The sequence below is a fragment of the Nicotiana tabacum genome, chromosome 5 (assembly GCF_000715075.1).
Source record: "Nicotiana tabacum cultivar K326 chromosome 5, ASM71507v2, whole genome shotgun sequence".
NCBI lineage: Eukaryota > Viridiplantae > Streptophyta > Magnoliopsida > Solanales > Solanaceae > Nicotiana > Nicotiana tabacum.
This window is the reverse complement of record NC_134084.1, coordinates 10663140-10735228: the sequence shown is the minus strand read 5'-3', so window position 1 is coordinate 10735228 and position 72089 is coordinate 10663140. Positions and strand designations below refer to the sequence as shown.

The 72089-nt window shown below is 37.2% G+C and overlaps 2 protein-coding genes and 1 long non-coding RNA gene across 4 annotated transcripts; 1 reads left to right on the top strand and 2 right to left on the bottom strand.

Moving 5' to 3' along the window:
• Positions 1–38594: 38594 nt before the first annotated feature.
• On the top strand, positions 38595–39839 carry LOC107830373 (uncharacterized). Of its 2 annotated transcripts, none has more exons than XR_012709377.1 (3): positions 38595–38745; positions 39147–39287; positions 39546–39839. It is a non-coding gene; the product is annotated as an uncharacterized LOC107830373 (long non-coding RNA). The 2 variants fall into 2 exon arrangements; XR_012709378.1 differs by having other exon boundaries at positions 38872–39287.
• Positions 39840–40597: 758 nt separating this feature from the next.
• Positions 40598–46932, bottom strand: LOC107830375 (phosphoribulokinase, chloroplastic). The gene is made up of 5 exons (XM_016657908.2): positions 46199–46932; positions 44447–44531; positions 43417–43501; positions 42618–42862; positions 40598–41121 (listed from the first exon to the last, which is right to left on the bottom strand). Exons 1-5 carry the CDS (start codon positions 46756–46758, stop codon positions 40873–40875), a joined length of 1224 nt encoding a protein of 407 aa, XP_016513394.1. The 5' UTR covers positions 46759–46932; the 3' UTR covers positions 40598–40872.
• A 9600-nt stretch (positions 46933–56532) lies between these two features.
• On the bottom strand, positions 56533–64547 carry LOC107830374 (secretory carrier-associated membrane protein 4). The gene is made up of 12 exons (XM_016657906.2): positions 64263–64547; positions 62477–62590; positions 62332–62394; positions 62035–62068; positions 61818–61940; positions 60573–60635; positions 60391–60484; positions 60216–60261; positions 60065–60132; positions 59385–59433; positions 57908–57973; positions 56533–56880 (listed from the first exon to the last, which is right to left on the bottom strand). The coding sequence occupies exons 1-12, from the start codon at positions 64323–64325 to the stop codon at positions 56848–56850; spliced, it is 816 nt and encodes a 271-aa protein (XP_016513392.1). The 5' UTR covers positions 64326–64547; the 3' UTR covers positions 56533–56847.
• Positions 64548–72089: the final 7542 nt, after the last annotated feature.

Sequence of the window (72089 nt, the reverse complement as noted above, 5' to 3'; positions counted from 1 at the left end):
TCGGGTGACGCTGTTTTATGAAGACATAGCCGAATGTTCCCGAAGGGGATGCCGGAAGGATGACTTTGCATAAACAGCCACTTTTGGGTCATATTTAAGATTTGGTCCAGTTGACCCACACAGCCTTAAAAATCTTCGTCCCCGAGACGTTGAAAGGCCGTGTTTGCAATATTGAGTTTCCTAATTTGAAAAACGAAAAAAAAAGTCATAAATAAGTCAGGTGATGTTGTTATGTCATAAATAGCCAAATATTCCCAAACGGGGCACCGGAGGGCTGACTTTGCATAAACAACCACCTTTGGTCGTATTTTGATTTTTGACCCTTACAGCCTTAAAATTTTCGCCCCTGAGGCGCAGGAAGGCCGTGTTGCAATATCGGGTCTTTTATCTAAAAATATTAGAATTAAGAATTGAGTTCTTCATTTAAAATATAGGGTTACTTTTGAGTCGATAATATAGATAGTAGTTTTTGGAGTTAAATAAAAGTTTTCTTTTGCTTAAACGCTTTAATAAATGTGCAGGATGAGCACAACAATAAATGAGACTTTTTCAATAATGACCAAAATCCCTTTTGAGCTGCAATTGTGGTGGAATGATTTGGGCAAAGAAGGGCAAGACGAAGTGAGAAAATATTTGAAAAACCTTCCGGATTTGTTAGACATTCAGCCTCGGGGGGATATCATCAGGGCATTGGTCGCCCATTGGGATTCGGCACATAATGCGTTTCATTTTTCAGACTTTGAACTCACCCCAACAATAGAAGAAATAGCGGGGTACATTGGAAGTGACCAAGCTCCATTGAGATTCAAATACTTGATTGCTCCTAGAGCCATTACCATACATCGATTCCTGGATTCCTTGAAAGTACCCCGGACAGTTCATCACTCAGATTTTGCAAAGGGTTTCTGTAGTTTCCGCTTCGTGTATGATAGATATGGCCATGTGGGCGGGTTCAATAATCCAGACTTTAAGCTTTGCAGCAGAAATAGCCGACAAAAATGGGAGGAACACAGGCGAGTGGCATTTATGGTAGCTTTTTTGGGTCTCGTAATATTCCCAAGGAAAGATGGTAATATGATTTGAAAGTAGCAGGCGTCGTCAGTACTTTGCAAACCATGGGGAAAAGCACTTTAGCACCTATGATTGTGGCTGATATCTTCAGAGCTCTCACTGCGTGCAAAGCTGGGGGCAAATTTTTTGAGGGATGTAACTTATTGTTACAAATGTGGATGATTGAGCATTTGTGCCCGCGCTCTCAGTTATTGAGTTATGGCTCGGCTGAGAAAACTTGTATAGGGGAATTTTGTACGAGAATCAAAGGGGTTGGTCTACCTGAAGGAGTCACATCTTGGGCATTATTATTTCGGAACCTCGAGGCTAGCCAAATACAGTGGGTGCTTGGATGGTTGTCTGTCAAGGAAGTCATATATATGCCAGCAGCCCGACCGCATTTTTTGTTAATGGGACTCAAAAGCATACAACCTTATGCACCATATCGGGTTCTGAGGCAACTCGGTAGATATCAAGTAATACCGAGAGATGAAGATTTAAGTACCCAAGTGGTCGAAATTAGTCCTGACGGTCGATTCCCCGAGGAAGAGGTTCGTCAAATTTGGAGTGAGTGCCAATATCTGATGGTAAACACTTGTGTGTCTGATAGGGTTGTCGCACCTCCTTTTTCCGTCCCCGCGTGGGGAGGAGGGGAGTTTTTCTAATTAAAGGACAATCGAAACGGGATTTGTTTATTTATTTCAGAGTCCCCACTTGAGAGATTTAGGGTGTCTCAAGTCACCAATTTTAATCCCGAATCGAGGAAAAGAATGACTCCATATTACAGTCTGCGCACCAGAAATCCGGATAAGGAATTCTGTTAACCCGGGAGAAGGTGTTAGGCATTCCCGAGTTCCGTGGTTCTAGCACGGTCGCTCAACTGTTATATTCGGCTTGATTATCTGATTTTATACAAATATGAACTTATGTGCAAAATTTTATCTTTTTACCGATTTCTTACTTATTGTTATTATTTTACGAGAATTGCAACGTCGTGGAAACATATCTCGAACCACGTTACATCAATGCACCCGTAGTTGTTTGGCATATCTCGACTCGGTTGAGATTTGGATTTGGGTCACATAAATGTGCACCCGAGTTTAAGGAGATAACATTATTAAATATGCGCCTAAAGCGACTAGCGCAGGGTTATTTTGAGAAAAGGCCGTGAAGTTCGCTAAGCGGCCGATCCCGAGTTCTAAGTAATTAACACATACATTTGTGAGGGCCCCGCAATCTATACATTTTACTAGGCGAGGCTCATCTCATTTATTTTAAATGGACAAATCCTAAAGCGACTACATCTTTTCTATTAAAATTAGTCTCTAAAATAAATAAAGAAAATCCTAATTAATTACGAGCTTTTTTTTTAAGAAAGCATGGCATACTAATTGCTATATTAATACAAATATTGATGAACAAGAATTTTACTAAAAAAAATTCGAAATTATAAATAAAATAAAAATTCGACAACTAATATTCAAAAGAATCAAATATAGTTAGATTGAAGCTCGCATTGTTATATATAAAAAAACTATTGGAATTAATTATTCACAACCATTTGAAACTGGATTTAACCATAATTACTAAAGCTTAATAGAAAGTTTATTAGACTTAAACGTTCTTCTAATTTTGTTTGAACTCAAATCATGCCTTAATACCTAATTCACGAAATTTAGTTCAAATTCATGTCTTAGCTAAGTTTAAGTACTTGTTCACGATTAACCTACTGTTGATAATCTTAGAACCTTCGTAGCTAGTGAATTAACCCGTTTTGCCAAGCCGATTCATTAAAGACTAATTTATGTTATTTTCTCTTATTCCAATTATTATTCAATAATACATAAAATAGCCTAAATACAATCAATAAAAGGAACAGAGAAAAAGCGAAATTAAAACTTCAAAATTCGATTCTTCATATGTATTCATGCTTCCACATTTTTAGCTTGCAATAACTAGTATTACATTCGTGTACCTGGTATTGGAAAACAAGAGAAGATGAAGATGAGAAGCAGCAACAGTAGTAACAATGCAGCACAGCAACGACAGTCCAGCAACACAGGAATAGACCAGTAACAGTAGGAATAGCAGAAAACCCAGGAGACTATAAACGACTCCAAGTATAGAGAAGAAGTAAAAGGCAGGAAGGTTCTGACTATTTCAGATACTAAGCGAGGCAATGAAACAGTAACTATTCTTTTTCAACTTCAAAACTCTCCAAAATGAATTCTGCCCCTGTATATTCAGTGTATCCAGAATGTATATCGGGAAAGTTGGACAATTATTTGGGCCTGTGGTTTGAAATTGAAGAAGTGGCCCAATCCGATTTTTCTTTGTATTTTTGTTCTCTTTTCTTCTTTTACTTTTCTAAAACTAAATTATAAAAGTACTTACATTATTATTAAGAACTAAATTAAGTTATAAAAGCGCAAATTAACTTCCAATAACAATTAACGCACAATTAAGTAATAATTAAGCATAAAATTGTTCATTTGGACATTAAATGCTAAAAATGCAAAAGATGCCTATTTTTGTATTTTTTTATTAATTTAACAAATAAACATGCATAGACAAACATACAAATAGTTACACAAAATATCACAAAAATTGCACACCAAGAAAAATTATTTTATTTTTGAATTTTTTTGGGAGTAATTCTCATATAGGGCAAAAATCACGTGCTTACAGCTGCCCCTCTTTGCCCGAAGACACGAAGGGTTTTCGTGCAAAGATAAAGCGAGCGATTTTTGCCCATCCGAGTACTCCGTGTGAAGCATTTTTTTTTTGAAAAAGATTTGACCGAACCTTTGCTTCAAAGGTTTCCTACATATCCTGGGCTAAACAGGAATCAGGTCAATGTAGTTCGGGAAGTTTTGGTAGCTGGGACTACCGTGAGACTGCAATGTTACTGCTGTTGCATGCTGTTATCACTGCTTACCGATCTCCTTGTTACACCGTGTTTAAAAGAAAACAAGAAGCTAGGCTAGACTAAAATTTGTTCTTGTTGCCTTGCTTTCTTGTCAGCTTGTGTTTCCTCCGGTGCTTTTCTTCAGATGTTTTTCTTCCTTTTGACATTAGCACTTGAGTTTGTGCTGGGACCTCTTGTTGCATCCTTTTGCTTCCCGGTGCTGGGGATTTTTATTGTTTCCTGCTGGGGATTCCTGTTGTAACCCTCTGTTTTATTGTCCTCTGACTTGATCTTGAAATGTGTGTCTTTGTTGTATGGGCGGGCTCCCAACTTCAATACTTGAAAATTAATGCTGAAATGTATGCCTCTGTTATCTGGGCGGGCTCCCAACTTCAACGCTTGAAATGTAAAGACTGAATGTATTCCTCTCGTTATACAGGTGGGCGCCTGGCATGAAATGTGAAAACTGAAAAGTATTCCTCTCATTATACAGGTGGGCGCCTGGCATCAACAACAACTTTGAAAATAAAATCCTATTCGAGGGCGGATGACCCAAAAATATCCTATTCGAGGGCGGATGACCCCAAAATATCCTATTCGAGGGCGGATGAACCCAAAATATCCTATTCGAGGGCGGATGAACCCAAAAATATCCTATTCGAGGGCGGATGAACCCAAAAATATCCTATTCGAGGGCGGATGAACCCAAAATATCCTATTCGAGGGCGGATGAACCCAAAATATCATATTCGAGGGCGGATGAACCCAAAATATCCTATTCGAGGGCGGATGAACCCAAAATATCCTATTCGAGGGCGGATGAACCCAAAATATCCTATTCGAGGGCGGATGAACCCAAAATATCCTATTCGAGGGCGGATGAACCCAAAATATCCTATTCGAGGGCGGATGAACCCAAAAATATCCTATTCGAGGGCGGATGAACCCAGAATATCCTATTCGAGGGCGGATGAACCCAGAATATCCTATTCGAGGGCGGATGAACCCAGAATATCCTATTCGAGGGCGGATGAACCCAGAATATCCTATTCGAGGGCGGATGAACCCAGAATATCCTATTCGAGGGCGGATGAACCCAGAATATCCTATTCGAGGGCGGATGAACCCAGAATATCCTATTCGAGGGCGGATGAACCCAGAATATCCTATTCGAGGGCGGATGAACCCAGAATATCCTATTCGAGGGCGGATGAACCCATCTTCAAAAATTTGGAATTGTCTTACCTCCGACTGTCTTTCTTAGAATCGTGTTGTCTTGCTATCTCTTAAAACTTGAATTGATTTCCTCGTTCCTTCGAGAAAATTTTCGACAAATGGCAGAAAATTTTCTGCCCCAGTGTTGGTGCTTTTCCTTGTGGCATGTTTTTTCGCCATTAACAAGATTTCCTTTTCCTGCTTCAAATCAAAGAAAATTTGTTAGTTTTAACACATGGTGAGTGGTCGTGCCACTCCTGCTGGGGATGGTTTTTCCCTTTCCCTCTTCCCCGCTCTGTGCTTCATTACGCTATCAAAACTTGCTGGGGATGAATTTTCCTTTTCTTCCTTCCCCACTCTGTGTTTGCGACCAACTTCTTTTCACTTTATCGCCTTATCTTTGGCCTATTGTATTCGCCTTTTTCTTTGCATCATTTTGGCAACTGGTAGTAAATTCTGAAAATCCTTTTCAAAAACAAACTGTTGGGGAGGTAAAATCTTTAAACCAAGAAATGAAAAAGTGAAGAATTTCAAAAAATAGAAAAAGAAGAAGTCTCTTTAGAACAAATGCTAGGGAAAAGGAAAGAAAAGAACTTATCTGAATGATATAACCGATTCCAACGATCATGTCGCGCATTCCGGATTAATCAACCCAGTCTATTTGTATCAATCAACCTTCCAGACGGCCTCATGTTGCTGGGGATAAACAGGCACTCAACTCTTTGCCAAATGCGGATCCTTCCCGCCAATCTTGTCTTGTCGCCTCATAGTGCCCTTCGAGGGGTTTTCACTAATAAGACTCTCTCATTTCTCTCAACTCCCGTCGCCTTATGGTGCCTCTGAAGGTTTTCACCGATAAGACTTTCTCATTTTATTTTATTTTTCAGCTGGGGATTGAAGTGCTGCCGATATGACTGTCTCTGTTGGGGATTCTTTCGGCTATCAATTCATTTTCAACTTATGATCTTCTTCTTTGCTGGGGATCAGAGTGTTATTCCCGACTTCCATTTGAATTGACTTGGCACTTCTCAGATACTGATCGGGAGGTCTTTTTTGGACATCAATAGGGGTTTTTGTGTATGGCTGAAAGTAGAAGGGGGTATCCAAAGTTCAAAAATAATTTTTAGGGGTAAAATAGTACAACTCTTGGAATCAAACTTTCTTGACAAAATTACAAGCGCCAACTTCTGCCCCAGTTTTTCTTGCTCGGGGATTTTTATTTTGTCACACTATGTTACCTTATGCACACTATGTTACACTATGACCGAGCCGTGAGGCGCCTACGTATCCTTCTTTGAGGAATCAGGTCAAACGTAGTTCCCATTCCTTTGTTTTTGTTTTTTTTTTACTTTTCTTTGTTCTTATTATCATTACTTTTTTTTCGTTTTCATTACTGATTCCAAAAGAGGGGTATGAAAGAGTAAATAAGGCTCAAAAGGGGAAGCAAAGGTCAAAGTGTTTGGATAGAAGAAAGAATTGCCTCCGTCATTTCATTCTCTGATAAATGCTAAGTACAAACAAACAACAATTATAATTATAAGAAATCATAATATTTCTTAACTGCGTCAGAATTGATAGCCATGTCGACGCATTTCCCTTCGATATTTTTTGATCATAAAGCGTCATCGGGCTTGCTCTGTTTAGATTGCGATAATCAACACACACCTCGGATTTTCCGTCTTCTTCTTCTTCTTTTTTTTTCATTGGCACCACATTAGCCCACCAATCAGGATATCGAGCGGCCCGAATAACCTTAGTATTCAGCTGTTTGGTCACTTCTTCCTTAATCTTCCCAGTCACGTTGGTTTTGAACTTCCTCAATTTTGCTGGACGGGGGGTAATGCCAGGTCAGTGGGCAATTTTTGAACCACTAGATTGGTGCTTAAGCCCGGTATGTCGTTGTATGACCATGCAAAATGTTTTGAATTCAGTAAGTGCTTTGATTAGTTCTTCCCTGATGTTTGGTTCCATGTGGATGCTTATCTTAGCTTCCCTGATGTCATCCGCATCCCCTAGACTGACGGCTTCCGTGTCATTTGAGTTGGGCTCTTTTTTTCAAATTGTCTCAACTCTCTGTTAATTTCTTCGAAGGCTTCATCCTTACCGTATTCTGACTTATCATCACAATCTTGTACTATAAGTTCGAAATCAGATTGATTTTTTTTTAGACTAGGTTGAAGATCCGTCGTGCATGCCATGTCATTAGAACCAGTAGAAAGAGAACTGTTCAGAAGAGAAAAATAAGAAGAAAAATTAAAACAAAATAAGGAATGAGGAAAAAAAACTTTCACTTTATTAAAATACGGGATAGCAAGGTTTCACATTTTGACGAGCACAAGAAAGATATGGATTACAACCCTGGAATAATCCAGACAACAAAAAAAGAAAATCAGAGCCCACTACCAAGACTCCCTTCGTATAGGAAGAGGAGTAGCCATTCAATTGTTGATTTTTGCTTTCAACCCCACAAACTGTACATCTGCCTCATTGGACCCTTTTCCCAACACCATAACTGGCTTGTCATCCACCTTTTCCAACTATACCACCGCTTTCCCACTGGTCAACATTTCTTTTGAACCGACACGGATAATCATCACTGTTTGTGAGGGTTTCTTTAGCTTGCCTCCTTCGTGCATTAGCTCAATCATGTGGGTTTCAAGGTGTGCCGGCAACGGGTTCTGATTGATGTTGGGTGCCTCTGGTGTCTGAACCTCAATCTTGTTGGTGTCAATAAGATTCTGTACTACATGTTTCAACTTCCAACATTTCTCGGTATCATGTCCGGGAGCCCCCAAACAATACTCACAGCTTATCGAGTGGTCCATATTTTTGGGAAGGGGATTTGGCAATCTGGGCTCAACAGGACTCAACAAGCCTAACTGCCTTAATTTGTGGAACACGGCAGTATAGGTTTCCCCCAACTCAGTGAATGTTCTTTGTATTCTTTCATTTCTGAAAGCCTGATTTCCCCAGAAACCTGCCCCTGGAGGGTTCTTGTAGGCTCTTGGTGGTGAATAGGTGTTTTGCAGTGGTGTATGTGTGTTCTGGGGAGCCGGCAGGCGCCATTGTGAGCGAACCGGAGGCTGAGTGTATGTTTGGGCTTGGTTAATGGAAGAATGAGGCTCCGAAGGGTGATAGTAGTGTTGGGATGAATTGTGGTGGTAAGTTGATTGGCGAGGTCGTTGTTGATTATAGTAAGGCGGTGAACCTCTGGGTCCCGACCAAATTCCTGAATCAACTACCGTTGCTTCCTCTCTCTTCTTTCTTCCGATTTCTCCTACCCCGCCTTGAATAGCTTGAGTAGCTGCCTTAATTGCTGAATAGCTCATAATTTTATTTGTCTTGAGGCCTTCTTCCACCATACCTCCCATCTTCACTACCTCGTTGAATGATTTCCCTACCGCTGAAACCAAATGGGCATAGTAAGTTGGTTCCAAGGCTTGGAGGAAGTAGTCTACCATTTCACTCTCCTTCATAGGAGGATCCACTCTTGCTGCCTGTTCTCTCCACTGGAAGCCATACTCTCTGAAACTTTCATTGTGTTTCTTCTCAAATTTTGTCAAAGATAGTCGATCTGGGATGATTTCCAGATTGTATTGGAAATGGTATGCGAATGCCTGTGCCAGGTCATCCCAGGTGTACCATCTCCCATGGTCCTGACGTGTATACCACTCCAAAGCTGATCCGCTTAAACTTTGACTGAAGTAAGCCATCAATAATTTGTCTTTTCCCCCAGCTCCTCGCATCTTGCTGCAGAAACCCCTTAAGTGGGCTACTGGGTCGCCGTGCCCATTGTATAGGTCAAATTTAGGCATCTTGAAGCCAACTGGTAATTGTACATTTGGGAACAAGCACAAATCCTTGTATGCTACACTGACTTGCCCACCTAACCCTCGCATGTCTCAGAAAGATTGTTCTAGACCTTTGACCTTCCTGAACATCTCTTCTTGTTCAGCATTTTTGGTTGGCTTGTCACTTTCGGTTGGGAGGTCAAAACGAGGAGTAGTTGAATGTATTTCGGAGGCTTTGAGGGTGGGCTCCGGGGGGTAATATTGGGTGTCCTGGGCCTGGAATGTAGGCTCACTAGGAGATTTGTGGAATGTAGCCGGGGGAGGTGCTACGAAAATAGGAGTCACAGGTGGAGGAAAGTATGAAACTGGTTTCGGAGGTGGAGACTGCGGTGTCTGAGAGGTGGTTCCTCGGTAGTGTTGGTAAATGGGGAAATTTGGGGATAATTCAGTGGTAATATTATCCTGAGTTTGGGTCATTGATGGAGCAGGGTTAGTTGGGTAAGATGGGGGTAACTGTCCTGTAGACCAGGCTTGGTACATCTCAGCCATTTGCTGCTTGAGTTTAAACATCTCTTCTTTCATTTTCCCGACATCCATCTCCTCTAGCTCAATACCTGTGTCAACATCTGGGATAGACATACTTTCGGGTATTGGTCCTTTTGATCTCGTGTGATAATGATAATATGCCAGTATACTCTTTAGAGAAACTAACTGCTTGAATTCTGAAAATGAACAAACTTGTTAGTTTTGAGAATTTAACACATATATAATTACACGTTGAGATGCAATGCTCCTAGACAAATATCCCCTTTCTATTATGCATTTGCTCGACTGCTTGTGTCGTCCCAGCTTTCTTGAAAATTTTATTCACTTTTATTTTATTCTATTTTCTTATATATATTTTATTGTGGTGGTCGAATCTTATAGAGATTGCCTACGTATCATGCCCCCGCATGAATCAGACCTTGCGTAGTTCGGACCAGTAAAAGATAAGCAATACTAATCATTTTTTTTTCAATTTTCATATTGGGTTTCAAAGGTTTAAAAATGACCTGCAAACTTGAAAATCAAACGACCCACATATTATAATCAAAAGTTTTACAAACTCCAAAACAAACGGCCAGCTTCCTTTCTCCATTTGACAAATGCAACCAAACGGTTATTTTTGCAAATGTGGCCCCTTCCAAATTTTGAGGCCGGAGAGGATTATTTTATGACACTTTACACACTTGTCCATTCTTTTACGAAAATAGCCTTTCGACAACTGAAAGATACTCTGAGGCTATTTCGGCAAGAACGGTTTAAGAGGCGGCCGAAGCTGGCTCGGCTTATTATGACAAAATTCAAACGGTATTCACCTGACCGCTGACTCTTTGTGTTTTTTTCAAATTACAATAAAAACCAGGTGTTGCAACACGGCCCTTCAGCACCTTGGGGACGAAGATTTTTTACGGCTGTGTGGGTCAACTGGACCAAATTTTTTAAAAATGACCCAAAGGTGGCTGTTTATGCAAAGTCAGCCTTCCGGCGTCCCTTTCGGGAACATTCGGCTATGCCTTGATAAAACAGTGTCACCCGACTTCTTTATGACAAAATTAAAATTTGACATATTTTTTTTTGGCTATTTTTTAGCAAAAGGGGAGGATGGACACTACCCGACTTATTTATGACAAAATTAAAATTTTGACACGTTTTTATTTATTTATTGGTTTTTGGCTTATTTTAGCAAAAAGGGGGTTGGACCCAATGAGGGTTGCCTACGTATCTCACATCCGGTGAGAATCAAACCCGCGTAGTTCCGACAAATTAACCGAACTATTTTAAAATAGGATTTTTTTTTTTCTTTTCCAGCAGCAAATAACAAAACCACTTTCCAAGCACGACTCTTTCATTTTCATTTTGGCATTTTCAGAAACAAATAAAAAAAACTATTTTAAAAATAAGACTCTTTTCATTGTCATTTTCAGGGGAAGACAAACTATTTTCCTTTTTATATTTTTTTATATATATTTTTTTTAAAAAAAAAAATAAGATAGAAACTTTTTTTTTCTATTTTTCCTTTGCTTAAAACAAACTAATAAAACATTTTATTTTTTTTCATTTTCTCAAAATTTCGGCAGAGTTTTGACAGTATTTGGGCATTGGGTTTTTTTTTCAAAAATAAACAATCAATTCCCTAACCGCTATTTTTTTTTCAATTTCAAAATATTATTCATGATATTCAAAAGTCAGTCAACACATAAGTCCGAATCAAATAAATACGCAAGTAGCAGCAAGTAAGATGCATCAGGATGGTCATTTTCATTTTTTGGTACACCTGTCCTAGACAGACTCAACCCCTGTGTTGAGCCTCCAAAGTCAAATGCACGTGATGCAAACAAACGTTCCTACTAGGGATCTGGCATGAAACTGAGTTATTCTAAGTGAAAAAAACCTGAGGCATATTGTTCTAGCCCTGGCTTACCCAAGTGGACAGCTTGAGCCGAAATGGGGGCAACGTACCGGGAGCACGAAAGTCTGCCCGGCCTAGTTACTTGTCCCAACTTCGTCTTATTTGGTATGACTTTTAACAGAAAGGTGGGCCACGCGCACGTGTACAACATAAATTCAGAAGACTCAGAAAGAGAAGGGTTTCGTAGCAGTTTTATATACACAATTCAGATAATATTAAAGCGGTAAGAGCATCATTTAGCACATTAGGCATATATCATGTAAAAATCAGATAATAAATAAAGCCAACTATAACAGTTATTTTAAGCTCGAATTCTTGAACCCTGAACCAGTGGTTCTGGGTTCGATCCCCAGCAGAGTCGCCAGAGCTGTCGCACCTCCTTTTGACCGCGCCCGCGGGGCGCGTGGGGAGTTTTTCCAATTAAAGGACAATCGAAACGGGATTTGTTTATTTATTTCAGAGTCGCCACTTGAGAGATTTAGGGTGTCCCAAGTCACCAATTTTAATCCCGAATCGAGGAAAAGAATGACTCCATATTACAGTCTGCGCACCAGAAATCCGGATAAGGAATTCTGTTAACCCGGGAGAAGGTGTTAGGCATTCTCGAGTTCCGTGGTTCTAGCACGGTCGCTCAACTGTAATATTCGGCTTGATTATCTGATTTTATACAAATATGAAATTATGTGCAAAATTTTATCTTTTTACCGATTTCTTACTTATTGTTATTATTTTACGAGAATTGCAACGTCGTGGAAACATATCTCGAACCACGTTACATCAATGCACCCGTAGTTGTTTGGCATATCTCGACTCGGTTGAGATTTGGATTTGGGTCACATAAATGTGCACCCGAGTTTAAGGAGATAACATTATTAAATACGCGCCTAAAGCGACTAGCGCAGGGTTATTTTGAGAAAAGGCCGTGAAGTTCGCTAAGCGGCCGATCCCGAGTTCTAAGTAATTAACACATACATTTGTGAGGGCCCCGCAATCTATACATTTTACTAGGCGAGGCTCATCTCATTTATTTTAAATGGACAAATCCTAAAGCGACTACATCTTTTCTATTAAAATTAGTCTCTAAAATAAATAAAGAAAATCCTAATTAATTACGAGTTTTTTTTTTTTAAGAAAGCATGGCATACTAATTGCTATATTAATACAAATATTGATGAACAAGAATTTTACTAAAAAAAATTCGAAATTATAAATAAAATAAAAATTCGACAACTAATATTCAAAAGAATCAAATATAGTTAGATTGAAGCTCGCATTGTTATATATAAAAAAAACTATTGGAATTAATTATTCACAACCATTTGAAACTGGATTTAACCATAATTACTAAAGCTTAATAGAAAGTTTATTAGACTTAAACGTTCTTCTAATTTTGTTTGAACTCAAATCATGCCTTAATACCTAATTCACGAAATTTAGTTCAAATTCATGTCTTAGCTAAGTTTAAGTACTTGTTCACGATTAACCTACTGTTGATAATCTTAGAACCTTCGTAGCTAGTGAATTAACCCGTTTTGCCAAGCCGATTCATTAAAGACTAACTTATGTTATTTTCTCTTATTCCAATTATTATTCAATAATACATAAAATAGCCTAAATACAATCAATAAAAGGAACAGAGAAAAAGCGAAATTAAAACTTCAAAATTCGATTCTTCATATGTATTCATGCTTCCACATTTTTAGCTTGCAATAACTAGTATTACATTCGTGTACCTGGTATTGGAAAACAAGAGAAGATGAAGATGAGAAGCAGCAACAGTAGTAACAATGCAGCACAGCAACGACAGTCCAGCAACACAGGAATAGACCAGTAACAGTAGGAATAGCAGAAAACCCAGGAGACTATAAACGACTCCAAGTATAGAGAAGAAGTAAAAGGCAGGAAGGTTCTGACTATTTCAGATACTAAGCGAGGCAATGAAACAGTAACTATTCTTTTTCAACTTCAAAACTCTCCAAAATGAATTCTGCCCCTGTATATTCAGTGTATCCAGAATGTATATCGGGTGTATACTTCTCACTCCGCCCCCTCTTTTTTTTCTTTTCTCTATCTAAGTTTTCCTCTTTTTTTTCCACCCCTTCTTCCTAAATTTTCTCTTCTATTTATAGCAAAATTTTCGAAATTTTCAGATTTTTTTTTTATTATTTTATTATTTTTTTAATTAAAAGAAATCCCACTTACAAATTGCTTTTATTTTTTTAGAAAAACAAATCCCACCTTTATTTACTTTTATTTTTAAAATTCCAAATTTAATTACTTTATCTTATTTAAAATCCCACTTTTTATTTTTTTAAAAGAGAATCTTACTTTATTTAACTTTTCTTTAAAAAACAAACCACTATCTTTTCTTTTTCTTTTAAAAATGCTACTTTCAATTACTTTAAATTTTTTTAAATTTTCAGATACCTTTATATTTATTTTTTAATTCCAACCTTCTTTTACTTTTAAATTTTTTTAAAACTTTTTTTTTTTTTTAAATTTTCTACATTCTTTTACTTTTTTTAAAAAAAAAATCATTCCCGAAATTATTATATATGTTTTTTTTAAAAAAATAAAAATAAAATAAAATAAAATATTTTCGGAATTTTTTTTTATATATAAAAAAAAAAAAAAAAACTATTAATAGTGATAATTCACCTTTTATTTTTTATTTTTTTGGTTTTGTTTTGTGTTGGACAAAAATGAAGAAGGGGTGTTGGGTTAATGGAGCGGACCGGGTCGACCCGGTTTGAAACGGACCGGGTCATGGGGAAAGTTGGACAATTATTTGGTCCTGTGGTTTGAAATTAAAGAAGTGGCCCAATCCGATTTTTCTTTGTATTTTTGTTCTCTTTTCTTCTTTTACTTTTCTAAAACTAAATTATAAAAGTACTTAAATTATTATTAAGAACTAAATTAAGTTATAAAAGCGCAAATTAACTTCCAATAACAATTAACGCACAATTAAGTAATAATTAAGTATAAATTGTTCATTTGGACATTAAATGCTAAAAATGCAAAAGATGCCTATTTTTGTATTTTTTTATTAATTTAACAAATAAACATGCATAGACAAACATACAAATAGTTACACAAAATATCACAAAAATTGCACACCAAGAAAAATTATTTTATTTTTTGAATTTTTTTTTTGGAGTAATTCTCATATACGGCAAAAATCACGTGCTTACAAGGGTTAGAGGGGAAATTGCTCCAGGGTATCACGAATGGTTCAGAGGTGACGTGGCATATGGAAGACCGGCTAAAAGACCTCATCTCGAAGATTTCGCCAAGTCGTCCCAAGAGCAGTGGGATTGGTTAGCAAAGGAAGAAAGCTATCGAGTTGAGATTGGTAAATTAAAGCAACAAGTCGAGAGTCTGAAATTCGAGAGCAGTGTACAGGTTGCCGAGGATCAAGGTGAAAAGAATAGACTAGCCAGAGAAAATGACGCTCTTAAAGCCCAAGTCCGACAGTTGAAGATAACCATCGATAAGCAACCGAGGAGCCGATCCGATGAACAATTGGTAAAAAGATTGGAAAGCGAAGTCAGAGAATGGCGGGATGAGCTAGGAAAAGCTGAAAATGTCATGGCAGAACTTAAAGCACAATGGGCGACAAGAACCGAAGAGCGTCGCCAATACTTGAATCAGTGGAAAAGGGACCATGAGAAAATTGTTGCCAATTTAAAGAGAAAAGTAGTTGCCTTTGAAGGTAGAGCGGTTAGGCAGGCTAGAGACTTCGAAACTGAAAGCGGACATTGTTACAACTTGTTAGCCCAAATGGAGGCAGAAGTGCAACAGCTGCAAGACCAGCACTTGCAAGACTCCCGAGCTTTAAATACGTGCAGCGATCAGATAAGACGCTTGCTCATAGAAAAGAAGCAAACAAAAGACAGGATTAGAGTCATTGCTCATGCTATTGTCAGGAGATGCCGGGTTTGTGAAGACATGACCCGTACTACTTTTATCTCAGCAGTGATGATCTATGTGAAGCGAACCATGAATGAGTTAGAGCAGCTTGAAAGGGATTTGGATCCTAGACCCGCGGCGAGGCCGAACGACGCCCCGCGGATACCTAAGTTTGAAGCACTAGAATATGCATAGTCTGTGTCTGTGAGTGTCTACCATTTCGAGTCAGTCTTTTGTACGTCCGTTATCTTTCTGGATTGAGTATGTTTGCAGCTTAGAGTTTTTGTTTGCTTTCAGATTGCGTTTGTTAGTTTCTTTCCAAAACAAAAGATGTCGAGTTTGTAAGAGTCTGTTTATTAATGAAAGTTGAGCATTTTATTTCCACCCTTATTTTTACATTTATCTTCATGAACTACGCTTGGTTTGATTCGTGCGGGGTCACGATACGTAGGCAATCTCCATAAGATTCGACCATAACCGAAAAGGAAACAAAAAGAATGAAAAGGAAAATATAAGGAAAACCAAGAAAAATAGAAAGAAAGAAAAGAGCGGAAAAACAAGAGAGAGAAAAGAAAACGCACAAGAGAGGGATAAGGCGAGGAGAAGAAAAATGAAACAAGGAATGAAATGTCGGGATGACGCATGCAATCGGGCAAACGCATAATAGAAAGGAATAACTGTATAAGTGCATTCATGCCAACGTGTGGTTGTTAAATCTGTTAAGACCTAATCGCTAACAAAGTGGTTGTCTAAATGTGTGATATCAGGCAGGTGGTTAATTGATTGGCAATTCTGGCAACTCATCCATACAACACCCGGTCGAAAGATCAAGTAAAAATGACAGGGCAGGATTCGGAAATCAGCATCGTAGACCCTTCGAATGAGGTTGAGGTAACAGATGTGGGTGCTATGAAAGAAGAGATGAGGAAATTAAAAGCACAAATGGCTGAAATGCATCAGGCATGGTCGTAGGGACACCCAGCACCACTATATCCTGCCAACCCATCTTACATCCCACCCTTGGCTCAAGCTCAGGAGCCTATCACTCCCCACGCATCTTCAGCTTTCCCTTATCAGGCCCAGGGTTATGGTACCACGTCATACGCTCCCCCAGCTCCACCCTCCAAACAAAACCCTCCACCACCCATGGTTTCCGTCTTTGGGGCACCTCCCCCAGCTCCACTACATAGATCATCCAGTGAGCCGCTATTCCAAGCTCACGACACCCAATATTACCCTCCCGAACCTACTTTCAAAGCGTCTGAGCCAGTCTACTCTCCCCATTTTGAAATCCCGGGAGAAGTTGAGAAACCGGTTAAGAATGCAGAACAAGAGGAGGTGATTCGTAAAGTCAAAAGCCTGGAGCAATCCTTCAGGAACATGCATGGTTTAGGAAACCAAGTTAGTGTCGCATACAAAGATTTGTGCCCTTTTCCTGATGTACAGTTGCCTGCGGGGTTTAAAATGCCGAAGTTTGACTTATATGAGGGGCACGGTGACCCAGTAGCCCATCTGCGTGGTTTCTGTAGCAAAATGAGAGGGGCCGGGGGAAAAGATGAGTTGTTGATAGCATATTTCGGGCAAAGCCTGAGCGGGTCAGCACTAGAATGGTACACGAGGCAAGACCCCGGCCGATGGTATACATGGGATGATTTGGCCCAGGCATTCATTGGCCATTTCCAATATAACCTCGAGATAGTCCCTGATCGTCTGTCATTGTTGAAACTAGAAAAGAAGCCTGGGGAAAGTTTTAGAGAGTTTGGTTTCCGCTGGAGGGAACAAGCTGCAAGGGTTGATCCTCCCATGCGGGAGAGTGAGATGGTAGATTACTTCTTGCAAACATTGGAACCTACCTATTTTGGTCATCTAGTGACATCTGTCGGGAAGTCGTTTAATGAAGTGGTAAAGATGGGAGCCATGATTGAAGAAGGATTGAAATCTAACAAGATCTTGAGCTACTCGGCGTTGAAAGCAACTACCCAGGCCATCCAAAGCGGTACTGGTGGTGTGCTAGGGAAGAAGAAGAAAGAAGAAGTTGCTACAGTTGAAGCTAATATTTGGTCCAGGCACAATAATCGTCCACTCTACTACAACCAACCCAGACCCCACCACCCAAACTATCAATATGCCCCATATGGTCCACCACAACAGTATTATCCACCACCAGAACCACACTTTTCTATTCACCACGCCCAGATCTACACTCAACCCCCAGTGCACTCGCAATGGCGTACACTAAGTCCCCAAAATACACAGCCACGCCCACAAAACACCTATCCACCTCCTACAACTAACAGACCAGGAACCAGCTTCCGCCCAAACCAAGCTTTTAGAAATGAGAAGGCCCCAAACAAAAAAACATTTACTCCGCTGGGAGAATCTTACACTTCTCTCTTCCACAGATTGAAACAGTTGGGGATGCTGACCCCAGTTGAATCCAAAGCACCAAATCCTCTTCCCAGAAACCTGGACCACTCTGTTAGCTGCGAGTATTGCTCAGGGATGCCGGGGCACGATACTGAAAAATGTTGGAAGTTGAAAAACGCAATCCAAGAGCTCATTGATAATCGTCGTATTGAGGTACAGGCTCCAGAGGCCCCGAACATCAATCAAAATCCGTTACCAGCGCATTATGAGGCCAACATGATCGAACTGATACATAAGGGGGCAGAGCCTAAGAAACCTTCGCAGGTGGTTATAGTGATTCGTTCTACGGAAACCAAAGAAAAGACAGTGAGTGCAAGGCCAGTGGTTCAGTTAAAAGCAATAGAAGACAAGCCAGTGCTAGTAATGGGAAAGGGACCGTTTGGGCCGAGAAAAAGCAGGAGCCAGTCAAGATAGTGGTACCAAGGTCAGTATCCACGTCTGTGGTGGTTGTGAAGGGAGCCTATGTAGAACCGGTTGTCATAAAACCGGTAGTCCAGTTACCCATGGTTGATAGCAAAGCCGTACCCTAGAAATATGACAAAGTAGTGGTGACATACAAAGGAAAGGAAATTGAGGAAGAAAGTTGTGAAGCACAGGGACTGACCCGGTTGGGACGTTGTTTCGCCCCCGAAGAGTTGAGAAAAGCTAAGGGCGCAAAAGACAATCCAGTGCCAGTTAAAAAAGCTGTAACGGAAGAAGAGGCAGAAGAGTTTCTGAAAAATATGAAAGGACAAGATTATTCCATTGTTGAGCAACTGAGAAAAACACCGGCCCAAATCTCGTTGTTGTCATTATTAATTCACTCTGATGAGCATTGCCGAGCTTTAATGAAGATATTGAATGAGGCTCATGTGCCTGACAAAATTTCAGTAAACCATTTAGAGACAATTGCCAACAAGATCTTTGAAGTGAACAGGATAGCATTTTCTGATGATGAATTGCCTATGGAAGGCACAGAACACAACAAGTCTCTCTATTTGACGATCAAATGTGAAGGTTCAATGGTTACTCGGGCACTAATCGATAACGGGTCGAGCGCTAATATTTGCACGTTATCCACATTGAACAAGTTAAAGATTGATGAGGATAGAATCCGCAAAAATAGCATTTGTGTTCGAGGGTTCGATGGAGAGGGAACAAACACGGTAGGGGATATTGTACTCGAATTGACTATTGGCCCAGTCGAGTTCACGATGGAATTTCAGGTGTTGGATGCTGCAGTATCCTATAATCTTTTGTTGGGTCAACCGTGGATTCATGCGGCAAAAGTTGTGCCCTCCACACTGCACCAAATGATCAAATTCGAGTGGGACAGACAAGAAATTGTGTTACATGGGGAAGATCCCACATGCGCCATGAATAATGCCATTGTACCCTTTATAGAGACCGAAGATGATAAGGGGCCATGGGTGTATCAGATCCTCGACACGGTTCCGGTGAGCAGGGTGCCTGAGGGTAAAAGCATGCCATGTCCTAGGGTGTCAGCTGCGACCGTCATGGTAGTGTCAGAAATGTTGAATAACGGGTTCGTGCCCGGGAAGGGTTTGGGGGTTGAACTGCAGGGCATTACTCGACCTGTGTCTTTGCCCAACAATCTGGACACCTTCGGGTTAGGGTTCAAACCAACAGCGGCAGATGTCAGAAAGGCCCGTAAATTGAAGAAGAAAGCTTGGGTGCTCCCTAAACCAATTCCTCGATTGTCCAGGTCCTTCGTCAGACCAAGTATTAAGAAACAGTCATTGGCAAAGATGCCAGGTTCGTTAATTGAGGCGGATGGGAATTTGGATAAGGTGTTTGAGAAAATATTTGCTGAAGTAAACATGGTTGAGGCCGGGGAAGGGTCAAGCAGAGCAGACATACAGTACATCGGACCACGTGCTAACATCAACAATTGGGAAGCTACTCCTCTTCCAGTTCGGAGGGAGTCGTGGTAGTGGGTTTTGTTTTCTTTTTTGTCACCTGGATTATTCCAGGGTTTGTAATCCAGTTGTTATGTTCTGTCCGTTTGGATGAGTTAAAACCTTGTTGTCTTTACGTTTAATGAAATGCAATTTTCTTCGTCTCTAATTCTCTTTCCATTTTATTTTCTTTTCTTTGTATAGTTCTTTTTATGCTGATATCAATGACATGACATGCATGAGGAATCTTCGGCCCACTTTTAAAAGCCAATCTAGTTCAGAAGTAATACTACAAGAGATCGAGTGTGATGATGGGGTGGATTGTAATAATGATGAAGCTTATGAGGAAATTAGTAAAGAATTAAGTCACTTTGAAGAAAAACCCAAACCTAACCTAAATGACACAGAAGCAGTTAATCTAGGGGACCAAGACAATGTACGGGAAACTAAAATAAGTGTTCATTTGGAGCCACAACTCAAGGAGGAGATAATTAAAGTATTGCATGAGTACAAAGACATTTTTGCATGGTCATATGATGATATGCCGGGTCTAAGCACCGATTTGGTGGTTCATAAATTGCCCACTGATCCAGCACTCCTCCCTGTCAAGCAAAAGTTGAGAAAGTTCAAAACAGACATAAGTGTGAAAATCAAAGAAGAGATCACCAAGCAGTTTAAGGCAAGGGTCATTCAGGTTACACGGTACCCCACTTGGTTAGCCAATGTCGTGCCTGTGCCAAAGAAAGATGGCAAGACCAGGGTGTGCGTCGATTATCGAGACCTTAACAAGGCAAGCCCAAAAGATAATTTCCCACTGCCCAACATCCATATACTGATCGACAATTGTGCCAAACATGATATTGGCTCTTTTGTGGATTGTTATGCGGGTTATCATCAGATTCTAATGGACAAGGAAGATGCAGAAAAGACAACATTCATCACGCCGTGGGGAACGTATTGTTATCGGGTCATGCCGTTTGGTTTGAAAAATGCTGGGGCAACTTATATGAGGGCCATGACAACTATCTTCCATGATATGATACATAAAGAAATCGAGGTATACGTGGATGATGTGATCGTAAAGTCTAGACAGCAATCCGACCATGTCAGAGATTTGCGAAAATTCTTTCAAAGGCTTCGCAGGTACAATCTTAAGCTCAATCCTGCGAAATGTGCTTTCGGGGTGCCATCTGGGAAGTTGTTGGGATTTATAGTTAGCCGGAGGGGTATTGAATTAGACCCGTCAAAAATCAAAGCTATTCAGGAGTTGCCACCTCCAAGAAACAAAATCGAGGTGATGAGTTTGTTGGGAAGACTGAACTATATCAGCAGGTTCATTGCTCAGCTCACGGCAACGTGTGAACCAATTTTCAAATTGTTAAAGAAAGATGCCACGGTCAAATGGACTGATGAATTCCAGGAGGCTTTTGATAAGATAAAGGGGTATTTGTCAAACCCACCCGTGTTGGTCCCACCAGAACCAGAGAGGCCTTTGATTCTGTATCTGACAGTTATGGACGGTTCATTCGGCTGTGTACTGGGGCAGCATGATGTTACGGGCAGAAAGGAGCAGGCTATCTACTATCTCAGTAAGAAGTTCACATCTTACGAGGTCAAGTATACTCATCTGGAAAGGACATGTTGTGCCCTAACTTGGGTGGCACAGAAATTGAAACATTACTTGTCATCTTACACCACTTACCTTATATCTCGCTTGGACCCATTGAAGTATATTTTCCAGAAACCCATGCCCACAGGAAGGCTTGCAAAGTGGCATATCTTACTTACAGAGTTCGACATTGTCTATGTGACACGGACTGCCATGAAAGCACAGGCATTAGCCGATCACTTGGCTGAAAACCCCGTTGATGAAGATTATGAGCCTTTGAAAACTTATTTCCCTGATGGAGAGGTAATGCACATTGATGAATTAGAACAAGCTGAGAAGTCAGGATGGAAACTTTTCTTTGATGGGGCTGCAAATATGAAGGGTGTGGGAATAAGAGCAGTACTTATTTCGGAAACAGGTCAGCATTACCCCATTACAGCTCGGCTTCATTTCTACTGTACAAACAACATGGCAGAATATGAGGCGTGTATATTGGGATTGAGATTAGCTGTGGATATGGGTGTACAGGAAGTCTTGGTCATGGGTGACTCGGACTTACTGGTACACCAGATTCAAGGGGAATGGGAAACACGGGACTTGAAGCTTATACCGTATCGACAGTGTCTGCATGAGCTTTGCCAGCGTTTTCAGGCCATAGAATTCAGACACATTCCAAGGATTCATAATGAGGTTGCTGACGCTTTGGCTACTTTGGCGTCAATGTTGCACCATCCAGATAAGGCCTATGTTGATCCATTGCAGATTCAAGTCTGTGATCAGCATGCTTACTGCAATGTGATAGAAGAGGAAATCGATGGAGAGTCGTGGTTCCATGATATCAAAGAGTACATCAAAGCGGGAGTGTATCCAACGCAGGCCACCGGTGATCAGAAAAGAACAATTCGACGGTTGGCAAGTGGGTTTTCCTTAGTGGAGGAGTACTGTACAAAAGAACGCCAGAGCTCGGTTTGTTGAGATGTATAGATGCACGGCAGGCCACAACTATCATGACTGAGGTGCATTCCAGAGTTTGCGGACCGCATATGAGTGGGTATGTTCTAGCAAAGAAGATTCTCCGAGCAGGTTATTATTGGCTCACGATGGAGCGAGATTGTATCAGTTTTGTGCGTAAGTGTCATCAATGCCAAATACATGGAGATTTGATTCATGCTCCACCATCAGAATTACATACGATGTCCGCGCCATGGCCTTTTGTTGCATGGGGCATGGATGTTATTGGGCCAATTGATCCAGCAGCATCAAATGGGCACAGGTTTATCTTGGTAGCTATAGATTATTTTACCAAATGGGTGGAAGCAAAGACATTCAAGTCTGTGACCAAGAAGGCTGTAGTTGACTTCGTGCATGCAAATATCATCTGTCGGTTTGGGATCCCAAAGGTAATCATCACAGATAATGGGGCTAATCTTAATAGTCATTTGATGAAGGAGACATGTGAGCAGTTTAAGATTGCTCACAGGCACTCTACTCCGTACCGTCCCAAGGCAAATGGTGCGGTTGAAGCGGCCAATAAGAACATAAAGAAAATACTCCGAAAGATGGTTGAAGGATCTAGACAATGGCACGAGAAATTGCCTTTTGCATTGTTAGGATATCGCACCACCGTGCGTACCTCGGTAGGGGCGACTCCTTACTCATTGGTATACGGTACCGAGGCAGTAATACCCGCAGAAGTGGAAATCCCATCTCTGCGAATCATTGCAGAGGCTGAGATCGATGATGATGAATGGGTGAAAAGCCGTCTTGAGCAGTTGAGTTTGATCGATGAGAAAAGATTGGCATCAGTGTGTCATGGCCAACTGTACCAACGAAGAATGGCAAGAGCATACAACAAAAAAGTACGTCCAAGGAAATTTGAAGTCGGGCAATTAGTACTGAGGCGGATCTTGCCTCATTGGGCTGAGGCAAAAGGAAAATTTGCCCCAAACTGGCAGGGACCATTTGTGGTAACCAGAGTGTTGTCTAATGGAGCATTATATTTGACAGATGTGGAAGGAAAATGTGTAGAAATGACCATCAATTTCGATGCGGTCAAGAGATATTATGTATGATTTCTTTATTTTCTGAATGTATCTGTTCGTATTTGGCATATCTTAAAGATTGAAATGATGAAGGCATTTTGTTCTGCTATCCAAACACTCTTATCCCTTGTTATCCCCTTCGAGCCTTACTTATTTTTCATACACCTCTTTCGGAATCAGCGGCACCATAAGAGAACACATGTGACGAACATAAAGAAAAGAAGGAAAGAAAAGAAAAAAAAAAAGAATAAAAGAAAAAGAAAAAGAAAAGAAGAAAAGGAAAAGAAAGAAAAGTGAAAAAAAAGGGAAAGAAGAGAAACATAACAACGTGGTCTCTATAAAGTGAACTACGTTTGACTTGATCCCGAAAGGGTACGTAGGCAGCCTTACTCCGAGGTTCAGTCATACCAAATAGAAATCCAAAAATCCCCAAGCAAGAAACTGGGGCAGGAGTGGTGATTGTTATGAAAGTTGGATTCCGAAAGTTGTAATTTGAACCCATTGGAATTGTTTTGAGCCTTTTATACCTTTCTTTCTAACTCAATCCAAAAGCCTACATTACGGTCCAAACAAAGACCTTATGATCAGTTTTGAGAAATGCCAAGATGAACATGTAGGAATAACCCACGATAGGGGCAACACTCTGGTTCGAGCAAGAAGAACAAAAATAAATGAGAGAGTCTTATAGGTGAAAACCCTCACGGGCACCGTAAGGCGACGGGAGCTGAGAGAAAAATAAATGAGAGAGTCTTGTTGGTGAAAACCTTTACGGGCACCTCAAGGCGAAGGTGAGATAAGAAATGGAAAACTGAGAAAGGTCTGTTTGATAGAAACCGTTTCGCGGTACCGCAGGGAAACAAGGTTAAGGTCTGGATAAATCAAACAAGTAATGGAAGTTCTGGGCAATGAGGTACGGCAATTGAGAGTTGTTTGTTTGGACAGATTGGGCTGATTAATCCAAAATGCATGTCTTGACCATTGGTACTAGTTGTCTCGTTCAGATAAGTTTCTTTTCCTTCTCTTTTCAAACAGTCATCTGGTTTTGGATTCTTCTTATCTTTAACTCAAAAATCATGGCATTTCATTTTCTTTTGAGGGTTTTATCTAGCTGAGATGTTTCAGTGCCAGTTTTGTTCAATGCAAGCAGAAAGGACTTCAAAGTTCACTACCAGCTTCTAGAATTGTAAAGCACAACGTGGTCAGAGCATGTCAAAAACAACTTGATGTCAAGTGGAATACAGGGAATTAACGAAAGTTTCATCGGTGAAATGATTGGGAAATGTCGTGTGAAAGGCGAAAGCTCAAACAAAAAGGTCAGAAAAGTGAAATAACAGCAGAGGTGTAAAACATTTAGGTTGCCAGAGGTTGGGAAATTTAAAAGTTGGTTAGAAAGTCAAGCGGTTTAGGGTCAGTGCGTGGAAATTAGTCAACACAAAGCAAGGCAGTGGAAGGATTTTTCAGCAAGAATGCCATCAACTAACCACCGTTTTAAACTGACAAAATTTTCTTTGATTGAGCAGGAGGAGAAAAGTTAGTTGTTGAAGAGGAATTCTCCAGGAGGGAAAAACAAGCACTAATCAGGATAAATGCAAGTTGTCAGGAGTCCGCCTGGAGAACAGAGACGTATTTTTCAAGTTTGACGTCAGGAGTCCGCCTGAAGAACGGAGACATATAGTTTAAATTTCAAAGATCAGGAGTCCACCTGGAGAATAGAGACATTCATTTCAAATTTAGCAATCAGGAGTCCGCCTGGAGAACAGAGACATACTTTTCAAGTTTGACATCAGGAGTCCGCCTGAAGAACGGAGACATACAGCTTAAATTTTAAAAGTCAGGAGTCCGCCTGGAGAACAGAGACATACTTTTCAAGATTGATGTCAGGAGTCCGCCTGAAGAACAGAGACACATAGTTTAAATTTTAAAAGTCAGGAGTCCGCCTGGAGAACAGAGACATACTTTTCAAGATTGATGTCAGGAGTCCGCCTGAAGAACAGAGACACATAGTTTAAATTTTAAAAGTCAGGAGTCCGCCTGGAGAACAGAGACATACTTTTCAAGATTGATGTCAGGAGTCCGCCTGAAGAACAGAGACACATAGTTTAAATTTTAAAAGTCAGGAGTCCGCCTGGAGAACAGAGACATACTTTTCAAGATTGATGTCAGGAGTCCGCCTGAAGAACAGAGACACATAGTTTAAATTTTAAAAGTTAGAAGTCTGCCTGGAGAATAGAGATATTCCATTTCAAAATTAGCAATTGGGAGCCCGCCCAGATAACAGAGGCATACATTCAGTCTTTACATTTCAAGAGTTGAAGTTGGGAGCCCGCCCAGATAACAGAGGAATACATTTCAGTCTTTTCATTTCAAGCGTTGAAATTGGGAGCCCGCCCAGATAACAGAGGCATACATTCAGTCTTTTCATTTCAAGTGTTGAAGTTGGGAGCCCGCCCATAGAACAGAGACATACATTTCAGTCTTTTCATTTCAAGCGTTGAAGTTGGGAGCCCGCCCATAGAACAGAGGCATACATTTAGTCTTTACATTTCAAGAGTTGAAGTTGGGAGCCCGCCCAGATAATAGAGGAATACATTTCAGTCTTTTCATTTCAAGCGTTAAAATTGGGAGCCCGCCCAGATAACAGAGGCATACATTCAGTCTTTTCATTTCAAGTGTTGAAGTTGGGAGCCCGCCCAAATAACAGAGGCATACATTTCAGTCTTTAATTTTCAAGTGTTGAAGTTGGGAGCCCGCCCAGATAACAGAGGCATACATTTCAGTCTTTACATTTCAAGCATTGAAGTTGGGAGCCCGCCCAGATAACAGAGGCATACATTTCAAGTCTTTAATTTTCAAGCATTGAAGTTGGGAGCCCGCCCAGATAACAGAGGCATACATTTCAAGATCAAGTCAGAGGACAATAAAACAGAGGGTTACAATAAGAATCCCCAGCAGGAAACAATAAAATTCCCCGGCACCGGGAAACAAAAGGTTGCAACAAGAGGTCACAGTACAAACTCAAGTACATGTGTCAGAAGAAGAAAAGCACCGGAAGAAATGCAAGCAGACAAGAAAGCAAGGCAACAAGAAAAATTGCAGTATAGCTTAACTTCTTGTTTTCTTTTAAGCACGGTGTAACAAGGAGATCGGTAAGCAGTAGTAATAGCATGCAACAACAGTAACAGTGCAGTCCAACGGTAGTCCCAGCTACCAAAATTTCCCGAACTATATTGACCTGATTCCTGTTTAGCCCAGGATATGTAGGAAACCTTTGAAGCAAAGGTTCGGTCAAATCTTTTTCAAAAAATGCTTCAACGGAGTACTCGGATGGGCAAAAATCGCTCGCTTTATCTTTGCACGAAAACCCTTCGTGTCTCCGGGCAAAGAGGGGCAGCTGTAAGCACGTGATTTTTGCCTTATATGAGAATTACTCCCAAAAAAATTCAAAAATAAAATGATTTTTCTTTGGTGTGCAATTTTGTGATATTTTGAATAATTATTTATATTTGTCTGTGCGTTGTTTATTTGCTAAATTAATAAAAATACAAAAAATATGTCGCATTTTGCATGTAGGATTTAATTCTACAATTGTTAGTAATTAAATTTGTTTTACAAAAATTAAAATTACAAAAATAGGCATCGTTTGCATTTTTAGCATTTAATGTCCAAATATACAATTTTATGCTTAATTATTACTTAATTGTGCGTTAATTGTTATTTGGAGTTAATTTGCGCTTTTATAACTTAATTTAGTTCTTAAGAATAATTTAAGTATTTTTATAATTTAGTTTTAGAAAAATAGAAAACAAAATATAAAGAAAGTCGGAATTGGGCCTCTTCTTCAATTTCAAAGCCACAGGCCCAAAAAATGGCCCAACCTTCCCACGACCCGGTCCATATCAAACCGGGTCAACCCAGTCCAGTACCAACAATCCAACTCTCCCTCTTCATTTTCATTTTTTCATTTTTTACAAAACAAAAACAAAACAAAAAAAGAAGAAGAAGAAAACCCTAAAACTATACTAACCAATCCGCCCCCCCCCCCCCTCCTTTCTCTTCATCTTCCCCAAAGCTCAACCTTCCAACCATGGCTGCCCCTCTCTCATGCCTTCACCACGCACACACATACACACCTCGTCGTCGCCTCCGAGCAGCCATGGCTGCTGTCTCATCTTCTTCATCAAGCTCGTCCATGGCGGACATTGCTTTTGCTTTATCTTCCCCGACCAAACGTCGCTCCACCACTGCTGCTGCGTTCCTTGTCGTCAACACAACCGGACGACCACCAGTTTTCGTCGACGTCCAGCTCCACAGTCGACGACCAGAAGCTCCAACGAACTCCATCTTCTCCGACCACCCATGGTTGCGTTTGCTGTGGCATTACGGCGTTGCCGAGCAGCTATTGCTGCGTCTTTTCTCTTCATGATGCTGCTTCACGCTGCTTCTTCTTCAGCCATATCGCTACTGCTTCCTTCCAGCTGCGTCGATCAGCCTGCTGCTGCCTTCTGCTTGTGACGGGCTACCATTGTTTCATTTTTAAACGATGTCAAACGACCACCTTCTTTGGTCGTCCGTTCGTGGTCGTCTTCGGCGTCAAGTTATCTTGGTGCGAGATTCGTTTCCGGACAGATTGTTTCCATCCAAGTTCATCGTCATTTGTTCGATGCTTTGGTCGTCAAAACAATCCGTACGTATGTCGTTCGATTCGGTTAGTAGATTTTTGAGTTTTATGTTTGTCCGTATTTCGTTTTTATATTTCTCGAATCTAAAATAGTTAGATATTTGATTTTTTTTTGTTTTGTTTATCCATGTGTTTTGTTAATTTAATTTTCAGATTCAAATGGGAAATTAATTAGTTGTTTTTCATGTTTATTTCATGTTAATTTTATTCATTTTTTTGTAAAAAAAAAAAAAAGAATTGTTAGTTAATGTTTGTTAGATTCAAATTGAAGTTTAAATTAATTGTTTCTTCAATTTGTTTCATGTGTTTTATGTATTTTCAGAAATTGTTAACATTGTTTAAATCATGTGAATCCGTCATGTTTTGTTGTTTAAAAATAGATTTAATTCATGTTCATCTTTGTTTGAAGTTCGTTTTTAATTTAGTAATTTAATGTGAAGTTATGTTTTGCTTTTTAATTTTGGATCATATATCTTTGTTATATTTTTGGTTGGATTTAATTTAAGAAAGATTAATTGATTATTTGAAGATTAGTAATTTGAATATGTTTATTTGTTTTGTTTAAGTTTAATTCGAAGTTTGAACAAAGTTTGTTTGTTATTGTTATTGAATATTTTCATTCATGTTCATACTTTGTTTGGTTGATCTTGAATCCGAAATTTGTATAGTTTGATTTCTTGTTTATCATTTATGATTATTTCTTGAATTTGTCTCATAATCTTGTTTAAGTTTAATATAGGAATTGTTGGTGATAATGTTGTTAGAGTTGATTTTAAGTTCAATATTATTGAATTTAGAAATCTAAATATACTTGTTTGTTGTAGTTGTTGAATCCGAAAATAGGATTGTTTGTTGCTAAAAATTTGTTCAATCAAATTTTAGTTGTTCTTTGTTGTTCAATTTGTGTTCGTGTGATTTGTTGTTAAAATGTTGCTAAAATCGTGTTCATGTGATATTGTTGTTATGATGTTCATCCGTGTTCATATTGTTGTTTGAACATTGTTAAAAATTGATCATATTGTCTATATTTTGGTTAAGTTTGATTAATTGATGTGTTATAGCTGATGGGTAGTTTGGTAAATTTGTAGTACGTTCAGGGGTAGTTTGGTAATTTCAGTAAGGTCAGAGGGGTAGTTTAGGAATTGTACATTTTGTAATTGTTTATTTGAAGCATGGGGGACAAAATGAAATGGGGTGGGTTGTGATATAATTGTTTAATATAAAGGGGGGACAAGACAAAATATAGTGGGGGGAATCTTGTATTATTTTAAATGAAGCATGGGGGACAAAATATAATGGGGTGGTGTGATATGTTTATTTAATGTAATGGGGATGAGTGGGAAGATAATGGGTTGGGTAGAGAAAAAGTATGGATTTTAATTAATTGAAAGGTTTATGGGATGTGTTATATATATGAAGTCTTGAACACAAGAAAAAGAGAAAAAAAGATACACAGACAGAGAAAAAAAACGGGAGAGAGAAACAAATCTGAAAATAAGAGAGAGAAAAGGGCTGAACATTTAAGAGATAGAAAATTTCGAAAAATATTTAAGCTTTCAAATAAAAAAAAACTAAAAAAAATATTCTGCTTTCTTTTGTTGTTTGAAATCAGAATTAATTGTTGTTTCATAAAAGCGGGAAGCTTTTGTTTTTTTTGGGATTACTACTCCACCGGTCTATTGTTGGGTTGTTACTGTTGCTGGGCTATTGTTGCTGTGTTGTACTGATTTTACTGCTGCTGCTGATTCTCATATTCATTTTCTTTTGCTTCCAATATCAGGTACACAACTGAAAAGCTGGTTATTGTAATCCGAAATATGAAGCATGAATACATATGAAGAATGAAAATTTGAAGTTTTAATTTCGTTTTTTTTTTTCTTTGTTTCTTTTGTTGATTGTATTTAAGCTATTTCATGAATTACTAAATAATAGCTGGAATAAGCAAATAATATCATAAGTTAGTCTGTAATAATCAGTTCGGCAAAACAGGTTAATTCACTAGTTATGAAGGCTTCAAGATTATAGGTTAATCATGAACAAGTAGCTAAATTTAGCTAAAACACGAATTTAAATTAAACATCGTAAATTAGGCATTAAGGCATGACTTGAGCTTAAGCAAGATTAGAAGAACGTTTAAGTCTAATAAACTTTCTAATAAGCTTTAGTAATTATGGTTAAATCTAGTTTCAAATGATTATGAATAATTAATCTCAATAATATTTTTTTAAAAAAAATAACAATGCTGAGTTTTAATCTAGCTATATTTGTTTATTTTGAATATTAGTTGTTGAATTTTTATTTTATTTATAATTTCGAAATTAAGAGTAAAATTCCTTTTTCATCAATATTTGTATTAATCAAGCAATTAGCATGTCATGTTTTCTTAAAATAATAAAAGCTAGTAATTAATTAGGATTTTCTTTCTTTATTTTAGAGACTAATTTTTATAGAAAAAATGTAGTCGCTTTAAGATTTGTCCATTTAAAATAAATGAGATGAGCCTCGCTTAATGGAATGTATAGATTTCGGGGCCCTCAATAAATGTACAGTTAATTGCTTAGAATTAGGGAGGAGCCGTTTTAGCAAATTTCACGGCCCTACCCAAAATAATGACACGCTAGTCGCTCTAGGCGCGTATTTAATAATGTTATTTCCTTAAATACGGGTGTGCATTTATGTAACCCAAATCTAAATCTCAACGGAGTCGAAATGTGTCGATAACCACGGGTGCATTGATTGCGACGTGATTTGAAATACGTTTTCACAATGTTGCAATTTTTCGTAAAATAATAACAATAAATAAAAAGAATAATAAAAGCGGCTAAGGGATAAAATTTGCACATAAGTTTATAATATGTATTATATTAGATAATCAAGCCGAATATAACAGTTAAGCGACCGTGCTAGAACCACGGAACTCGTGAATGCCTAACACCTTCTCCCGGGTTAACAGAATTCCTTATCCGGATTTCTGGCGCGCATACTGTAATACAGAGTCATTCTTTTCCTCGATTCGGGATTAAAATAGGTGACTTGGGACACCCTAAATCTCCCAAGTGGCGACTCTGAAATAAAGAAATAAATCTCGTTTCGACTGTCCTTTAATTGGAAAAAACTCCTGTACCCCCCCGAGGGCGGAAAAAGGAGGTGTGACAGCTCTCATTCCCAAGATAGTTCTGCTCCTGCATTCGCTGATGTGCCCTTGGAAATACAGGCACTTGAGATGAGGTCCAGTGATGAGGAGGATCTAGATAACCTAGCTCTCGACGTGTTCTTAGTTACGCGAAGGATGGTGTCCACTCCTGAGTCTTTCACCAAGCGACCCACTACCAGGTTGCAAGCTAAGGTGGCCTACGACTCTGCCCTTCAAAAGAGCAGAAAAGGTAGTAAGAAGCAAAGGAAGAAGTTGGTAAAAGATGGTGTGCCCGTAAGTGATAAGGTGATCCCTGTGGTAGAGGTGGAAGAGGAAACACCGGATGAACCTGGTTCACTGGTTAGACGATCTCAGAAAAAGAAGCAGCCTACTTCAGTAGAGAAGATTTCACCCTCTAGCTCCAAGTTGAAGGATGTTGTGAGTGAGTTCTCGATGTCTAATGAGGATGTGTTAGTCAAAACCAAGGGAAAAGAAAAATCAAGTGGTGGGAAGTCCAGCAAACAAAAGTTTGAAAACGTTTAGGAACTTGGTTCTGTGAAAAGGATGAGAAGTGAAGTCAGCCTTGGCTCAGAACGCCTGAGGCACTAAAAGGTTCTGCTGGGTCGTACGTTTGACCCAACAATCTCTAAGATAGTTGTTATGCGACAAATTCTTGAAATGGTTGAGTTTCAACGAAGGGCGCATCTATTCCAAATAGATGCACCTAAGGCATATGAGGATGAGGTATAAAGCTTTTCTGCTAGCCTCTTTCCCGTTGAGACAGACCACATCTGTGCTTTGGTGAATAGAGTAGATATAGTGTTCGATGTAAAGTTGCTTGGAGAAATTCTTAAAGTTCCTATAGCTGGTGTGTCCAATGTAAAGGACGTGTGTCAGTTTAACTTCAGAAATGTCATGGTAAAAGATAATGCAAACCAGAAGGGGAACCAGATCCATAAGAAAGCGTTACTCCCTGTCTATCAGCTGCTGTTTGAATTAGTAAACAAAGTTCTATTGCCTCGAGCTGAGAGGAGGTCAGTGACTTCTAAGTCTGACATGTTCTTGATGGAGCAACTGGATAGCTTTACTCCTGCAAGCCTACCTGCTATTATGATTGAACACATGCAAAAGGTCTCCACCTTCAAAGATGGTAATCATGGTCTTCCCTATAGGTTCTTGCTTATGCGAGTGTTTAAATTCTTTGAGGTGCCATTGGGGCCATGCAAGGTGAGGACTAAGAAGCAAACTTTCTCACAAACAACATTGGAAGAATGTGAGTGCATAGAAAAGAATGGGGGGAAGGAAGTACATCAACCGTCTCACAGCTTATCAATGCTCAAAACAGTGCAGTTGAGGAGATTCAGCGGTTGAAGGCCAGGAATGCTATCCTGGAAGGTCAGCAAGCCCAAGTAGGGGTGGGCATAAAATCCGAAAAATCGAATTCCGAACCGAACCGAATTAATTTGGTATTTCGGTTTCGATTTTTTGGTATTTCGGTCTAATTTGGTATTGTAATTTCAGTATTTCGGTATTTCGGTGCAGTCCTCGGTATTAGAATTTTGAAATTTTGGTATACCGAAATACCGAATTTTTTAAGGCATTTTCTTACTTCCCAACCCCAGCGCCCAAGCCCAAACATCTTTTGATTTAATTCCCAGCCCAAGCCCAAACATTTCGTGATGTCATATAATTGAAAGTTGAAGGATTGAATTAATATAGAACTTCTTTTTCCTGGAATTCTTCAGTACTATCATAATATCATTAGCCTTTGTTTCTTTTTACTATTTGATTGAGAGCTTTGTTTTTGAATTCATTGAGAATTCTTCAGTACTACAATTTTCTCTATTTTTGAATGCCAAATTGTCAATATTGTGAATTCATTGAATCACTGAATCTGTGAATTGTGTAGTGGTTTAGGTAATGGAGTTTTACAAAAGAATTTTTTAGTAGATTATTTTGAAGTCATGTAAGTTCTATAAGGGCCACTAGCATGCAAATTATAATATGATGAAAACTCAAAAGATACTTGCGCAATCTGCTTCACACGCAATGCTCCTTAATGCGATCCATTCTCATTTCAAATTTATAATTAAAAAATTAATATAGATATAAATTAAAGTAGAATTTTTGCGGACAAATAATCCAACCCGGGTAGACATAAGGAAATGCCAGAATCTGACACTTTGGTCATAAGTTTATTTAGCGATTGTTAAATCGAAACCGTACCGAATCAAAATAAAAAATACCGAACTGTACCGAAATAATTTGGTACGGTATTTGGTATACACAATTGACAAACCGAATACCGAATCGAAATTCTTAAATACCGAACCGAAATACCGAATGTTCACCCCTAAGCCCAAGGGCTTCCGGCGTCAAATGATGAAGTAGCTCATTTGACAAAAGAGAATGCTGATCTCAGGGCACAAGTAGAGAAGCAGAACTACTTAATGAGAAAAAGTCAGCTAATGCCCGAATAGACCTTGTTCTCCAAACACTTGCTGCAGCTTCTAAACCCTCTACTCCTAATGCCCCCTAAGTACCCCTTCAGTGACCAATTTCTGGAAATGTCCTTTAAGTTTTTTTTTATTTTGGCAGATGTTTTATTTTCTTCTTTTTTTTGATGTGGTTGGGATGAAACAGTACTACTCCCGTCTTAACAGTCCAATGTTGCCTTTGCTTTTTAAACAAAGGCATATTAAATTTTATTAATATTAAATCTATCCTCTTTTATTATCTCATTGCTTCAATTCTATGTTTTTCTTCTCTATCATGTTGTGTGCACATATGTGGCATGAGTTAGCTCGGCTATACTTCTTTGTGCTATTTATCTATTTGTGCCTTTTTAATAATGCTAAAAGGGGGAATAAATAAGGCATAAAGTCAGGGGGAACTAATGTGAAATAAGGAAGGCATAAAGTCAGGGGAACTTGTGAAACTTGTGTTCTCCTGTTACTTAATCTGGTTCATCTTGCTCTAAATAACAACGTTATCTGTTTAAGTTTGTCATCATCAAAAAGGGGGAAATTGATAGGTTTCTCAATGTCTTTGACTTATGTTTTGATGATCTAACAAACTTTGTCAAGAATCAAATAGGGAACCTATCATACTTGGACTGCAGTACAAGTTAATAGATTCCGGCTCAATGTGAACTACAATAGTTTTAGGGGATAGAGAACCAAACAAGGACCTGATATCCTTGTTGTTCCCTCATAGTAGCACGAGGTCAATAAGACACAGCTGGAAGATGTGACTGCCTACACTGTTTCTGCCTCAGTGCCCACTTAGTCCTTGACCAACTAAAGTGCTTACATCATTTTCAAGTGATGTCATCAAGGTGTATCAACAATGAGCTATATCAAAACATTACTTGAACACTTCTGTTTCTCATTCAAGCCTTTTGCAAAAACAGAGAAGTCAATTCTTACGAGCTTGAAGAACAAAGTTGAACGCTACTACGGACTAATTCCTAAAGTTAGTATCTTGTTGTCCTTAGTTGAGTTGTAACTTTGTGATTGTTCTATTATATCTCCTAAACTACTTAGCCAGAAGCGTTGATTAGGAATCCTCTTGTAAAATCCGTAAACTCTCTGAGTTTATGTTGTGACTAGGTTTAGTCATAAGTTAAAGTCTTTGTCACTAGAGAGTGATGAAATGGCTTGTGGTGAGAGTATCACAAGTTAGTCAAAGTCTTTGTAACTAGAGAGTCACTAAGTGGCTTGTGGTGAAAGTGCCACAAGTTAGTTGAGTTGAATCCTTTGTAATAGAGTTATTACAAAGTGACTTGTAATAGGTGTTTACAAGTTAGTGAAGTTGAAAGCCTACAGGTGTAGGTTGTGGTTTTTGTCCCCTTGAGTTGGGATTTTTCACGTAAAAATCTTGTGTCTCTCTCACTTACAGTTTTACTAGCATTCTCAGCTTAACCTTATAGAGAACCAGGTATTCTATTGTTTGGTGGACTCATACAAACTAACAGCCTGACTATTTGAGTGAACAGGAACCGGCAAAGTAGGAGGAGTAGAGAAATCAGCAAGTAGATGAACTAACCAAGTGATTTGTGCAGTGACACGCTGCATAGAGCGATACTCCGCCTCTGCAAAGGACAGCGAGATTGACACTTATTTCTTCAATTTCTAGGAAATCGGAGCTCCATCTAAGGTAATGAAGAAACCACTAACATATCGGCGGGAATCCTTGCAAGCAGCCCAGTCGGCATAGCAGAAAGCAACTATATCAAGAGAGGGATCTGCGGAGAGGAGAATGTCTTGTGCCAGATCGGAATGCAAATAACTCAATACACACAACCCAACAGAAAATATAAAATTGAGGGCTTTTGCATGTACTGGCTAGGAGTGAGGATAACAAAATAGATATTTGGTCGGGTGTTGGTGAGATAGTTTAACTTACCAACAAGGCGATGATGTAGGGTCATCCAATGGGGGTTTCAATTCAGTATGCAATTTAGAGGAGGGGTCAAGTGGAGAAGAAACAGCCGCTCCTGAGCAACCAAATTCCTCTAACAACTCTAAAGTAAACTTCCGTTGGTTGATTATGAAACCTTGTGGTTGTCCGATAATTTCCATTCTTAAGAAATAGTGAATGTCACCCAAATTTTTGACTTTTAATTCTGAATTGAGAAAATGAGTAATGTGGTCTATTTCTGTCATGTCATTACCTATTAGTAAGATATCATCGACATAAATCGCTAGAATAGAAACAAGACCTCCATTTTGCCCGAAGAATAAAGAGTAGTCATTTAAGGAAGTTGAGTAACCCTTGAAACTAAGAGCACCAACTAGTTTAGCATACCACTTTCTAGAAGATTGCTTCAATCCGTAGAGAGATTTCTTCAAAAGACAAACTTGATTAGGCATAGGTGGGGATATACCAGCAAGGAACTTCATGTCCACCTCTTCCTGTAAATCCTCATACAGAAATCTATTATTAACATCAAGTTGAGACACCTTCCAACCTTTCTTCACAACCACTTCTATCAAGAGACACTTGATTGTGGTCATTTCGAACATGGGAGAATGTCTCGGAATAATCAATCCCTTCTTTTTGAATATCCCGTTACCATCAATCTTGCCTTTAGTCTCTCAACAGATTCATCTGATTTATGAATCCAAAGGCAAGGTAAGAAAGGGTTTAGTTAAATGGAGATATTAATTAATACTCACTTGAACTTCTTTTTCCTTGTAAAATTATTAAATTTTGATGGAAAACTTTTTGTGGCGACTTATGAAAACTCAACGGGTAGTCATTAACGAACAGCGCAGTCGCCACATATAATAAAGACAAATGAATTGCCGCCTCCGTTTTAGTTTGTGCGAACCTGTTTCCTTTTTGGTTAGAATGATTCCTTTCTAAATTTGGAAACAATTTAGCTTAAATTTTTAATTCTACCCTTAATATAAATTTTTATAACCACACAAGTACTCTGAAACTCATTGTGAAATGTTTAGCACCATATATAGCGTTACTGATATTTTTTGAATTAATTAGGTTATGATTTTGTCTATACTGACTCTATTAATCTTAATTTGTGCTCGATTAGTTGTCTATTTGAGTATTTGATTAGCTGCCTAACGATTTTAACTGTTAAACATGAACTGTAAATTGGGCTTAAATATGCGAATTTGTATAGCTCTTTGTGATGTTTACAAGGTAATAAGCATTTTATATTTACTTCAAGGAATAGAGAATTAGGCCATAAAGGTGAAATTTTTAATCATTATACTGTGAATTTTAGCCTTGAGATGAAAGTCCTAATTTTTAAGAACTTCACCAAATCTTCTAGTTTTTCAAACAACCCAGTATGATTTGATTATTCGAAACTAATCCCAGATATAACAAGGGCATTGGCTCAGTGTCAATGAAATTGATAAATTGATATTTATAATGCTTCTTGTTAGGTTCCTATAGTGGCCTCAAGTTAATATACAAATTGTATTTGGGTTCACGGTCAAACACTTATACATATTTAGTAGATTTAATCATACATATATAGGGTCTGCATCAAAAGCTACCGGGTTCACGTGAACCCCATAAGTCCCATAAGTAATATTCTAGATACGCCTTTGCTTCCTCCGTTACAAGAACAATGATGAGATTGTAAGTACAAGAATCAATCCATCTAACTTTCAGCGTGAGCTTGGAATTTACGTAATTCAGAAACTACATTTAGTACTATAAAACTACTTTTTGTGTTGAAAAATGCATAAAAGTAATAGTATCATTCTTTCTTTTTTTTTTGGAGTAGAGAGAGTAATTCATAATTCGTCGTATTGCGCTTCTCTTTGTATCGTACTTTCTTGCTCTATCTTCCAATTCCTTTTTGGCTCTTTTTATATATCACTAGAGCATAGTGTTTAGGGGACTAAATATGATCCTTTGACATTTTCTGCTTAAACTCGCAATGCAGGGAAGAAAAAGTTACTGTTGATTAATGGGCGTGATTGAATTCAACACTTCATCGATTTGTGTTGGTAGAGTGAAAACCAATTGTCTAGTTGAGAAAAATCGGACAAGGAGAATTGCTTGCACGGCCTCCTCAGTGCCAGTACAAGAGGAGAGACAGCAGAAACAATGTGTGACAGGAGATGCTTTTATCAGGCCCCATCTTCGCAAATTGTCCCCTTATCAGCCCATTTTGCCTTTTGAGGTGAATATGTTGGATCAGTCTTATTTTTTTGCTGTATGGTTGATTACATTTGTTTACTCCATTTATAGGTGAAGGAGTTTCAACTGATTATATTGTATGAGAAAATCACAGAGTATACTCAACCTTATATTGTGTTGATTAAACAGGTTAAATAATTAGGTTTTCAAAACTTATAGCATATAAGTAAAGACTCTTTGAGGTCTTGAATCATTCAGCGCATGTAAATCAATTATATCATGTTTCTATTGTGTATGTGCACTTGTCTACTTTACTTTTTTCTTTACTTCACTAGATAGGCCAAAAGGCTATTAATGCTTTATAATTTTTTCTTTATCATTTATATTTTCCTTTTTCTCCTTTTTGTTGTTAGGCATGACATGTAAAGTTCTCGCTCTATCTCTTTTGTAAAACATATGGTTTCTCTTTAAGGATTGAATTACATGTCTGCTATATAAATAGAAGGTGCTATGAGAACAATCTGATACGTTTGCTGTTTTCCTTCTCATTTTCTGGATATAATGAGTTAATAATCACCACATGATTGGTAATTAAGGGTTAATGTGGTGTTTTCTTTATTTTTTTGTTGCATTTAAAAAATTGCTTGTGATTAAACAGGTGTTGTCCACTCGTCTTGGTAGAAAGCCAGAGGATATTGTGAAATTAGATGCTAATGAGAACCCATATGGCCCTCCTCCAGAGGCAAGTTGCATCTTTTACAATGCCTAATTTTTTTATGGGAAAAAAATCTTTTGGGACACTCTTTTGTGTAGTTAGTTTTCTCCTACTGAATTTTAAGCTGTCGAATTTCTTGCAGGTATTCGACGCTTTGGGGGCTATGAGATTTCCATATATTTATCCTGATCCTGAAAGTCGTACCTTGCGTGCGGCCCTTGCTGAAGATTCTGGCCTTGAATCTGAGTATATTCTTGCAGGGTGTGGTGCAGATGAACTCATTGATTTGATAATGCGGTAAGTATTAAAATTAGATTGCCCTTTTCTGTAAAGTCTAACTAAATGCTGACTATAAGTATCTGGCATTAAGTATTCTTGGCATTAAGTATAGTTGACAAATAAAAGTGGTATCGCGATCATCAGGTTTATCTGGACTGAGAGTAGGATATGGAGCTTTTCCAAAGAGTATTATTGAATTCCTTTGGCGAGCAAAGCAACCATACAATGTGTCTGTTGCTGCTGAAGTTGCTGCATGTGCTGCATTAAAGAATCCCTCTTATCTAGAAGTACCTTAGGATATGGAACATTTCCATCGAGTATCGTTAAATAACTTTTCCCAAATGTTCTAATCTCTTTTATAGGTAAAGAAGTCATATTTTATTTGGAAGCTTCACTGATTATTGTGTCATTTATGCCAGAATGTGAAAGTAGCACTGGTGCAAGAAAGGGATAGGCTATTTAATCTCTTGGAAGAAGTCCCATTTCTTGATCCATACCCTAGCTATTCTAATTTCATTCTCTGTAAGGTTACATCTGGAATGGATGCCAAGAAATTGAAGGTAAAACTGGTTATATCACTAAGTTCTATTCTTGTAAACAATTCTGTTTGCTTCTTCTATTCCAGTTCATTCAACTTAAAATTGTAGAGTCGGGTCTATGGCGTGGTTGTGAAGTGATCCTATACTACCTATGCTCACCCATTCGTGGTACTACATCTGTTTATGGAAATATTGTCGTGAGATTTTGAAGAATTTGGCAAGTCCATTAAAGCATGATAGGTTCTCCCTACCTTTTAACGGTATAAACTTGTGTTGCAGGAAGACCTTGCAACTATGGGAGTGATGATCCGTCACTACAGCAACAAAGAACTGAAGGGATATGTTCGTGTATCTGTAGGGAAGCCTGAGCACACAGAGGCATTAATGAAATGCCTCAAGCACTTTTATTGATCTTGCTCGGGCATGGAACAACAAAATCTGAGATGTCTAATTTTCTCTCAAGGTGATTAAATTGGGAGCTATCTTTGCCTCAAGATGATAAAATTCTGACCTATCTTTGCTATTTATGCTAATTGCAAAGAAAAATCAATCTTCATATGCTGGTCGGAGCATCGGCTTAAAGCTAGTGTTAGCCGAACCAAAGTATGGGGAAAAAAAAAGGGGGGGGGGGGGGGGGGGGGGGGGGGGGGGGCGGAGTGGTCTTTACTCTCAAGTGTACATTATGTTGGAAATTGCCAGGCGCACTGATAAGTGGCATTTGTATTCTTTAGATTCTGTAAATTATCAACTGGTTGACTGATTTAAAAAGAAATCTTTGTTTTTCATTGATCTTCTTAAGAAGTGATCGTACTGGAGTGATACATCATAATCTCGTCTCATCATATTTGCTAATCATATGGCTCTTAATCTATTTGCCAATTTTTTTTTTTTAATTTAGCATTTCTAACGGTAGGATTGTGGTGGGGTGGTATGTACTCCTCCTCCCTTTTTTTCTTTTAAATGTTATGTCAGTTAAAGTCGATTATATAAATCTATTGTATTCAAAGAATTTATACTAATATGATCATGATGCATCAAAATCACCATTCCAGCAACTCACCGAATCAATTCCCCTCCACCTTCTTCAGCTTCCGCTCTTAGATCCCCCTAACAGTGCTACTGGAAAACATCCTGATGTTCGAATAGACAACAACCACCTAGTAAAATCCTACTAGTGGGGTAACCCTAGGGAGGATAGAGTGTACGCAGACTTTACCCTACCCGGGGTAAGGTCGATGTTCAAATTGAACACTGCCCTCGGGGATTTCTCTGTTATAAAAAAAAAAAAGATTCATAATTGAAGTTGCTTTCATGCGCTGTGCAGAAACAACTTGGAGATGAACTCAGACTTCATTGAAGTGACTTGATAATGAATCATTACATTTCTCTTTTTGCTTATCTATTGTACAACATCTCAAACATAGCTTCAACTACAAATAAATACATATTTCCCCATTTTCTCATTTATAAGAATTCATCTAATCATGAAACTTGAAAACATCAAAAGTTCGGAAAAGTAGTTGAAATAAAAATTTGGAAGAGGTATAAACAAAGGGATAAATTGATGATGTTTTGGTGCCGAGTTGTCTTTACTTGTCGACGAATTTTAGGCCTTTGCAGCTACTGGTTCTGCAGCTTTACTAGCAACGATTTGCTCGTAAAGGTCTCTGATCTTCAATCCGACGATCGTCTGGAAAAAACCTGTGCCATTGCTGCTGCCAGGGAAATCAGCATGTTTCAGCATTTGTTGAGTAACTTCACCATAGAACTTAGTGGATAGACTGCTCAAATGACTTTCTACATAGATGAGTTCATCTAGTCTGTCAAATTGGCCATCCATTTCCAAGACAGATACCTATTTAACAGCAAAAATCAGACAGTGAAAAATAGGCAGAGGTCTAAAAGAGTAGCTGAGTAACGAAACAGACAATTTTTCAGGTTTAGACAAAGGTAACTGTCTATTTGTCTTTGAAGAACCATAGCATATTATTGAGGGTTGACAAAAACAATCTGAGTCATTGTTTAATTTCAGCGTATAATCATTGAACTTTACACGCTATAACTGTAAAATCACAAAAGTTAACCCACTATCAAAGTATAGTCACCTTAATAGTAAGATTTTTTCGTTATAGTGGGCAATATTTAGTAAATTTATTCATAAAATTCAATTACTTTAACGTGACAAAAAGTAGTTTTGAGACTTAACTGTTATAATGGGTAAAGTTTAGCGACTTTATAGCTATAGTGGAAAAAGTTTAGTTACTTTAATGTAACAAAAATAATTTGTGATTTCGCTATTATAATAGATAAAATTCAGTAACCGTGGATGAAACTAATCCAATTTTATGATCTAGACATTAAATGGGAACTACGACGTCTCCCGGGCTTTGGTCTAGTGGTAAGAGAGCAGCGTGTGATGTATACATTACGTGCAAGTCACAAGTTCTAGACTAGTGATAAGAGAGCATCGCGTGATATATAGATTAGGCGTACGTCACGAGTTCAAACTTCAAACCTTGTTGTAGACAATTCCGATAATTAAGTGGAGAAAGGTATAGGGGCGACTAGGGGTGTTCATAAAAATCCGAAAACCCGAACCAAACCGAAAACCAAACCAAACCGACCAAAAAAACCGATACTTTTTGGTTTGGTTTTGGTTTTGAAATTTAAAAACCGATCAAATTTGGTTTGGTTTTGGTTTTAATTAAAAAAAACGAACTAAACCGAATATAGGAGTAGCTATTTTTAAATTTATTATTACACCTATATATATGTATATTTTATACAAAGTTTTAAAAATTTTATACTAAATATTAATCGTTTGCACTTTTAGTACAGTACTTTACCTTTACATTCTAGTTTAATTGGTTGTTTTCTTTTGTTAAGTGTAAGAATCTATTTCATGTTAAAACTAATATATTTTTAATTGAGTCTTTAAATTATTCATCACTATTTGATTCAATTATCATCAATATATCTTGGTAAATAATAGATTCGCAAAGGGCAATTGATTTGATAGTGTTACGTTAAAAACATGGTCGCCGAAATGTGTGTTTGGTAGTGTATGTCTTATATTTAAGAAAAAATCGACAAATAACCGAAAAACCGACATAAACCGAATCGAGAAAAAACCGACTTAATTGGTTTGGTTTGGTTTGGTTCTAATATTTAAAAAAACGACTTACTTGGTTTGGTTTCTTTTTAGGGAAAAACTTATCCAAACCGGACCATGAACACCCCTAGGGGCGACTCCATTATCCACTGAGTTTCGATACATGCACCACTAATCCTCGGAATTTTTTTGTAATTAAAAAAAAGTATTAGGAGCTAGAGCTAGATATAGCAACATACCTCATTGCCAAAGTAGGTATCAGGACCATAGGAAAACTTGATGCCAGGGTAAGAACAAGTCAATTTCCTACCACATGGAATCCATGAAATAGTAGAGCCTTCATCAAATAAATAAACTGGATTAAAATACTTCACTCCTTCTTTCATTATCAGTCTAACTCTCAAAACTTTGCCTTCATTATCATCAGGAATTAATTGAGTTGGGAGCACTTCAATAACTGCATCTGCATATTGCTTTTGTGGATCTGCATAAAAATATAACAAAAAATTAATTAGGAAAATGATATTGTATAGCCGCGGTAAAAATAATAGCCGAAAAATATATAAAGTTTATATATTTTTTGTATATATATACATTTTGTATGTTATATACAAAAATTATACAAATTTCACACGCTTTTGGCTACTAGATGTAAATAGTTTCTGGCGCGGGCTAAAAGTGATAATACCCCAATTAATTACCCTTTAATTTCACTACGTATCTCTCCCTCCGGTTCACTTTAATTGACTTTTTGGTCTTTTTTTGTGGTCCACAATATTTGAATTTTTTATATATCAAAAAAGAATTAACTTCTTTTTTCCTAAGTTGTCCTTGAAATAAAAGTATCTATATTTCCAATGAACAAACAAAAGTTAATATGGTCAATTTCATTGTTAATTAATGCTAAAAGGTGAATTCCTTAATATTTGTGAAAACAGCCAAAAAAATCAATTAAAGTGGACCGGGTGGAGTATGTATTAATCTTCAGTCACCAAATAGGTAAATTAAAATTCAATTTTAAGGGAAATTAGTATATACCAATGTAAGCATCAAAATCTGGCTTCCTTGCTTCAATACTAGCCTTAATGCTTTCAAGGCTGTGTCCTCTCTCAGCCATATCCCTCTGCATTAATTTTCAAGAAACAATTAGATCAAAGGGAGATACCTGTTTTATTTATTTTTTAAGCATGTATTCTTGTTGACCCTAAACCTAAACCTTCCCTCAACAAGCTAATAAATCATTTCACATGTATGAAGTGGTGCATGCATGAATTTTTGTAAGTGGTGTCAATATTTGAAGAAATGAACACATAAATAAATTACTATAATAATAAGCGGTGTCTTTTTTTATATTTATACCAAATATTTTTATTTTTCTTATTATCAATACATACATATTTTCTGAAATTTTTTGATGACGCAATGTCATGTGACACCGCTTGAGATAAGGTACATATGCCCCTGCGTATGATTATTGAATTTGAGCACTATAACAACGAAGTTACAAAAATATTTATTGTTAGATTAAAGTAACCTGAGCTAATCAAGGGCAGATTTACATGCAAAAATATGGGGCACGTGAACCTATGGTGTATCCGCAGAATTAGATATTTTATGTACATATTTTTTAAAATTGTTATAATATTAACTGTTGGCACTCATGCTCTAGAAAGGTTGAATAGTGCACTTGGTTTAAAGTTGACTTAATTATCAAGAGGAATAGGGATCAATTCCCATTAAATACATTTTTTCTCCTTTTTTTTTAGTAGTACATCCATGTACTAGAAATTCTAAATCCGCCTATATTGAGCTTTACTCACTAAAATATTAAATTATATTATTATTTTTTGTCACATTAAAGTAATTGAGTTATGTGAATTTTCTCAGAAAATACAAAATGATCGAAAGGTCAAATTCCCAACAGCAGATATTTTATTTTTTTTTGGGGTGGGGGGGGGGGAGGGTAGGGTTTTGTAGGGGTTGTTTAATGTAAATACTATCTCTCTTTAACTATATGAGCCCAAAATTTTGTCAAAACAGAAATAGAAGATTCCAAACATGAAGTTACCTGAATCTTCCAAGCAAACTTAACCTCATTGCTGATGTCCAAATAAATACTGAAATCCAATAGCTCTCTCACTCGCTCATCAAACCTATATAACATCCAAACAAAAACAAAGGAATGGATTTATTAATTTTAGCTATAACAATAACTAGACAAGTGGCCAGTTTCTTCTTGTTCCAATCAAAGATGCCATACAGGGATTGTTTTAATATATTTAGTAAAATAAATAATTTTTACAAGTTTTTTTGGTTCCTTATTGAAATTGTTTCACTTTTATGCAGAAGAACATATGCAATACCAAAACATTCGAAAAAATTATTAAAAAAGCTTTTTTTAACTTCTATAAACTGCAAGAGTAAAAAACTTCTAGACTATTATAGGTAATTCAAAATCTTAACCTGCAAAAATAGTAAGTGATTTGTTGCGGCCGGCATAAGCAGATCTAAAATTTAAATTTAATAGGTTTAGCTTTTTAAGATTTTTAGCGTTGAACTCATTATAATGTTAAAATTGTGGGTTCAAATCTAATATTAATTAAGATTTTAATAAGTTTTTATATATAAATTCATACTACGTGTAAAAAATTATTTGTTGAGTTGAACTCATAGACAAAAGGTTACATCCACCCCTAATTCTACGACCATTTTTTACACTATAAGGTATATAAATAAAATCTTAAAGAAATTACTAAATATAGAGGTATCTGGGCCCAAATGATTGTGGGGGCCATTATGAGAAGTGACAGAGATATCGTTAACTCCATCCTTAACCATACAACTAGATTGCAAAATATCTTTCTATCCTTTTACGTATAGCATTTATATATCATCATCCATAATCCTAATGTGGCGGCTATAGCCACTGGCTTCATTTTTCTTGGTTTCCCAGATGGTGTCTGGTAATCGCATTACATCAGTACTCACATTGAAGCCGACTAAATTCGAGTTTCGCTTCGGAAAGTCCTACATTGCGCACAAAGCGCTCCCTTTCTTGATCTTTCAACTAACTTGAATACAACAGGGTTAAATCTAACTAACTGGAATAAACACTTTTACTGATCCTTTATCTTGGTCAAATAAAGAGAGGCTTTAAACAATTTAGCTTATATAAATGGACAATGTTAAAAGATATATCGTTGTAGCGAAAAACCGGCCTTATTTCCAAGTTACTAGTCCCATTTTTTATGAACGTCTGTCTGTACTAACCTCTTATGTGACCTGACGGTACAAAATTCTTTTACGTTAATGGATTTAACTTGTGCATACTAACAATATGAAGAATCTTCACAATGTTAGTATGTACTTTAACATATTGTAGCGGATAATCTGTCTTACTTTACAGATTACTAGTCCCGCTTTTGATGGACAATTATCTTTAGGCGACCTTACACTATCGATGTATATAAGTTCATACCATTATGAATTTAACTTATATACAGCAACAAAAATAATAACAACAAAAATAATAAATTCGGTATAATCCTACAAGTGGGGTTTTAGTAGGGTACGCAGATCTTACCTCTACCTTGTGAAGGTAGAGAGGTCTACCTTGTGAAGGTAGAGAGGTTGTTTCCGAGAAGGTAGAGAGGTTGTTTCCGATTGAATCTCGGAAACAACCTCTCTATCTTCACAAGGTAGGAGTACGCTCTGCGTATACACTACCCTTCTCAGACTCCACTTGTGGGATTACACGGGAATTGTTATTGATATTGTTATAGTTAACCGAAATCTCAAGAATATTATTGAGTATACTTACATAGGGTGCAATCCTTCAATGACAAGAATCTTTGGTGGTTTAATGAGCTCTGGAGGATCAAGAAGACCACTAACATGATTATAAATAGGTTTTTCCACAGCAATTCCACTCTTTAAAGCCTTAACTTGTTCATACATAAGATCAAAATCATTAGCTCTAGGATCAAGAGCAGTGACACCTTTCTCTTTTCTTCCAGTTCTATCAAGTGAATGATAATCATCTAAACAAATAACTGTTGTCATATCAGAAATAAGTGTATTTGAATCTGGATTTCCACCTTTTGGTGGCTCAGCTGCTCCACCGAAAACACTTGTTAATCTTCTCATAAATGTACTTTTACCACAGCCAGAATCTGCTGCTAAACCAATGACTACAGTCTTGGTTTCATCAGCTGATGAGCATGTTATAAAAGTGTTGAATTTTTGTGTAGAGTACTTTTTGGTACTTGTTGTGTAGAAAATAACTTGTTTTTGGTGAAATCCTAAGTTGGTTTTTGTTGATGTTGAGATTGAACAAGTTGAATTCAAGGATTGAATTGTGTATACTGTGCTAACTGCCATTTTTCTTCTCTATTTTTCTTAGTTTCTTGAGAGTTTTTTAAGAGAAGAGATAGAATGGAATGGACTGTCTAAGGTCAAGTTAAGGTGATATGTAATGAATGAATGGACTTTGATTTTTATGTCTTTGTATTAAGAATAAGTTTGAGGTACACAAAATGAAAGAAGAAAAGTTCATGGTTATGGTTTAGAGAAAGAGATGGAAGTTTTGTTTTGGATAGGAAAGTGTTTTGATTTGTTGAGGAGAAGGCTGATGTGTCACATTTTGTGGCTGTCTATGATACATAAAAATTTACTAGCACTCAGTGCATAAAGTATCTCGTATTCACGTAGGGTCCTGGAAAGCACTGCTTCTCGAGGGGTGTGATGTAGGCAGCCTATAATAATGGAAGCATCAGTGGCTGATTCCACGGCTTGAACACGTGACCTATAGGTCAATCGGAGACAACTTTATCATTGCTCCAAGACTGCCTTAAAGGAGTGTAAAAGAAAGTATATTTCATGCACAGATTTATTATTTCACTATGGTTAAGTTATGTGTATTCTCACTTTATGTTTTAACTATTAAGGTTAACTTCTAGTTTGACGTAAATATTGGATGTAGATTAGCTTTTATTGTGTGGGACTACCTTGGTTTTGGACAAGTTTGGAGGTAATTTAGAGGGTGGGAAGAAGAATTTTTCAACTTTTTTAAGTATAGTATTGCAAATGAAACTTAATCCTAGACAAAAGTTCTTGATCTATTTTTTGTTTTTGTTTTTTCTGTTAAAAATGAAGAAATTAATGGTCAGGAGCATGTTACAAAAGTGTTGCTTCTTTTGCTAGAGTGCTTTTTGGTACTAGTGGTGTAGAAAACAACTTGTTTTTGGTGAAATCCTAAGAGGGTTTTTGTTGATGTGGAAATTAAATTGAACAAGTTAAATTCAAGGACTGAATTGTGCACACTGTGCTAACTGCCATTTTACTTTTAATAATTCTTCTCAGTTTCTTTGCCATACCAGCTGCACTAGTATCCAATCTTGTATTTCCTTGTTCATAGATTTATACTAACTGCCTATTATTTCTTTTTCTTCAGTTATCTTATTATATCGATGTTTTTATTGTTATCTTATTATAGAGTTATACTTATTATATTAGTTATCTTATACCTATTATTTCCTCTTGCAGAAATGCAGAGTAAGACTGCGTACAATAGACTCTTGTGGTTCGGCTTTTTCCCGGATCTCGCATGTAACGGGAGTTTAGTGCACCGGACCACCCTTTTTTATTGTGCTTCTTTTCATTTTTCATTGAGTCAAAAGTCTTCGGAAACAGCTTCTCTACCTCCACGAGGTAGGGATAAGATCTACTTATACACTATTCTACTTATTTACTTATCTCCCTAGACTCCACTTGTGAGATTTCACTGAACATACTATTGTTATTGTTTCTTGATAGTTTCTTGAGAGAAAGAGATAGAATGGAGTGGACTCTCTCTCTGTCCTTCTGAACTCAAGTTAAGGTGACATGCAATGAATGAATGGACTAAGATTTTTCTTGGAAGGGGTGGATATATGTGTCCTTGCTTTAGAAAAAGTGTGTGATACACAACATCTTAGACTTAGTCAAATGGTAAGAGCATCGCACATGATATATTAATTAGATCCATGTCACAAGTTTGAACTCTTGTTGCAAATTAAATTCTGATATTTAATTAAGTTGAGAAAGGTAATGAAATGAATCAATTATATATTCATCGAGTTTTAGACCATATGCCATTGACTTTTGGAGATTTCTCTATTATGATTATATTATACTATATTATAAATGTGACAATCAAAGTTGAGAATTGAATTACTAAAATATCCCTCAATAGTTAGTCGATCCTTTTATCGTTGAAGAAGAAAAAAAAGACTTTTCATTAAATGATCACTTATGATCTTGTGTGTGCTCATAATTTAAAAGCTCATTTACACTTGCTTGAAGGGTTAGTCTCCTTCTTCATTTTGTGTTTTTTTAACTTTAATTATACAATTTGCTGCATGTTTTTTTTTTCTTTTACAAACTTTGTCCCTTTTTCACATAATTTACAATTCAAGAATTTAATTTAAAAGCATGTCCAACAATCATGGTAGATGGAGAAAATAAATTGCAGTGATAATTACAAAGAGATTAAATTTATCAAATTAAGATAAACATATTTACTAAAAATACTCGAACTAATCTATTAGTACATTATATACGAAGTTTTTATAAATTTTAAGTTAAATTTTATTTAGTATAATAAATTTTAATATTAGTGAGAGTAATTTTAGATACTGCAATACTTATTGGTTAAGACCTCTAATTCATAATTGTAAGACATCTTTAGGTGACGAACATTAGTTATCGTCACAAAATTTGATCTCATCTTTAATCCAATCTAAACGAAATATGTGCCACGATTGCTAGCTATTACGTTATTTTATATTAGGATTTTTCCTATATTAGATTCAAGCCACCAAATATTAATCTTTTCATAAGTTTTAGAGAACAAGATTGTTAATAAGCGTTAGATTAATCATTTGCTATTTAGGCTTAATTTGGCGTTATAATCCTTCTAACAAATTGCTCGGCTACTCTATCATGAAATTGATAACAATTCTGCCCCTTTATAGTTATAGCTATATCACATAATATAATCATGCCTATTGCCACCTGAAGTTACTTGCTTCATGTCATGACCGAGAATACTCGGAACATGAAAGTGAAACATACACCAAGAATATCATTTATAAAAAAGTATTAAGTATGATACGATCATATCATATATTTACATCTAACAACAGAAATAATCAGATCATTATACATTATACCTACCAACTTAATTAAGCTGTTCAAGTTTTATCGTTCAGACAATATCTAATCATTTATTGTTCAATAACCAAGTCATCAAAATTGGTAGATTATTTATCAATTTTGAATTTATAATTTTTCCTTAAATTTCTTTTTTCACTCATTACACACATATTGTAATATTATCAATATCGTTTTAAGATGTCTTTACTGATTGACATGGGCCACACGTGCAACGCACGTGTCCAAAACTAGTATAAAGAAAAGTATGAGGCACACAAAATGAAAGAAGCAAAGCTCGTATATTATTTGAGTTTTCGGACTGATCATTCAAAAATAGTCAGCGTTTGCCAAGTCGTTGAAAAATAGCTACTATTTTGCTGCAACAAAGATCGGTCCAGTATAATATGCTGGAGTTCCAGCAAAGTATACTGGAACTCCAAATTCCAGTACAATATAAACCTATAGCGACAACAGCCTCAAGCCGCTCAATTCTCCTATACAAAGAGTCCTGGTCTAACTCTGAATATTTATAAGAGGAAACAAGGAAAGTAAGAGAAGAAAAGACAAATGTTGATGGAGAAGAATCAAAAGAGGAGACAACAATATATTTCGATTGTTCTCTCCTCTTTTGATTCTTCTTCATCAACATTTGTCTTTTCTTCTCTTACTTTCCTTGTTTCCTCTTATAAATACATTTGAGATAGATATTTCGAGTCACCCGACCTTACCCCTACCCCTCCGGGATAGAGAGGTTGTTTTCGGGAGACCCTCAGCTCAGAGACAAAAAATCTGTAACAACATAAAATAGATAAATAGTATCAGCATCGTAAGAGACAACAAATAAGTGGAGGGACAATAATTATGCTAATAATAACATTGAAAAAATAAAAATTGAGAATAAAAATAGTGTAATGAACAAAAATCGCTATCAGTCTTAGACAAAACTAATTCATATTATGGATGGATCACTTGACAATGAGAAGGTACATTATCCTACCAAACTATTAGCACGATGTATACTATTTTATATGTTTACAATCTAATAAATTATGAACCTGTTAATTTACTTTTAGGATATTTATTATAAGTTCAATGCCACAATTGACGACGTCAAAAATAAAGATGACCCGTGGTATCCTGCTTGCAAAAAATGCTCTAGACAAATGAATGTAATAAAGAGTACTACAAATAGTGACTACTGTATATTATACAAAATTAGACTTTTAAGAAATTAAGAAACAATTGATTAAAGTACACTACAATATTTGAATGAGAAAAATAAAGATGATGATATATGATTGGAAGTGGTATATAAAGATTATTTCCACTAAAAACTAATATGTGGTAGACTAAAGTTCCAGAAAGATGAATAAAAAATATGACATGAATATCTTCTTTAAGAGCCCTATTTCAATTGCCCTATTTTTGATAGATATTCAGTCAATGTTGAGAAATTATTGCTAAGAGCTTCGAATTTGAAAGTCATTGAGAATACGTGTTAATCTGCAGGAAGTTTTGGAGTTCAAAGAAAAGTAAGATTAACTGTAGATGGTGAAGACGATGAGAAGGGACGACATGGCGAAGATATTTACATAAATATAATTGAAGCGACCAACCTATCATTTGAAAAGCCTACCAAATGCACAAAGAACACCACTGAGATGGCAAAAATAAAAGAAAATAACAATATTTGGCCTTAACTCACCTAGGTAAAACTCCCAAATTGCACGAAGAGAACTTGTTACCACCATAAATTTTGCTTGCTATAACCCTTTGGAGCATATCGAACAACGAGTGCAAAAAAAATCCAAACCAACAAAAAGGAGACTGTCAATGTAAAACTAAGGGAAATAACTCCCAAGAAAGTAGTCTATAAAGCCACAATTTAATCTAAGTCTTGTCTTTTCCTCTTCCCTTTTCACCAATGTAACATCTACCCCTTCATTACCCCTATATTTTCTTGTGTTTAAGATGAAACTATTAATTACCACATTAATATTTCGTAATACTTAGCTGCGAATTTTTGTAAAAAAAAGGTAAATATTCAAAGAACACTTCATACATTGCATGTATTTTACTTTTGAAGGAACTATAACATTTTTTTCTGAACATTAATGAAAATTAAGCCTTATTAGAATACATACATTATCAATCAATGATGTATTAATCACGGCTTGTTTGTAGTAGATTTAAGCAGGTGATAGTTTTCAAGAGCATAATAATGATAAGAAATTGAAGAGACTAAACACTATTATTAGCTATTTATTTTTATACAATAATTTAGTTGCTAAAAAGTATAATAAGACTAAGGGTATAAACGTCCATCAGCTTTTGGTGGACATTTTGGTAATTTAACTTTGAATTAGGAGCTTCCCACTTGTAATAATGATTTGGATAGTAAAATGTTTGATTTGATGAGAAAAAGGCTGATGCGTCACATTTGTGGCTGTCTATGTCCAATACTTTTGGTTTTGGACAAATATGGAGGTGCTTTTGAGGGTTGGAAGGAGAATTTTTCAATCTTTTTAAGGATGCTATTGTAAAAATAACTTTTCTCAGACAAAATTTCTTGATTTTTCTTTTTTTTTAAATTGAAAATTTTAATGGTGATGAGGTGATGGTTTTGTGATAAATAAAGGAATGGAGAAGTTTTGGTTGTGAATTCTTGCAGTTTGGATATCTGCTGTGACAGGTGGCAGCAGGATATGGGTTGAGAAAAGATGAGGAGACGAGGGTGTATGGGAGATATGGACTTTGATATGAAATTCTGGCACTGTATTGGAGTATTTATTTTTTTATTTTTTACTTTCATGACGTATAGTCTGAGTTAATTTGCATGCACTTTAATTAAATCATTAAATATCTGCTATCGCATATCAATACAAATACAACGGATAACTCTACTGAAATTAAAAGAAATTACTTAGTATTTTGTCTCTACTTAAATTTAGACCCGAGTCTTCCAAGGGTAGAGCATTTGCTATTAATGCTTTTCTAGCTATAACTTTAACAAGTCAAATGAAATTCATTTTTAAGGACCAAGAAACTTGTGTTCTTAAAACTATTTATAACACAAGGAAAGGACTATTAAGGATCTTAAAAGTATCATGGAGGAAACTAATTTCCAACAATTTAGGCTGCCCAAAATGAATCTTTAACTTGAGAATGGTGGCTCATGGAAAATTGCTTACAAAAGACAGACTGGACAAGTGGGGCATCACCAAAAATACTGTGTTGTAATGATCCGGCCAGTCGTTTCGAGAGTTATAGCCCTGTTTTCCCATTTCTGCTTCCTTTTGTGTTCGTTTCAAGAGTTATAGCCTTATTTTCCCATTTCTGCTTCCTTTTGTGTTCTTCAGCTATATTACGATATGTTGGGTCCGTTGGTTCGGGTCTGGAGTGGATTCGGAGAGGATTTGAGACACTTAGTCTCTTTTGGGAAGGCTTAAGTTTGGAAAATTGACCAGATGTTGACTTATATGTAAACGGTCTCGGATGTGAATTCTGATGGTTCCATTAGCTCCGTTAGGTAATTTTGAACTTAGGAGCGCGTCCGGAATGTGATTTGGAGGTCTGTGGTAGAATTAGGCTTGAATTGGCGAAAGTTAGAAATTTGGCGATTTTGGTCGGTAGTGAAAATTTTGATATTGGGGTCGGAAATGGAATTCTGGAAGTTGGAGTAGGTCTATAGTGTCATTTGTGACGTTTGTGCAAAATTTCAGATTATTCGGAGGTGATTTGATAGGTTTCGGCGTCGTTTGCGGAAATTGGAAGTTTAGAAGTTCTTAAGCTTGAATCCGAGGGTGATTTGATGTTTTGATATTGTTTTGAGTATTCCGAAGGTTCGACTAAGTTCGTAGGTTGATATTTGATTGTTGGTATGTTTAGTAGAGGTCCCGAGAGCCTCGGGTTGATTTCGGGTGATTGACGGAACAAGGTTGGAATTTGAGAAATTGCTGAAGTTGAACTCAGCTGTCATAACCGCACTTGCGGAGTGGGGACCGCAGGTGCGAGCCCGCAGAAGCGGAGAAGAGACTGCATGTGCGGCCAAGGTTGAAGTTGGCTGGAAGCGCAGGTGCGAGCTTTGGGGCGCACCTGCGATACCGCAAGTGCGACATTTTAACACAGAAGCGGATTCTTAGGATTTAAGTAGGAACCACACCTGCGATGGATATTCCGCAGGTGCGGCATCGCAGAAGCGACATGAGGACCGCAGATGCGGAAGTTCTGGGCAGAATGTATAAATGGTGGACTTCGCTAATTTTAGGTCATTTTCCACCATTTTTAGTCTGCGTTGGAGCTTTTGAGAGCGATTTTGAGGAAGATTCAGGGGTTTATCAGTAAGGTAAGTGGTTTGAGTCCTAATACTCGTGTATGTGATGATCTTTCGTTATTTAATCATGTAATTAGTGAAGATTAGGGGTGAAAATGAGGGGTTAGAGCTTGGGATTTTTGGAGAGTTTGATTCAGGTTTTGAGGGGTCAAATGGAGTCAGATTTTGATAAATCTTGTATGTATGGACTCGTGAGTGAAATAGCTTTCTAGTTTTGTGATTTTTTCCAGATTCTGAGACGTGGTTCCGGGGGCCGGTTTGGGTGAATTTTAGGATTTTAGTCTAAATTGATAGTTTTTCGTGTTGAATTGGTTCCTTAGCCTATATTGATTGCATTGTATTGCTTTTGGTTAGATTCAGGACGTTAGAGGCCAGTTCAAGAGGCAAAGGCATCGCGGAGTAAGATTTTGGCTTGATTGAGGTAAGTAACGCTTCCAAACTTGGTTCTGAAGGTTCGAAACCCCGAACTATGTGTTATATGATTAGTACTAAGGTGACGCAAATGCCAAGTGACAAGCATGCGGGCGTGCACCGTGAGAATTGTGGTCTGGTTCATTCCATGGCACCACTTAGTGACTCTTTCTTGCTGATATTCGTATTTCTATCATGTAATTAAGTAAATGTGTTGTAAATCATGCTTGATATCCTGTTAAGGCTTCACGCCGATACTGTTGAGACCCGAGTGGTCGTTTCTTGATGTGATTTTATTAGACTCATTGATATTATGTACTTAGTCTTATTCATGCATATCATACCATGTCTTAGTCTCAATTGTTATTATTTGGCACATTATATCATTATTTCTGGCTAGTTTCATGGCATTGTGAGCCCGTGTCTGAGAGACTGGAGACTGATGACTGAGTGATGCCGAGAGCCTGATTATGAGTGACAGTTATGGGATGGGGCTGCAGGCCGCAACGGTTATGTTGATGATTATGATAGAGCTTGGGCTGTAGGAGCCCCTCCGGAGTCTATAACACACCCCTAGTGAGCGCAGATGATATTTTTAGGGATGGATTTCCCTGGACATGGATTTGTCCGAAGTATTGATATCTAGAGATGGATTTCTCCACGGGGTTGGATTACCCTTTTCCTCGGTACCGAGTGACTTATAGTCAGCGATGAGTATGTTCCGGTATGGATTTCCCTGGGCCGGATGGCCATATGCTGTATCGAGTGGTTAAGTGTGTATAGATATATACCTGAAGATGGATTTCTCCTCAGGGTTGGATTACCCTTGTTCCGCAATACTGGTTGACTTGCAGTCAGTGTTGTATATGTTCCGAGATGGATTTTCCCTGGGCCGTATGGCCATATGCAGTACGTAGTAGTTGAGCACTTGAGAGTGGGAGCACATGGTGCATTTTATACATTCTGTGCATTAGCATGTAGAGTTAGTTGAGCTTTATATCTCACATTGTTTAGATCTGTATTTATTTTACTACTTGAGTTGTATTCTTGGACTGATAGCATGCCTACCTTTCCTGCACAGTTTATTTCTATTACATATTGAGGTTACGTTCGTCACTACCTATCAGTCCATGGTTTGGACTTGTTACTTACTGAGTTGGTGTACTCACGTTACCTCCTGCACCTTGCGTGCAGATCCAGGTATCTCAGCCACAGTAGCAGCTGTTGACTATTCCAGTCGCGGACTTTCATCGAAGATAGCGAGATAGTTGTCTGGCGATCGCAGTCCTGTCTTTCTCCTTCTTTATCTTCCTTTAAGTGTATTTTGGCTACTCTCAGACTATGTTAGTCTTGCTATATTTCAGAACATTTATAGTATTTACTCATGACTTAGTGACACTTGAGGTCAGGCTTCTATTTCCGTATTTTTTTATTTTTTTTTTTGAATTAATCTCATTTACGAAATTTCAGTATGAAAAAGGCTATTATCTATCTTTTAATGAAATATCTAATTGTTTGGGAGTGTGTCGGCTTGCCTAGTTCCATGATAGGTGACATCACGACCGGGTTAGTTCTTTCATTGCAAATACTCTGTTGCAATACAGATCGCCTAGAGAGCAAGTTTCGGCTGAAAAGCACAAGGAAAGGGGCGGAAGCAGAAGTATATAGAATCATCTTGGCATGTTGTACTTACTTCATCTGGCAGGAGAGGAATAGCAAAATATTTCAAAATAGCAAAAGAACTGAAGATCAACTAGTGAAGTTGGTGGCCCAGGAGATCCATGGTAGAGGACTAGAGGTAGATGTAAAGTAAAAGTAGCAGGGTGCCCGAGGAAAATGAATTACTATCCCTAGTTTGATTCCTTCTTCTCCAGTTAGGAGTGGTTTAGGTGGCTATAGATCTCGAGAACGTAGTGATCTTTGGTTTTGCTCTTTACGAAAAGTCTATTATTTCGCAGTCTCTTAGGGGTTATTTGTTTTGTACAGATATATTTTCCCTGGTAATGAAAAATTCAATTACCAAAAAAAATTAGTAATATTCTTGTGCAGTTTAACAAAAAGAATCTTAAGAGTACTCAGAATCTTAATCGGAAAAAAAAAGGTACACTTAGATTACTCGTATTGGTTCTCGTATCCTGTGCCCAAAAGGATGGGAGTTCGCTTTGTAAAAAGAAACTTGATAGTCGGTTGATACAAGCTCAACATAATGCAAACTGCCAAGCAGAATTCAACCCCAAAGACTATAATAGAGGCTCAATAAGGCAGAGTAAGTTGATAGAATGTAATGGCTATTACATACATTGGCAATATGATGATATAGTAACTAGTAAGAGTTCAATAGAAATGAAGTTACTTACATCTCTCACATTTGGAGTAACAATTTGTATGATCCTACAGAACATACAACTCTATCCCGCGCACCACAACTCAGCCAAAAAATATTTCCATAGGTAAAGACACAAGCTTAGGTTCCTCGAGAAAAAAAACGAAAAAAATGCAGCTGAATTGAGGTCTTGAATCCAAAATCATGCTCACTTGTGCCCGCGGAAGTACAGGTAAACTTTCTGCAGTGACAGTACACAAACATTGTGAGAAGCAAATGAAATTAACAAGAAATAGTTAGCAGCCAACAACATTTTCCCCCTTCTAACCAATTGTCAAATGACATAATTGCATAGGGATTTGAAGCAATTCATACGAGTGTGATCTATTGAACTAAGTTGGAAGTAGAACATTGACATATGAAGAACTCGCACCAGTGAAATTTCATTTTTTTCGTATGACCTATATGAATGAACTTCGATTTGTATTCATGTTGTTTCGAAAAGCAATGATGCACAAGTTGCCTGCTGCTGCAGAGAACTACAAATACTGAGTTTTTTTTTATAAGGACCTACAATTACAACTATTGAGTTTTTAAAGCAAACATCAGTATATGTAATTAAACATTACCAATTCTTGACACTAAGTTTCTTTTTACCCCCAGTTAATGTTGTATAGCAAATTAACTGGAACTAGCATCGTATCACTTTTCATTGTTATCAAGCATCTATAATATCTAATTATCTAATACGTTCAACAAGAGTTCAACAAAAGCCCCACCCTGCCATTTGCTATCTTGAGTTTCTGGATACATTAAACTCCTATACAAGTGGGGGCTTCCACTCCGTCCTAAGACTAATCAAAGAAGAGTGAGGAACCTCTCATTCGTTTTTGGAATTCGACAAAGGAAAGGGATTTCACACCATCGACCGACACCAACCGCACATACCCCAAAAAGAAGAGACGAAGTCTTAATCATAGAAAGAACTCCCAAGAAAACCAACCTTCTCCATCCAGAGGAAAGCGATGAACATATATTTAATGTGAAACTCTTTTTTCTTTATGCTTCCAGATTGAAGGACATTCCAAGAAACTTTTGGAATCGAGCCCACAAGCCAAAGAAAGCAAGTGAACAAGAAGAAAAAAAAGGCAAAAAGAAAGAAAGCCATTCGGAACAAACACAAAAAGAAGATTGTGGTCAAAATTTACGAAGTTGATGCGCAGACAGTTGATTTGCAAAATAAGAATGCCAATTCTGTAAATGCTAACCTGCAATACCCACAAGCTTAGCAAAACTTCCAAGCAAAAAAGGCCAAATCCAATCAGATAAAAGATCTGCAAGAAAAGGAGAAGTGAGAACATCTTATAAAGAGAAGATCAGAAGCGTGATAAAAAGATATTATCACATAATCATAATTTTCTGTAGTTTAGAGTTTCAGTTATCTATAGAGAGTTCTACCCCTTCTAAATCAGTACATACAACTAGTGTGTCGTACATTACAAGTTAAAGTTACTGTAAGGTTCAAGAAATGAAAGGCAGTAAAGTTGAAATCTACTTCAACCTGCTAAACTGATCAATGAGAAACCACTGGAAGATTTTCTCCATTTCCCAGTCATTTTCCAAATATACAGGAACACAATTACCTTAATTTTGAGAATAAGCATAAAAAGATTGTCAAGCTGGCAAAACGCTTGAGTAGCAAGACCAAGGTGCAAAATGTACATATACAAAGAGGAATAAGAACAAATGCCAGGAAGTGCTGAGGATCGGAAACAGCAGACTTAGAGGAGCCACTTGGTAATCAAACAGTGACTTGCCTTAAGTGGAATAATATACTTTTACCTGTTATATTTTAAAGACTATATTTTAAAGACTATAAAGTAAAGACAAGTATAGAGAGAAACTGATATATTATTCGAATCTGAAATCTCTTATAAAAGAAAGGAAGCTGCTGTGTAAGCTGCTACTATACCAGATATGGATAATCTTCTACTGAAACAATGTTTATCCATAACGGAGTACTGAAAGGATAAGCTTATTATACCCGATATGGATAATCTTCTACCGGGGGTAATGTTTATCCATAACTGGGTACTGAAAGAATAAGCTTATTATACCCGGTATGGATAATCTTCTACCGGGATAATGTTTATCCACAACTGGGTACTGAAAGGATAAATAATCTTCTACCCGGGATAATATTTATCCATAACTGGGTACTGAAAGGATAAGCTTATTATACCCGGTATAGATAATCTTCTACCGGGGGTAATGTTTATCCATAACTATGTACTGAAAGGATAAGCTTATTATACCCGGTATGGATAATCTTCTACCGGGGTAATGTTTATCCATAACCGGATATCGAAGTGATAAGCTTCTTCAGGAAGCTTATTTCCAATAGAGTACTTAAATAGATAAACATATTTACGGTGGAAGCTTATTTACAACGGAGTACTAAATGAACATCCATAATATAATATATTTATAACATTACCCTATTTGTTAGCATTTTTAACTGGACTAAATTAATGCTAATTGCTACCTATGTATGTAACTAGAGGCGAAGGATCATATAAGCCTTACAAGGTCTTATTCATTTCATAAACATCCCTATATCAAGAAGTAGCAGCATGAGACTGATTCTCAAGAAAAACATAATCAAAGAACCATATAGAAATGTCAATAAATTGGTTCAATCTTTTAATCTTCCCAAAAAAAAGGAGTGAGAAGTAGATAACTTACCCCAACCAAGAGATGGTCAGAGAAGACATCAATTGCCGCAAGTATGCCCCTGGAATGAGTTAAAAAGGGAGCAGATATATATGTCAATGATAATCCAAGAACGTTAACACTGCTAGCACACCACATAAATTAGGAGGCACCAATACTTCACATTTTCCCTTTTCATGAACAGAGAAGAGCATCTCTACAATATGAATTTTAGACGAGAAAACAAGATAAACAAGAGAACCAAGAGTTACATGTGTATGTATACAAGCAAGCGAATTCTACTAATTCCATCTCAAGAACACATCTAAAGGAAGGGCAATCAGCAATCTAAGAACCAGTGTTATAATATCCATCAAATGCAGGATCCATTAGTCATAAAGGTAAGCATGCTCTTCCTTTCAGTGCAGGCAGAGGTTTTTGGGTTTCATATTTCATTATTTATAAGCTTCACAGCACACACACATCACCATGATAAGAACTCTACACTTCAACTTTAGAGGCCAATATAATTTTCAACGCTTCTGCAAAATATTAAAAATATTGTTGTGGAAAAGGTATATTCATAAAGGTACTAGCTAAAAATTATAACCTCATACACGAAACAACTTACTAGAAGAAGCACATTGACTAAGACTGTTGCATTTCATAGTAAAAAGTTCATCTCACCTAAGAATCATAAAAGCAAAACTTACGTTAAGGATCTTCCATGAAAGATAATGGGAGGAGCAATAGCAGCAAGTATGCAAAATCCAATGTGGAGCTGCACATAAAGTCAAATTTTATAGAAACTTAATCCTGGGATATAATTAGAAAACATATTATCACTTTGTCAGTACAACATACCATGTAGAACATGAAAAACCAACCAAATTTTAGTGCACTCTCCGTCCTGCAAATCCAAACATAAGTGAGCACAAAATGAGTCATCGTAATAGAGCATTGAAAATAGAATAGAACAATAAGAAGGAATCCTTTCATACGATAAGAGGGGATGAATTAACAATAAAAGACTGTATACCTCATCGCGTTATAAAGGGGTCTATACCACAATACATACGAAAGGGGACATCCAAGTAAAGCATATATTACAGCAAGTAAGAAGATTTTGACACCTAAGGAAAGCAAAGACTAAATAAGGTCAGAAGCAATGTAATGAACTAAAACAACTAAAAAAACAATGCCATAGAAAATGAAACTTACCACCATCTCTTATCCAACAAACAGTGACAGCAATAACATTGAACACAAGGCAAAGCACGATACCTGTAGAAAAAGTTCATTACAAAGCATGGAGATGATGAAAGATGAAGACTTGTCCATATAGCACTTGAAAGAAAACGTTACAAGTAGGACAAAGGACAAAAGATTAAGTCTTATGGCCACAAGAAAAGATTTTTCTCCTATTCTTTTCCACCATAGATATAAAAACCTCGTCATAAAACAAGGAATCAAGGTTGACTAATTTGATTTCATCCTACTCTAGATATGTTTCTTATTTGAATCGGGAATCTTGTGTAAAGTCAATGAGGAAAACTGCATAGGGTCTTGACATATAGCTTCCAGGTCGGTAAAGGGGTTAAGTAGTATCCATTGTTAGTGACGAAAAATTATCTTTAAGTTCAACAAACTTCAGAGCTGGATTGTTGGATTTGGGGAAAAGAATCTAACTGAACTCAACAGAGCCTAATGCTCCTCATGTCCTAAAGCTATTGGCCTTTTGGCCTGATGACAAAGATGACAAGACAGAACAATTTAAACTAAATCTGGTACCATTTTTAGTAATGCCACAAATGCTCTGAACTGCAGAGGCGGAGCAAGAATTTCAAGCTTATGAGTTCAGAATTCTAAGCCTTAAGTTACTGGGTTCTAAATTAATAATTTGTACGTAATCAACACAATTTTCAAGAAAAATACAAGGTTTGAAGCAAAGCTCCTGGGTTCGCCGAACCCGTAGCCAGAACACTGGCTCCGCCCCTGCTGAACTGCATATGTTACATGACATCAGTTCCTCTCCCAAAACAAGAGAAGAGTAAAGTTGTCCATCCTCTCCATTCCTTTTTTTTAAAATAGCCTCGTTGCCATTCTACTTTCTGCACTAACTTGCTGCATGCAAACCTTTCCATAAGCTTGGGTTAAAATGCAGCAAGATTGACATTCCAATCTTTTCGTCTTTTAAGTTTTAAGTAAAAGCACAAAACTGAGAAGACCCTTAGTAATAATCACCCCGCACTATCAATTAAGGAGAAAAAAAAGAACCGAAATTGGTGTAAAATCTTCATGTTAAAAGTACAATGTTGTGCCAAATAAAAGGACATCGAAAAATGTGAATGTTTGCAACATCTAATTAAACCCTAAAAAACAGAATAAGTAACTTCCTAACATACAAATAAACAGTCCTCTACAAGAGAAAAGTGAACAGATGCGAAGAAGTGCAAAGAAGCACACCTAGCCAACTTGCAAAAGCCAAATACTGCATCCTTTGAGCATGAACTGGTATTTCATTTGCTATATCGTGATGAATAATTGGAAAAAATGGCGGCCAGTTCTTATCATTGGTCGGAACACCAGCTAAATTGAAGCATAGAAAAAAAAAACGAATATCAGCATGTAAGAGAGAAAATGTGCAAGATAATTACAGCACTCTCCCACAAGTCATATTTACCGCTAGCAACAGCATCTTCTCTACGTTTTATCTCCTGCAAAACCGGCAGTTCATGAGCGCATGCATAAGCCACAAGATGATATGCAAAGCAAAATAGACTAGAGAACACTAGATAGGTTGAGGGAATTTGCCATGGTTTGAAAACATGCAGAAAATAAGTAACTCAAACAGGATTTTCAAGAGCATTTCCATACTTAGGAGTTAGGAGTAGTACACAATTGGGAAACAATAAGGAAATAAAAATTTACAAGATTTACATTGCACACAACAATTTTGGCTCAGAAGTCAGAAACCAACCCTTTCCTTTCTTTCCAGATCTTCTGCCCAAGCTGCTAGTTCCTTTTGCCTTTTCTTGGGATCCTGATTCACAATTCATGAGAACTGATTCAGAAAATCCAACGCTCTATGGTGAAATGCAAAGGTATAGCTATAAAATCATTACATTCATTGAATCCAACGGAATATCAACAGTGGCATCATTCTTTTGGCCAAAACCAAGAGTGCTAGCAATCATTTGAGGAAAGCGTGATTTAGTTGCAGGAGCAGATCCACCATTCTGCAAGAAGAAACAAATGAGAAATGGGAGGAATTTCGCATTTCATTACCATACTGAAAGTCACCAGTGTGTGCATAAGTATAAGTGTGTAACAAATGCACAAATTAAACATGCAAGCATTGCATTCCTAGGCTCAATTAGCTATAAACCAAGTTAGAGCTTTTATGCACCATAAAGCAATTGGCAGTTTTCTATGAAAGATATATTCAATTGTTGTCCTCATATGGAAGCAGGGCAGAGAGTCATCCAAAGGGATTAAAGTCAACCAGACAAGGTAGGGTAATGACTTTATTAAGTGCATGATAAAGGAGATACAAGAACGTATGAAAAGTTAGGATCAGAGCTAAGGATTAAAGTAAGAAAAAAGGCCAAACTATTTTTAGATAAAAGTGTCCAATGTTAGAAATGTATGAACTAGCACACCTGGAAGAGGAGAGGGCTAAGGACAGGTTAAGTGTATTACGGATAATTCTCAGCACATGCTGAGAGGAGATAATGAGATCAACGAGACATGGAGGTATTATCTTGATCAAATGTTCAACTCCAATACGAGGTAACTTCATATACCTCTGTACTTGTGCAAAATAGAAAATTTAGATACACTTATAGAATTAGACTTGTAAAGTTAAAGATGCCATGAAAATTATGAGGACTAGAAAACCTGTGGTCCCGATGGTATCTCCATGGAAGTTTGGATGTGTCTTGGAGAGGTTGGAACAGTATGTGTTAATAAGCTATTTAATGTTATACTAAAGAGTACAAGGATGCCAAACGAGCGGGGAAGAAGTATCCTGATTCCAAAATATAAGAAGAAAGGAGATACTCAAAGTCGTGCGAACTATAGTGCCATCAAGCTTATGATTCAAAAAGCTTCTTGCTTTGAAGAACGCCTCATTTACCTCAGAAAAAATATATTTTAGTATTAAAATTAAATGGAGTCCAAGAGCGGAATGGAAATAGAGAATGTATAGTCGACCCCAACTAGTTTAGATGGAAGCTGATTGCTTGACTAAACTAGGAATTACTTACAAAAAATAAATGACTTTATAAATGAGATTTTTCTATTTTAATGTTTTTTTAGAAATCCACTTCAATTCTCATTAAAATTAATTAAATACAAAGCTAGAATCACTTTGCAACGTATTTAATGTATTCACATAATATTTCACCTCATCCAAACTTAAAATTTGCTGTAATGCAATATAATCTTACTTTACAAAAATGAGAAGTTTACAGACAAGGATATCCTAATTTGTCATTCCCATGAACGTAGGACTCAAGGAACCAAAAAAAAAGAGGATCTTTACGGAAATAGTCGGCCGGATTCACTGTTCATTTTTCTAGCCGGTATACACAAATTATACTCTGTTTATACAAGATTATACACATTATACATTTACGAATATTATATGTTTGCTGGCTATTTTTAATTTAACCGATTGAATAGGCAGCTATTTAGGCTAATTCTTCACACGCAACAAAATTAATCAAAACAAGAATGCTGCTTTATAACTAAAATTTATATTTTTAAACTTGAATTGCACAGATCTAGATCAGGACAAAGACCTAAATTGAACACGTACCAAATAAAGACCAAAAATTACGCTAAATAAAGATAGAGAGAAACAGAAAAATAGTTAGATCCAATCCAACGAGGAAAATGAGGGATTACCGAAAATGGATTAATTTGTGGTTCCTCTTCATCAAAGGGATTTGGATCATTTCCTTTACTCATTGTCTCTTTTACTCTCTACCTTTCAATGCCCATAAAATTTGCAGATAATATTTCCGAAATTGAAGCAAGAATTGTAAAATCCGTATCTGATTCTGTAAATATATATATAGTAGTTGTAAAAGAAAGCAAAAGGTGTGGAAAGATAGTGTTCGTAGAGCAGCAACCCCACACGTGTGTTTTCTCATGCTTTACCTTTCTCTCTAACTCTCTGACAATAGCGTAACATCAAATTTAGTCCGACCATTACGCTATTTTTTATACCAAAAAAAATATTTCTTCTCTCTTCTATATTATATTATATTATTATTTTCTATTTAAATTTTATTTTTTATTTCCTTCAAATAAATCCTGTCTTTTTTCTTTTTTCCATATTCATCATATATAATTCATATTCATCACTTATATAATCATTTATTATAAAATTATTTGAAAGGATAAATCAACTAAAAGTGAAAACATTGATAAAAGATAATTAAATAAATATTATATCATAGTCAAATTTAATTTAAATACCACATAAATATTCAATTTTTGCTTCTATTCCCCATAAATGTTCGATTTCAATTTTAGCAACATTAGATATCTTACATTTGCATTTTTTATTTTTAAATAATGGTTATATTTCTTTTTATACAATTATAATAATAATAAAATTAACTTATAATTTTATATAAATATAATATATACAAAATTAATATATCAAAAAAATAGGATATAAAATTAAAATTATAAAGATCTTAATATAAAAATTAATTATATACACAATATATGATAAATTAAAAGTTCAAAAAAATAAAAAGATGAATAAAATAATAATAAATTAAATTTGGTATTGATGACTATTCATGCACTATAATGGTGCAAGATTTGGTATTCCATTGGAGCAAAAAAACACTAAATTTAGATTTGGTGCAAACAATAGTGCACCATTGGAGAAGCCCTAAGGGAGATACTCAATGTGGCATTCTTTGATTGGTCAAGAAATTTTTAAAAGAAAATAAAATTTAAAATTGTAGTGTTAGTGTGCATTTGGACATAAGAATGGTAAAATTTCGGAAAAAAGTGGGGAAAATCAAGTAAAATGGTATTTGAATATTAGAATTGTGTTTGGATATGAATATAATTTTTGGCTGTTTTTGAATTTTTATAAGTGATTTAAAATGAAAATTTTGAAAAATAACTTTTTGAAGTTTTTCAAATTTTCAAGAAATTCTAAAATTCATCTTCAAGTAAAAATTGAACTGATTTTGAAAAAAAAGTGAAAAATTATAAAAGAAAAAAAGAATCTTTTTTGGAAAAATGACATTGTATAGCTACTGTAAAAATAATAGCAGAAAAAATTATATAATTTTTTTTTTTTTGGGAGGGGGTGTGTGTGTGTGTGTGTGTGTATATATATATATATACATACATACATATACAAATTTTATATACTTTTTCGGCTACCAGATGTAAATAGTTTCTGGCACGGGCTAAAAGTGATAATACCCCATCTTTTTTTATGGTCAAACGAACCCTAAATTGGAATAGAAAAAATACTAATTAGAATAAGAAAAATTCTTACTAGTGTATAGGCCAAAATCTGCCCTAAGGACATTTAGCATAATATGGCATTAAGGAAAGAGTTGGTCGGGGTCGACTAAAAAGCAGCAGGGTTCATGGCCGAGATGTCACCATGATCGAGGTCGAGCATCGTATAAATAACAGTAACGGCTAGTATTTGAAATAGAATACTAAAGAGAATATTCTATTAGATATTCTTTGCACTTGTACTATTAGGGCTTGTTAGAGACATGTTTCATATAAATAGAAAAAGAGATAATGGGATAGGGCATGTAATATTAATTTGATAAGAACACTTTTCCGAGAAGATTCTCTCTCTAGCAAAGATACAAACTTTACCTTTTCATCAATATTCTTACTCACATTATTCCATACTTTTCCATCAGATCCGAGAATAGTTTGAACATTTTAGGAGTTGTCTGTCAGTCATCATTGTTAGGAGAACAATCATCTACCTCATTCATTGGGTGAATCACTTCTCTTATTTACTTAAATGTCATTTATTATTATTTATTACTAGTTACTCCTCCAATATTGTCCATACCCTTTTTGAATATTAAGTGCATGTTATTTTCAATCTCCCACCAACTCTGTCTTACATTATCCGTGTTTTCAAGACCTATATCTAGAGATATTAACATTAACTAAGTTTAGCCCTTCATTACATAAAAAACAGTTTAACCGAAAGTTTATACTTTTTGGTTAAACAATTTGACGCCGTCTGTGGGGATCTCTTAGTTAAATTTTTAGTTCCTCTAGATCTATAACTAACACGGATTACTAACGTAACAAAAAAAAAAGAAGAAGAAGAAGAAGAAGAAGAAAAGAACGAACCTCTTTTCTTTGTGCGCATAGATCTAATATGGCAGGTAACAAAGAGGAAAGAATGAGAGTAACGGGCGACCTCATGAACACCATCAATGAGATGTATGGAGCAGAGGACGAGGATACAATGCCCAACTCCTTCCCTAGGCGAGGTGGATCAACCCCTCCTTACTGTAGCATCACAAAATCTCACAGTAAGGGAGCTTCCACGTCCGTGGTGGAAGAGACACCACCAATAGTAAAAAGGTTCCTCTAGGCGTGGCTAACTGACATGCTAACCAGCATCCTCCATAAGCCTGCTCAGGATACCGCTAAAGAAAATGCAAGGACTTGCGTTATACCACCAGCAGACGAGCAGCGTGGCCCATTCCCTCCAACGACAGGTATTGCTCACAACATTGTTAATATTGCAGGCGACGACACCCTCGCAACCATTTTGAAAAAGATAGAAGAAATGGAGAACGAGAACAATATACTTCAGGACCAAATGATAGAGCACCAAGAAAGTGTCGATAAGATACCAGGTACCCTGAAGCTCTTGCGAAAAAGAGATGTTGGTCGGTTTGTCGAGCAGCCATACAGTGATTAAGCTGCCTTGCATGCCATACCATAAACCTCTAAAATGACGCCATACCTGAAAATATATGATGGAATGATAGTTCCCGAAAACCATGTAACTCACTACGTCACCGCCGTGAAAGGCAATGATCTCGCCAAGGAACAAGTATCCTCCATTTTGCTTAAGTAATTCAGCAAAACCCTCACATGAGGTGCATTTACATGGTATTCACAACTGCCTACGCATTCCATTAAGACCTTGGAAAAAATGGCTGACAAGCTCGTAACAGCCCATGTTGGGGCAAAAAAGGACGAAGTGAGAGTAAATGATATATTTGATATCAAACAGTCTCCGGGGGGAGGGACTTAGGGACTTCCTCGCCCGTTTCAATCGAGTAAGGATGACCTTGTCAAATGTATCAGAAGGGATGACAGTTGCAGCTTTCCAGAACAGGCTGAACAGAAATGGTTCAAGGGAAACGAGAAAACTATTAAGTCGGCTTGTAAAGTACCCCCACCTACTTGGGATGAGATACATAACGCATATTGTGTCGAGGTACGAGCAGACGAGGACGATCCCAACGGGCCGACCCATCGATTGACTTCGGTACAAGCCGAATCTAGAAAAAATCGCAGAAATGATGTTAGGTGGGGCCTCATAGCTCTGCAAACCAACTGGTAACGACACCTACCATATGTCAGAAGCGCCATTGCGCCCCCTTCTCGCTATGAAGAGGCCCACCCAGGCCAAGGACAGGGACTCACTGGAACGAAAGAGGTATTCTCCCTTTGTTATATGCTCATGACTTTTGTGTGTCACCTTCAGAAATAGTCTACGCATTGGAGAAGCTTAGACCAAAGGCAAAATGTCCACAAAAGATGAGGTCAGATCCGAGCACAAGAAAGTCAAATGCCCTTTGAGAGTTCCACCAAGAACGAGGACACAAAACCGAGGATTGCATCGCCCTAATATAGGAGGTCGTAAATATGCTTCGACAAAGGTGCGTCCTTGAAAAAGTCCACGAAGGTCATTGGGGAGCTCATTCTGGCAATCAAGCTTTGGTCAGATGCCTCATACTAGCAGGATATTACTGCCCACCATGAAAAATAAGGCCGCAGATTTCATAAAAAAATGCAAGCAGTGCCAAAGTACGCTATAATGATCCACCAAGCAGGCGAGCACCTCTATTCAATCACTTCCCCTTGACCGTTTATCAAATGGGGAACGGACATCGTGGGCCCCTCATGGCAAGGCGAGGTAACGTATGATTTCTTTTGGTTTTAATTGACTATTTTTCTAAATGGTAGAAGTAAGAGTATTCACCCAAATATGCGAACAGGAAGTGATCGCCTTCAATTGGAAAAATATCGTATGTCATTTCAGCCTTCCCAAAGAGATCAGTTGCAATAATGGACCCCAATTTGCAGGATAAAAGGTCGCCAATTTTTTTGAGAAATGGCATATCAAAAGAATACTCTCAACACCGTATCACCCCGCGGGTAACGGGAAAGCAGAGTCCTCCAACAAATCGATACTGAACATCATGAAGAAAAAAAGTCGAAGATGCCAAGGAGCTATGGCCGAAATTACTACCAGAAGTACTTTGGGCCTACCAAACAACGCCGAAGATGAGCACAAGAGAGACGCCTTACTCATTTGTCTATGGGATTGATGTTGTAATACCGGCCGAAGTCGAAGAGCATAGTCTGAGATACTCCCACGAGAGCGGGATAAGGAATGACGAAAGCAGAAGGCAAGAGCTCGACGAAGCCGAGGAACAAAGGGGATATGGCCTACATAAGGATGATCACCCAAAAACAATAGGCAGGACACTCAAATTTGGGGACTACGTGCTCAAAGCTAAAACACAAGGAAGCAAAGACCCATGAGAAGGTAAACTGGAAACAAATTGGGACGACCCATACAAAATCACGGCAATAGCAAAGAAAGGGTCATTCCAACTAGAAATAATGGAAGGAAAACTACTATCAAATAACTAGAATATCACCCACCTCAAGTACTTTAACTTTTAAGAAAAAGCATCCTTCAAGTCGTACTTTTTTTCCTCGCTTGAGTTTTGACCCAATTAGGTTTTCTCGAGGAGGTTTTTAACGAGGCGACGAAGGGGACACTTCAAATTGAAGTGCAAAAAGATGGAGGCATAGGATAACTAGTTCATTGCTCAACCTCTCAATGTACTTCTCCAGGTCGACCAATGAAGGGACTAAATAGACTGAGACTAGAATGCCAGCTAATACTAGATAGACTGGGACTGGAATACCAGCCTGAAAAATGTGTAAATTTCTCCAAGTGTATGAACAAAACACAAATCATGAAGTTTACCCATATTTTCGCCAAACGTACAGCCAGAGCAATGTCACCTCAACACCTAATTGGCCCTCGACCATAACTAAATATAGGTTATATTCGACCTCGTTCGAATCAACACCTAATTGACCCTCGGCCATGACTAAATAAATGTTACATTCGACCTTGTTCGAATCATCACCTAATTGGCCCTCGACCATAATTAGATAAAGGTTACATTCAACCTTGTTCGAATCAACACCTAATTAGCCCTCGGCCATAACTAAATAAAGGTTACATTCGACCTTGTTCGAATCAATACCTAGTTGGCCCTCAGTCATAACTAGATAAAGGTTACATTTGACCTCGTTCAAGTCAACACCTAATTGGCCCTCGGCTATAACTAGATAAAGGTTACATTTGACCTCATTCGAATCAACATCTAATTGGCCCTCGGCCAAAACTAAATATAGGTTATATTCGACCATATTCGAATTAACACCTAATTGGCCCTCGACCATAACTAAATATAGGTTACATTCGACTTTGTTCGAATCAATACCTAATTGGACCTTGGCCATAACTAAATATATGTTACATTCGACCTCATTCTAATAAACACCTAATTATACCTCAACGATAACTAAATAGAGGTTACATTCGACCTCGTTCGAATCAACACCTAATTGGCCCTCGGCCATAACTAAATATAGGTTACATTTGACCTCATTCGAATCAACATCTAATTGGCCCTAGGCCATAACTAAATATAGGTTATATTCGACCCCATTTCGAATCAACACCTAATTGCTCGTCGACCATATCTAAATATAGGTTATATTCGACCTCGTTCGAATCAACACCTAATTGGCCCTCGGCCATAACTAAATATAGGTTACATTCGACCTAGTTCGAATCAACACCTAATTGGCCCTAGGCCATAACTAAATATAGGTTATATTCGACCCGACCTCGTTCGAATCAACACCTAATTGGTCGTCGGCCATAACTAAATATAGGTTATATTTGACCTTGTCCGAATTAACACCTTTTTGTCCCTCAGTCATAACTGAATATAGGTTATATTCGACCTCATTTGAATCAACACCTAATCGGACCTCAGCCATAAATAAACATGCAATATATTCAACCTCGTTCGAACAACACCTACTAGCCCTCGGCCACGGTTTTGTTTCAACCATGTTCAACCTGCTTGAGCTAAGTTATAATAACTAAGGCAACCAAGCAACAAAATAAAAAAAACATACAAACTCGAACAGAAGAAAAAGAATCAAGTACAAGTAACACAACTAGCATTTCATACTTAGAATATTTTTTACAAAGGTTCGAAAAGATGCCCACAAAAAATGCACAAGTCTGTGGCTAAATAAAAAATAAGGAAAAATAACTAATCGTGGCCGGGCCCAGCAGCGCCATCAGCTTGATCGCCCAGGCCATCTCCATCTGCCTCTTTGCTGTCACTATCGCCATCGGGATACTCATCCTCATACCAGGATCCTCTTCAATCTGATCCACGCCCGCACCCTCCTCGTCATCATCGACCTCTGGTGTAGCGGGAGTATAACCACAAGCAACTCGAGCTCCACGTGGCTTGACACGAGCATCCTCGAAGTCGGCCTCTGAAACAGTTCCTGCCCCCATTAGATCTCTAAATATATCCACCTGGTGTAAGCACGTGATTTTTGCCCTATATGAGAATTACTCCCAAAAAATCCAAAAATAAAATGATTTTTCTTTGGTGTGCAATTTTGTGATATTTTGTGATATTTTGAATAATTATTTGTATTTGTTTGTGCGTGTTTATTTGATAAATTAATAAGAAATACAAAAATATGTCGCATTTTGCATGTAGGATTTAATTCTATAGTTGTTAGTAATTAAATTTGTTTTACAAAAATTAAAAATTACAAAAATAGGCATCGTTTGCATTTTTAGCATTTAATGTCCAAATATACAATTTTATGCTTAATTATTACTTAATTGTGCGTTAATTGTTATTGGGAGTTAATTTGCACTTTTATAACTTAATTTAATTCTTAATAATAGTTTAAGTATTTTTATAATTTAGTTTTAGAGAAATAAAAGAAGAAAAAAGAGCGAAAATATAAAGAAAGTCGAAATTGGGCCTCTTCTTCGATTTCAAGCCATAGGCCCAAAAAATGGCCCAATCTTCCCTACGACCCAGTCCATTTCGAACTGGGTCGACCCAGTCCATAATCCAAAAGACCCAAACCCCTTTGTCTTACATTTTACAACACAAAACAAAAGAAAAAAGAAGAAAAAACCCTAAAAAGACTAAGAAGTCATCCGCCCCCCCCCCCTCCTATCTTCTTCTTCTTCCTCAAGTTTCTCCAAGGTCATCCATGGCTTCCCCCTCAAAGCTCAACCATGGCTGCCCAACGTCACACTCACACACACACACGCACGTCACCCTCACGACCCCAGCTCAACCAAACGACCTCCAAACGCGACCGAACCAACAACCAATC

What these genes read in the sequence shown, in the direction of transcription:
- LOC107830375 (XM_016657908.2), bottom strand. Translation starts at nt 46,758, where the DNA reads ATGGCAGTTAGCACAGTATACACAATTCAATCCTTGAATTCAACTTGT. An exon ending in AGTTTGCTTGGAAGATTCAG is followed by an intron (nt 43,502 to 44,446) that starts GTAACTTCATGT and finishes AAATTAATGCAG; the next exon opens with AGGGATATGGCTGAGAGAGG. An exon ending in AGATTTTGATGCTTACATTG is followed by an intron (nt 42,863 to 43,416) that starts GTATATACTAAT and finishes ATTTTTATGCAG; the next exon opens with ATCCACAAAAGCAATATGCA.
- LOC107830374 (XM_016657906.2), bottom strand. Translation starts at nt 64,325, where the DNA reads ATGAGTAAAGGAAATGATCCAAATCCCTTTGATGAAGAGGAACCACAA. An exon ending in GGCTTTTGCAAGTTGGCTAG is followed by an intron (nt 60,636 to 61,817) that starts GTGTGCTTCTTT and finishes CTTTTTCTACAG; the next exon opens with GTATCGTGCTTTGCCTTGTG. An exon ending in CCCCTTTATAACGCGATGAG is followed by an intron (nt 60,262 to 60,390) that starts GTATACAGTCTT and finishes TTGGATTTGCAG; the next exon opens with GACGGAGAGTGCACTAAAAT.